Source organism: Miscanthus floridulus, chromosome 2, assembly GCF_019320115.1.
Source record: "Miscanthus floridulus cultivar M001 chromosome 2, ASM1932011v1, whole genome shotgun sequence".
NCBI classification, from domain to species: domain Eukaryota; kingdom Viridiplantae; phylum Streptophyta; class Magnoliopsida; order Poales; family Poaceae; genus Miscanthus; species Miscanthus floridulus.
Window position 1 is genome coordinate 57,857,002 of NC_089581.1, and position 69,818 is coordinate 57,926,819.

The window sequence follows — 69,818 nt, forward strand, 5'->3', positions numbered from 1 at the left end:
CAGAGCCAGGGAGAAATAACCGAGACAAGCCCCAGCGGCCCTGCCCGACTCCGCTCAGAAGCGGACAGGGACGTCTTGACCTTTTCTCGTTCAATTCTAACCCCGAGCCAAACCCACAGAATCTCCATCGAGGAGAGGCCATCGGGCCACCGGAGCCTATCGAACGGCTCGGGCATCTACCGGGAGGCGGGTTAAGAAGTTATGGAGTGCCACCAGAGGGCTCTGCCGACCCCATCAGCAAATGATGGACCCAGATTCCACACGAACATACCTGTTAGTGAGCTCGTTGAGCGCGATACTCGAGCCGTCGAGGCAAGTGTCGTTCACTCAGCCCCTCCGATTGCAAAAACCGAAGACAGGGTAACACGCAAATAACGGCCGACCCCTATCAGACCCTAACAAGGCTCGGGGGCTCGAGCCAATCAATACAGGGACACAGGTTCGAAGGCCCCACCTTGCTGAGCCCATAGAATCCCCAGTTGGGGATTTCTGTTGGAAGACAGGGCGAGGAATATTGCGATGTCATCCATGGACTTCGTCGACCCTGTCACCAAAACCACAGTTCCGATCTCCAGTAACCCCCGACCCCAGCAAATGCAGGGGGTCGGACCTTACTCGGGGGCTGGTTAAGGTACGGCTACCTCCTTTCTTTCTTTCGAAACAATCTCCTCGCATCATGACCAGCGGCATAATTTAGGGGAACAGATTGGTAAGATCGCAAAAAATCAAACAAAACGAAATTACGACGCAAAATCACGAAACCGCGTCCAGACTCGAAAAATACCGACACTTGTCCACATATTACATATAAGTTGTTCTCAAAATTGTTCGACTAATTACTCCCGCGGAGGGAGAACCATCTCTTTCAGATTGTCTGCCAGGTTTTTCGCAAGGGGAGCAACCATCTCCTCCATTTCCTCCAGCTCTTCATCCTCATAGGTGGACGGGAAGCCTTCGCTCATCACCTTCAGGTTGATTTCCTTCTCGTAATGAGCATGGACGACGGTGAAGGCCTGGGTGATCCCGGCGTGAAAGGCACTCTCCTCAAGCTGGCCCACCCAAGCCGTGATACCTGCGACATGAGCCGCGAGCGGGCTGGTCTCCACCGGCTCCGTCACATTCAGGGCATTAAGGACCACCCCGACCGCAGCTTGCAGAAGATCGTGCTCATCGCTCTCAACCTGAAGGGCCCTTCGTGCATAGGCAGCCTCTTTTTCCAGCTTGACGGAGACGTTTTCAGCGCTCAACCTTTAGTTCACCGCGTCACCGAGCTCTGCCCGGAGAGAGCGGACCACCTCGACGTCCTCGTCCACCTTCTGCTGGAGGGCCATGGCCCTACTCTCGGCCTTCCGCCGGAGGTCCCGCTCCATCTCTAGCTCCTTCAGGACTTCGCCGACCTTCTCATTGGCCGTGGCATTCCTCTGCAGCAGCTCGTCTCGCTCCTTTTGGAGCCTGGCGATCTCCTCCCCATCCAGCTTGGACCTCGCCGACAAATCCTCGAACATCCCGTGGGCCTCCTCCGCGTCTTGACGCGCCTAGGCCTCCCGCTCCTGGGCAGTAGCAAGCTGTGCGACCATGTCTGCTCGTAGCCGGGCCTCCTCGGAAAGGCGATCCCACTCCGCCTTCTGCTCGCGGAGGAATCGGGATTTATTCCAGCTACAAGCAACAAGAACCTGAAGAGGAAGAAGACTGGAATCAGAAATGCGAAAACACAAAAACATGCAGAGAAGGAAGAAAATCAAGCGAATACCTGGGTAGTAGGAACGACAATTTCACGCAGGGCTCCTCTGGCCTGGTCCAGGGCCTCCAGCATGGTCGAAATTCTGATGTCAAGACCCTCCCGCTCCATGCTCTCAGAATGATCATTGAGCGAGAACAGAGCTGACGTCGGGTCCTGGGTGGCCATCCACTGAAGTGGCGGCTCCCCCCGTGCGGGGGAGCGGCTTCCTCCCGACAAAGGGGCCGGGGCGGCTCCCTCCTGACCCTGTGCGGCACCACCGCCGCACTCGAGGACCCTCCGGCTGGACCCTCCTCCGTCTGGGCCGCTTCGAGCGCCACGGGCGGATCCACCTGGGCCCCTGGTGGCGCGGATTGCACTACGCCCTCGGGCGCCACCACGACCGCACCCGGCTGATCCTGGCTTGGCGCGGTCATGACCACCTCCACCGGCGGTATGCGGCCCTCGGCCGGCTGTTCCACATCCACCATGGAGGAGGCCGCTCGCTTAGTAACCTCCGCGGGCATGGGAGCCACCACGGGCGCCGTCGGGTCGGCCAACGCGGCCCCGACGTCAGCACCACTCCTGCCCGAAACGGGGGTGACTCCAGGCGACGCCGTCTGTCCCGCTTGAATGGCGAGACTCTTCTTGGGCGCCAGCCCCAGGGGGTGACCCATCCGCAAGAACCTGCACAAAGGTAATAACCATTAAGTCAAAATAGAAATGGAAAAAGGATGAAAATAGGGGAATCAGCAGCTTACGTTGACGTTCTCGGTCGGCGGAAGCGTTTTGGGGATGGATCCCCAGATCCCTGCCCCGACTCATCTGGGCGGGACCGTTTTGAGCCTGCCCCCTGCTCTGGGGCAGGGGGGTTCACCTCATCGGGCGCAGCACCAGAGCCGCTCCCCTCCATCGTCTCGTCGGGCGTGGCACCAGAGCCGCCCCTCCATCGTCTCACGGGGCGCGGCACCGGAGCCGCTCCCCTCCATTGTCTCGTCGAGCGCGGCACCGGAGCTGCCCCCCTCCATCGTCTCACGGGGTGCAGCACCAGAGCCGCTCCGCTCCATCGTCGCCTCGGGGTTGGCGGCAGCAAGCCCGCCCTCCCCTGTCCACCGGTCCTCGGCCGGCACGCCGTGCGAAGCGGCGGACTCGTCGACCTCCACCGACCTCATCGATTCACTTCCCTCCGCGTGGAAAGGGAAGGGCCCCTGCACGGATGGGTGGCCACTTGTCAGCATGTCCTCGTCCTCCAGGACGCCCCAATCCACGTCGACGGCTACCTTGTCGTCGTCGTCATCATCATCGTCATCGTCGTCGTCCTCACTGCTCACGTCCTCTCCCCGATCCCGTGCCTCCTGCTTCAGTCATTTCGCCTTCTTCATCTCCTCCCTTGCTTTCTTGTCCCGCTCGGCCGCGAGTCGATTCGCCGCCGCCACGACCTTGTCCTTCGGCAGCAGAACCGGACTGTCCTTGAAGACTAGCCCCCTCGGCTGGTCCCAACGTCACAAAGCAAGTGTTAAAAAATGGAGATCCAGGAAAAAGAAAAGAGCAAGGGAAGAAGAGGGCTTACGAATTCAAAGAATCCAGGCTCTGGCCGCATTGGGGGGTGTCCGGGCACCGGATACACAATGTCGAGGACCTTGCCTACGGAATCCTTCGTCGGCTCCGTCGCCTCCTTAATGCGCTGCGCCACTTCCGAGAAAGGGAGCGCCTCGTCAACGAGCACCGTCCCCTCGAACGATATCCCGGGCATCATCTGATGCAGGGGAAGCACACGCGCCATCAATGGCGCCACCCTCCTCGCGTGGTAGGCGCCGACAATCCCCGTCCCCTTTACACCCCGATCCTTCAGGGCTTGGAGGGCGGAAAGAAGGTCGGAGATGTGTTTCTTGTCTTTGGACTGGACGCCCCAGCCCCACGACTCCGGAACGTCCACAATAAGACGTCCAGTGTACTTCGATAGGGTGGCACTCACATCATCCCTAACATAAAACCACTGCGAGTGTCATCCCTTGTTGGATGTCGCCAGATGCATGTATGGGTAACCCCTCGACCGGGTATGGCGCAGATGAATGCTGGCACATCCCATCGGCGCGTTCACATCTTTCCCCCCAATCTTCCTCTTCGACAAACTAATGTTAAAGAAATACCACCACAGATCAAAATGGAGATCGATCCCCAGGAAACCCTCGCATAGGGCAACAAACGCTGCCATGTGTTGAATCCCATTGGGAGTTAAATGCTGCAGCTCTACCTCATAGTAATCCAGCAGCCCCCGAAGGAATCTATGCGCAGGTACCCCGAATCCCCGCTCATGGAAGATGGCAAAAGAGACAACATACCCTTCAGGTGGCACCGGCTCACCCTCGTCGCCAGGTAGCAGCCACTCCTAGACGGTAGACAGTGGGCGGAGAAGGCCACGGCGGATGAGGCCCTCTAGACGTCGGGAGGTGATGCTAGATCTGCCCCACAACTCCATTAAATCAATTAGGGAGAAGGGCAAGCGCAAGCTTGACGGCGGCTGCAACACAAACGCAAGCCGGTCGACGGTGGTGATGCGGGCGCAGGAGGCTGGGACGATTGGCGGTGGATGTTTCAGAACGCAAAGGCAGGGGAGTGAAATACGGAACCTTGGGGGCAAACCCCGTGGTTTTATAGGGGACGACGGACGCAAGAAGAGCAACCATCCGCCTCGATCTCCGGGCCTGCCACGCGCGCCACCGCGTCACGTCGCGGGACACGCACCCGTAGTCCCTATCCTCTCACCCCAAAAATCTCAGCGGACGATTCACCATCCCCAGGCGAATCTAGACTCTCTACCCACCTAGGAAACGTAAGCCACGAAGGCCTTTTCTTTTCTCTTTGGCCCACCTAGGGCCCAGAAGCTCGGCGGCCGGCCCAACTAAGGAAGGATCCGCGAACGATCCGAAATCAAGGGCAGAAGCACCAGTTAGGTTAGCCCTGAATCAGTTCCTAGCGAACGGGATGCCACGACCCGCTCGGAAAAACATCCGGTTGACAAAAAACTAAGTCCTTCAGCCTTACCCGCGAAGGGACCGATACAACCCCCCAGGCGACTCTACTCGAATCACCCGGGGGCTCAGGGGCTACACCCATCGGGTGCGCTCGCGCGCACCCTCTGGCAAAGTAACTTCGACGAAGTCATAAAAAACACCCTCCAGGCGGTTCTACTCGAATCACCTAGAGGCTCGGGGGCTACTGTCGGGGACCTAATACCGGGGTACCCTAGAAGGTGGAACCAATAACCACTGAAGGTGAAAAACTTCTGGACGCATAAAGGCACCGTTTCATCCCTTGTTCGAGTGACAGGAGTTTGGTTCCGCCTCGCTCGACGCCTTTGTGAGATAAACTCTGCCTCGCCCGAGGGCTCAGGGTTAATCTCCGTCTCACCCGACGCCTTTGGGACAGGCTCGGTCTCGCCCGAGGGCCGAGAGATAAACTCTGTCTCGCCCGACGCCTTTAGGGCGGGCTCGGTCTCGCCCGAGGGCTGAGGGATAGATTCCGCCTCGCCCGACCCCGGAGGGGCGAGGTCGGTCTCGCCCGAGAGATAGGAATTGGTCTCCGTTTCGCCCGACGGCAAGGAACGAGTCTCACCCTGCTCCATATCTAAAGATTGGATTCATCTTACCTGACAACTTCTCCCCATTCCCTCAAGATGATAAGTACGGGGCAAGACAAGACGTTCGGGTCAACCATGGCTCCAAGGACCATACCCTACGCCCTGGCAGGAAAAGTACTGTTAGGGGATGACAGGACAGGTGCTTTAGACCCTTCCGGGCGTCGCAGAGCCCGAAAGGTTGTACAGGTGCGTGCTCCTCGCCCTGTAGAGTTGTAGGCGCCGCCTTCAGCCCTGGGACACGGAACCCGACGAAGATATACGACAACCGCTACGCTCCAGAAAAGGATTTGCTATCTCCACGAACGATGGATTTTTCGTCACCACGCTATGGACCCAAGGGAGCGGCGCCCGCTTCCCGACCCCTCAGGTCCGCCAAGTCAGAAGGCCTTGACCACGGCATTACGCCGGATCCCGACCCCTCGTCCCTCCGACGAAGACTCACAAGAACCAGAAGGCGTGTGGAGCAAGGCTAGGGGAGGCTAATAAGTCAAAACCACTGTACTACAGCCCATACCCTGCGCAGGGCAACGTTCTGTGATCAACCTAACATTCTACAGAGACATCAACAGTATTGTAGGCACTTATCTTCCTTCGCACTCATTAGAATGAAGGAGGATTGGGTAGACGTGAGCCACAAGAATAAGGTAGAGCCCTCATCCTTGTAAAGTCAGCCCCTTCATCTATAAAAGGAGATGTGTTTTCTCCATCAAAAGGACGGACTCTTGAGACCGAACAATACGACACACAGATACACACAGTCAAGTTGCTTCGAACCTCTTGACCTCCCTTCAACCCTTCCATCAGAGACTTGGGACCAGTCCCTCTCTCGATCGTTTGTACCCCTTACTACAAACCGTTCATGGTGCTAATAACACGAGCAACAACAAATTGGACGTAGGGACTTTCGGCCCGAACCAGTATAAATCTTGTGTCCTTTAGCGCACCATCCGAGCCTAACGCGTGTTACTACAAATTTACTTGCCGATGCTTGTAACTGTGAGACAACATTCCAGCATCTGAAGAGAGATTCACGTTAAAGCGGACTATTGGTTCTGGTAATGGTACAGCAGCAGCTGGCTGATTCTTCCCTCTGTCAATGAAATTTGGGTTCAATCTAACTCTAGGAGAAAGAAGAGGTGTAGAAACAGATCTTGTGAGCTGGAGATCCCTTTTTCCAGGTGGCTTTGACAATCCCTTCGTTGATGCAGAAGTTGAGACAGGAATTTCTTTTGAAGCAGACATTGAGCGTCCAAGCAGAGTATCCGATCCAATTTCATTGGATGTTTCAAAAAGTACAAAAACATATCTGGTTTTAGAGTGCAGAGATAACGAAGAGATCTCATAAGAAAAGTGTTTGCTGCTTTCAGTACCTGGGCTTCTGGAACTTGATAGCCTTCCAAACACTGATGACATGCTATCATCTGATTCAATTAGCCTATTTACACTTCCATTTATGCGTGGTCCAGCACTACTATCAACATAAGGCTCATTTATCTGAAAATTTATGTATGTAACATGTCATAAAGAAACAACTCAATTGATAACATAGTAAATTATGCATAACACGTCATACCATCAAATCCACAACCCACACACTGACACAATTTTGGTTATATGAGCAACCAAGAAGTTTCCCTTCGTCTACAGTTAGATCTGCTAATTTGGACCAGCCTACATCAACCACATCATGACATATGATGGGTTCCCAGGAAAGAACCTACAAGCAAAAAGATAATGACCTTTGTTCCACTATTATTTCCTGGAGAATGAAATAATCAGTTGGATATGTACCTTTAAGCTTTCATGTAATCCACAAAAAAATGTTTTACCATCACTATTGAATTTCATAGAACGAATTACACTAGCCTGAAAATTGAGGACAGTTACCATTAAGCAATTGGTTATCTGATTACAGATCATGTGCTTTATTTACAGAAAGCCTGTCATCCATTTCCACACAGAAATTCCAGGCATAGGATGATGTGAAGAAATTAGTGATCAGAAACCATACCGGCTCAAGGTATTCCCGGCTGTTCTGCATTAAGCAAGAAAAGCTTAATTATATCCAAGAAAAAGAAAAACATGTTAGAGAATGGACAGTAACATTAGATTCTTCTTCATCAAATTGAAATACAGCAGATATATGTGCCACTATCTGGTTTGCAACAATCTAAAGAAGAGTAAAAAAAGTGCATACCAATATACCTATTTTTAGAGTGCCAACAGTCTACAGAAGAGTCAAATAACTGCCTACCAGTATACCTATTTTACAAAACCTCAAACTTGACAAGTTGTTTCACAAACAAAGTATTATGTTACACATGCTCAATAATAGCTATTTCAGTATTTCACTAAGAAAGTTTTTCATATGGTGCAATCTTTGGTCTGAGATGCTGCATTATATTGGTAAAATTCGTTTGGTCATTGGTACTATTTCATGATCACATAGATAAATAAAAACTGCTACTTCATGCTGCCTTTATGTGTTCCTTGAATCCTTGCGATGGATCATACTTGGGCAGAGTGGCAAACAGACTAAGGTTGGAAAAATCATTAAAAAAAAACTCATAATGGTGGATCTTAGTTCGAATACATTTCATTTAATTCAAGCATATGATCAAATCATATAATGCTTAAATACAACTTTTTAAAATTGTAGCCTTCTCAAAAAATAGCTTTTTTCCAGATCACTATATAACCTTGGGTTCAAGAGCTATATTGATTCAGATTTTGAACATAGAATAGTTTCAACTTGGGGCATGAATGATTCATTTTGTGAGTCGTTATAAATAGATATGTACCTCAGGTCCAGAAGAACCAATCAACTCAAAAGTCTCAAGGTCCCAAAATTTAAGAGTCTTATCAACTGAACCTGCAAAGGTTTTTGAAAAGGACAGCATGGAATATGTTACTTAGATCTCCAGGTGATGTACAAATAAGAAGCATGACGGAGAGGGACTAATAAGTCCGCAATAAAAATAAAAGAAAATTTATTTTAGAAAATTTAACATCCCAGGAAAAATTCATTACTGTGTGAGTATATAGGACCTGTAATCTAACCTGTAGCCAATAAAAACTCATGGGGGTGAGCATCTAAGCAGTTGACTGGACCTTCATGAAGACGAAAGTCATGCATGAGTTTTCCAGCCGTCAAATCCCAGACCTAGAAAGATATTTTAAACAAAATTTCAGTGATCAGGAAATATGAGGTAAAGTTTTAATTAGTGATAGTACGAGATTGTCCATCTCGTTGACAACAGCCATGTTGTAATTTGTAAGACACCTTAAATTTTGGGTGCTATGATCTTCGAATATTTTGCATTATAATTAACGGACATGCTCAAAATTTTACCTTCACTGAGTTATCAGCCCCACCAGAAACAATCCATCGACCGTCAGGAGTAAATTTAAGCACATTAATTTGTCGGGTATGACCCTTGTATGTGTGGATGCATCTCTTCTTTCGAGTATCCCATATTTTCATGTTTGTGTCTGAAGATCCAGAGGCTAAGAATTCTCCAAAAGGATGGAAATCAAGAGATGCACAATTTGATCTGTGCCCAGTGAAAGTTCGAACAACTGCACATTGTGCAAATCGTCAATAGAAACTGAGATTATTGCATGACACAGTTGCAGTTCATGTTTTCAATGCACTGTTGAGTGTCAACACTGGTTAATACCTTTCGCCTCCTCAATATTCCATATTTTTATCGTTCCACTTGCTGCACCAGCACCTATAGTAACTTCAGAAGAGTCAAAGCTTACTGACTCAACTGGACTTGTAAAGCCTGATAGGCTCTGCAATGTACAATGAAAATCACTTGAAGTAGATAACTGATTGCCAAAAAAAGCAAGAATGACATTACACGTAAACCAGCGGGATACCCTATAGGAAATTACCAGGAGGGCACTGGGTTGCCCTACAGCCCAAAGATTGACCTTCAGATCCTCGCCGCCAGTGATGAGGATCCTTGATGTTCGCCTCCCAAACTTGGCACAATTGACATTCGAAGCATGCGCGACAAACTCCTCTGATCAGTGTCAAGGAAACAAGACATATTGAAGGTTGCATACTACAACAAGAGAATTAAAGTCTTATCCCAGCATGATATCCAAAGCTATAACAGAATGTTTTCGACTACCACGAACCTATCCCAGCATGTTTAAAGTTTATTTCATAATTCATTTTTTCAGAAGGAACTAAACACAAACTTCCACAAGGAAAAAATATTGACTGAAAATCCAGAGTAGAATACTTAAGTGTTCATATCATCAGCATGCATGTTCATCATTGCAATTATCGAAATGATACCAATTTTTGGCATAGCACTAAGTTCATACCAGCAGCTGCACTATCCATATGGTAGCAACTACATTCCCGATGAAACAAACTACTTAGGGTGAAGTTAAAGTTCTCGGTCAAAGGAATTAACACGTATGATATTGAGGATTGAACATCTTGTATAGATCTCCCTAACTACAGTGTGGCCCTATTAACAGCAATTGATACAACCTACCAAACAAATGATAAGCTGCATAGCATGGAAGTCACGATTCCTGGCAAACAATAGAACTATTCTCCTGTCTTGAGTTAATCCAGACCACCAAATTTAGTTTGATTTCAGGCAGGAAGCTATAATATTCCAGGTGTGAAACTTTGCGGCACTAAAATTTCATTATATCCCCACCTACACAAGTAGCAAGACGACTCGGATGGTCCTGAATACGTTCCTTGGTGGGAACGCAACTCCTGCACTGCACTCCACTCAATCACAGGCTCACAAGACCAGATGGCAAGGATGAAGCCAACATGAACAGTAATGTCAGAACCTGGAATCGAATTCGATCATCGCGGGTGAATCCAACCCCAACCCAACCCAACTTAACTGCACCAGCTCAAACAAAGCAAGCAAGAGCAATCTGACTTCAAGTTCCAATTCAAAATCCCCAAACCGGTAATTCACGGGATACGAAGCTTGTACGCGTGCGTGGTGGCCATCTGCAACTGCAACGGCCGCCGTCATTCAAAGCTTGGGCTCCCGCTGCGGGGGCGAGAGGGTTTTGGATTTCCAGGGTGCTATCAGGATTCTCCGATCCGCAGCCGCTTAGCTGGCGCTAAAACTTCGCCCAATTGTTAGGTGGAGTGGGACGAGGGTGAGGGGAAAAGGAACGTTGAGGAAGGAAGCACAGCAAGTAATACCTGGCTTCCGTCTTCGTTCGCGGCCTCTTGTTTCACACGCCATTTTTCAGTTTTTTTTTAATCCTGAAGTGAAAAGCCATGAAGCAATATGCAAGTAAGAATGTTTCTTAATATTTTTATGCTAGAACCTTATTATTAAAAGTGAAAAGTCTCGAAGACATGAAACAATAATGTGTAGGTACTCCATCAGTCTCAAAAAATATAATAATAAGTTTGATCAAATTTATATTAAATAGTATTAACATTTATGTCTTCAAAATATATTATATAATTATAAAAGTGAAAAGCCAAGAAGCAGTATGCAAGTAATAATTTTGCTTAATTTTTTTATGCTAGAGCTTTATAAAAGTGAAAAGTCATGAAGACATGAAACAATGTGTAGGTACTCCATCCGTCTCAAAAAAAAATTATAGAGTTAGTGTCGATTAAACTAGCTTAAGTTTAACCAAATTTATAATAAACAGTATTAAGATTTATGTCTTCAAAACATATTCTATATTATTTTAATGATACTTATTTGTAACATAAATGTTAGTACTTTTTATATAATTTTGACCCAAATTCAAATCAATTGATTCCTCAAAATTGAGAATTGTATTTTTTTTTCTAGAATGGAGGGAGTAAGAATTTTTCTAAGAGGATTGTAGTGAACTTTGAGACAACAACAATTATTTTATATGCATGTAATGTAAAATATATCTTCTATTTCTTGTGAAGATATCATATTTATTTGCTTTTATTATCTTGTGAATTATACCTATAGACGCTCATATATGTACACACTCCACTACTCGACCCTATAAATCTGTATTTCTAAAAGATTAAACTGACAAATATTAAGATTAGCGAAGTCATCATACTCGTCTCATCATCAATGCATGTCACCAAACATTGAAACTCTATGAGCACTTTGGAAAAGACTAAACCGACAAATTTTGGAATTAATATTGATTAACACTGAAAAATAGCATTGTAAAATCCCAAAATAAAACCTAAAAAATAAAAGTAATCAAGTCAAATCTTGAAATTCATCCCACGTGTCTAGTTTCCACCATAAATTATTTTTTAAAGAAACAACAAGAAAATATAACTCTACTTTCACGCCTTTATTATCTTTTTCCTTGAGAGGTGTTAAAAAATATAACCACTTTAGCTACATTTTACGCCTTTTTCTTAATCCTTTTTGTTGAGAGAAGGTGTTAGAAAAAGCTAAATATTAGTGCAAATGAAAGTACAAAGTTGAAAATATATTCCATATATCTTTATTATTTATGTCGAAAGATTTCCCATCTAGACATATTGAACTATGACCTTAAAGTTTTTTTTTCCTAAAAATCAATATTTTAAAATTAACCTGCCTAAAAGGTTTTTAGATCTAACTTTTGTAATCGTGCTAGTCCACGTGACGCGATAAAAAAAACGTTTTGGTGTGCTGATGAGACATCTGTCATGCGCAACCAGAGTGCCATGACAGCAACCGACTGCCGTGTCAACCGGACCCTTTCGTTGCATTTCTTCTCATTCAATCAAATAAAATTACTAAAAATTTTAAAATCCTACGAAACTCAAAATGTTGTTCTATGTGATATAAATGTTATATCTTATTGACATGCATAAGACTACGTGCTGTAAATTTTGAGATACTTATAAGTTATTTAGTGGTTTCAAAACCCACTAGTTTTATTGTCGGGTTCATAAATCCGGGGTCTCTCGCGGATCGGTTTCCCAATAAAAAGCTCGGCCCAAGCAAACAGCGAGCGACTCATGGACCGACCCAAGTATCTGGACAATAGGCCAGAAGGGACGATCTAATCACCGACCGGAAGGTCTGGCCAAGGAGGAGCGGCACCTGTTTTCCGACTCCGGCCCACCTCTCCGACCGGAGCGCTCGCTCCGACTCCAGCCATCTCCGGACAGCTCCGATCGAAAGGCCTGGCCAAAGCACTACTTCCGATTCCGACCCCACGTCTCCGACCGGGTACGCAGAAGTCCTGCTCACCGCTCTTCTCCGACTGGCGCAACCAGAGCCAACTAGGACCAACCGACCGGGGACGCCCACCCGGAAAGGACTAGGAAACAAACGGAGAAAGAAAGGCAAGGCGCACAAGTCAAACCATGATACCAGGGACCGTACCCTGTACACCTGCAGGAAAAATACTCTGCAACCGCCCTGACATGAACAGTGTTGTAGGCGCCGACTTTTTACCTACAGTATTGTGGGTGCCATTAACTCCCATACGGTAAGGCCCCCCACATGCCTCTGGGCATCGACAATGTTGTGGGCGCCGGAATTTACCGTACTGAGTGAACATGGTGAAACTCCTCGCATGCCTCTGGGCATCAACAGTATATGCAGGTACCGACATCTACCATACCCGAAACAAGACGATGTAACCTTCCACATGCATCCGACATCCAACAGTGTTGTGGCCGCCTACCATCATCCTATACCTGCTGCCGTGGGCAACAAGGTTTAGAAGCACATGTACTCTCTCCCTCTCACTTGTAGAGCTATCCCCTTCATCTATAAAAAGGGGATGCGCTCTCTCCCAAGAGACTCAGTTGATTCAAGTTCATACAAGTGATTCCAGGTTCATTAGATCGACCAAGCTCACTAGCTCACAACCACAGAACTGCTAGATTCGGACCTCAAGCACTCGCTTGAACACTTAGCGCATAGCGGAGCCCCTGTCGCTCTTGGCCCTTCCGACCGGAGGCGATCGGACCTCTTGTACACCTCATCTTTTTTCTTCTCGTTTGTAACCTCACTGCAAACTTCGAGTACCTAGGTTCAGGAATAAAGTCACCGACCGACTCAAACTGGACGCAGGGTATGTTGCCTGAACCAGTATAAACCCTGTGTCATTGAGTGCTAGGCCACCTCCGATCACAATGTACGACAAAACTATAAATATTTACTTGTCGGTCACTTTCTGCATCCGATACTTATATTAAATGACAAATTTACATAGTAAAATGAAATATTTATGTGTTTAAGATAAAATTTATAGCATGTAATTTTAAGATATCTCATTCAGATAATTCTATGATTAAATTTATACCCAGTTTACTAGCATGTTATCTGAATGAGAGAAATACAACTCGCGTGACAACTACTAGTGTTATTCTAAACGGGAAAACTGAAGAACGGTGAACAGTCGGTCGATGGCCATTTAGCCATTATTCAGGGTAAACGGATCTATATCGAACAAAATGGCTATTTAGATGGTAGACACGTCCGTCTAAACAGAAACTTCGTGCCACCATTTAGCGTTTTAACCTGGCTATAAAAGACCGTTTAGGCGAATAGCGGATAACATTATTTTGCCGGCAAAAAAAATGTTAAATCTGATTTTTATAGAATCGTTTTTAAATATTAATTTAAAATGTCGATTAAATAAAATAAATCGACCCCGAACTGCTGAACTTTTACTTGAAAAAAAATAGAAAATAAATATAAAAAGACAAAGAAAACGGGCTAGTTCTTTCCTCGTCATCGTGATATGGGCTGTTGCAGTTTTTTTTTTAGGATCGGCTGTTGCAGTGTTCCTAGGCCTGATCCTTGTGCTGGGCCTTTGGTGGGGTGTCCGAGATCCCATCTGGGGTCCGTCAGCGGACCACGATTCCCTCAGGCCTCAAGCAGGAGCCGCCACGGACTCCGACACTCCGTCCGTTCACCCCCTCTGCCTTTCGCTCTCCCGTTCACCCCGTGTGCCCGCGCGCGCTTTCTCTCGAGGCGACAGCTGGGCGACCGCCGCCGCCGCCACCGCCTACGCTAGGACCCTAGGTCTTCGTCGGTCCCTTCGCCGGCGACGAGCACCCAGCAGGTATGCGCACCCCTTCTCGTCCCTTCCTGCTGTGCGAAACCGAGCACCCGAACCCTAACTTAATCTATTTGGATGTTTGTAACCGGATCTGTTCTAATTACAAGTGTATACATGTACTATGCCTAGTTTTCTGCTAAATTTATTGGGTGTCGATTTGTACACCCATGTTCTTCGATCAGTTTAGCGGAGTAGGGTGTTCTTTTTATCCGTAGCGAGATCGGTTTCCTAAAGGTTTGGTGGTTCAGTTGAATTCTCATGAACTTATACTAATCACGTCTAAATACCCTCTGCAAGTGGGTTCGCGTGCAGTGTGCTCAGCTTGACATCTTTCTTGTGCTATTGATTGAGCATGACGTGGGTGATGAAATCTGGGCAGTTAAAAATTTGATCTTGAATGCTATTGTGACCTGAAAAATGGGAAGTCAAACTGTATCTTTCCTGTGTTAGTGACGTGCTCAGGTGCTCAAAATGACTTGCCTTATGTGGTGTTTTATTTATGGTCAGAATTACTGAGATCTTTTGTGCACGTGCTCAAGTGCTCTAAATGACTTGCCTTATGTGGTATTTTATTTGAGTGCTTGCTATTTTCAAAAAATTGCTACTAGAGCTCAGTGTTCAAAAAGGCGCTGTTCCGCGCTCGCCTAGGCGCGCCTCTGCGCTGGGTGGAGGGGTACAGCCTTGCCTAGGGGGGTAGGCAGTACCCTAGGCAGCGCCAGCCGCCGGCGGCGGTATGCGCGCAGCTGCACCCAAGGCAGGGAGCGTGCAGGCGACGCTGACATCCGGCGGAGGTCACCGGTGGGGGAGGAGCAGCATCGGGCGGAACGGCAGGCGCGTGCGAGTTCGGGGGCGGTGGGTGCAGACAGAGAGAGGTGCCGGAGAGGGAGAGGAACCGGCGGCGGGCGGGGGCTGACTGAGAGGAGAGATGCGGGAGAGAGAGAGAGAGATGCGGGAGAGAGAGAGAGAGAGATGCGGGGTGTGCGGCTGGGTGGGAGGAGGCGAAGGGATAAGGTGTGCGGTTGGGTGTGCAGCTGGGTGAAGGGATAAAGTGTAGGTGGATAAGGTGGGCTGGGCTCTTTTGATGGGCCTTTCTTCAAACTTTAGGTCCACAAGTCTCCTATTTTTTCTTTTACTTAATAAGGTACTTTAAGGTAATATATGTATGTGTGTAAAAACCGCTTAGCGCCTTTTGGAACCTTGCTAGAGCTGCAACAGGATCAGGATGTGCATTTGGAAAATTGTTTCTTTCTTTTTACCTTATAGGTAACGCCCTGATGTGGTGTGATTTCCACGTCATTACTCACCATTTTTTGATATGAAACCAAGTTATTGTGGAGGTTATGTTACAGAATCAATGCAAGTTGCCACTATATCCACATCTTTTGTGCCGGTCCTCTAAAAAGAAACAAATGTCCTCTTTTCCCAGTATAGGTACTTTAACTCATCCAGTTTGGGGCTAGTGGATCTTTTAGGCTGTAGTGAGTTTATTTGAAAAGTAGGGGTTGAGTTGAATTCCTGCCTTGTACTACAGCCGGTTTGTCATTCTGATAAGAATCATCTTCGGTAGTTGAACTAGCTCCTCTGGTCCAGATGATGAATAAAAACGACCATAGGGTGTAATGCTTCAGGCTGCAGCTCAAATCATCTGTGCAAATGCCCTGGCCCGAAGGTTCATGTCCAGCATGCTCAATTTGGGATCTTTCATGTTTTATTGGCTGAACATAAATTGAGTCTGCTGAATCTGTGCAGTTAAAATGTGCTGCAGCAGAATTGTGTTGCTGTGTTATTTTATACACTTACTGAAGTGCCCTTAATGATTGCCCTTACGAAATATGCTTATGTGAGTGTTTGATTACTTTTTTTTATACATGCTAGTAGAATTGTAGATGAGCAGTTAAGAATTTGCCATTGCACGTAGTTGGTAGCTGATGAGGTGTGCTTGTGAAGTCATTGCTCATCTTTTATGGGCACAAGCTAATCTATTTCAGAGGTTATTTTATGGAGTTGCATACTTGCATATGCTAGGAAGCCTTTTGCTTATAATGAAATGTTAGTGATAATGTGCCTCAATTGAGTTTTTATTCCATTTCATCTAAGACGTTCATTTAGCAATTTTTGTCAAACCATTTATCCTGCTTTGTCCCCTGTCTATTTTTTACAATGTTTTCATTATTTATTTAAATTAGGCATGGTACTTTATATGATGTTCCCTTTCAGCACATACTGGCATTATATCAGCAATTCTGGAAAATTGAACATAAAAAATTGTACTTTGACTTTCTCTTAGGCTGGATTTCAGTTGCCAGAAGACTTCAGATTTTTCATACTCCATGCACAAATTGTTATTCACTATAATTCTTCTAGAAAAGGAACCATGTTATACAACAACAATAACAACAAAGCCTTTAAGTCCCAAACAAGTTGGGGTAGGCTAGAGTTGAAACCCAACAGAAGCAATCAAGGTTCAGGCATGTGAATAGCTGTTTTCCAAGCACTCCTATCTAAGGTTAAGTCTTTGGGTATATTCCATCCTTTCAAGTCTCCTTTTATTGCCTCTACCCAAGTCAACTTCGGTCTTCCTCTGCCTCTCTTCACGTTACTATCCTGGCTTAGGATTCCACTACGCACCGGTGCCTCTGGAGGTTTCCGTTGGACATGTCCAAATCATCTCAACCGGTGTTGGACAAGCTTTTCTTCAATTGGTGCTACCCCTAATCTATCACGTATATCATCGTTCCGAACTCGATCCCTCTTGTATGACCGCAAATCCAACGCAACATACGCATTTCCGCGACACTTATCTGTTGAACATGTCGTCTTTTCGTAGGCCAACATTCTGCACCATACAACATAGCAGGTCTAATCGCCGTCCTATAAAACTTGCCTTTTAGCTTCTGTGGTACCCTTTTGTCACATAGGACACCAGATGGTTGGCGCCACTTCATCCACCCTGCTTTGATTCTATGGCTAACATCTTCATCAATATCCCCGTCTCTCTATAGCATTGATCCTAAATATCGAAAGGTATCCTTCCTAGGCACTACTTGACCTTCCAAACTAATATCTTTCCCCTCCCGAGTAGTAGTGCCGAAGTCACATCTCATATACTCAGTTTTAATTCTACTGAGTCTAAAACCTTTGGACTCCAAAGTCTCCCGCCATAACTCCAGTTTCTGATTCACTCCTGTCCGGCTTGAATCAGAAACTGGAGTTATGGCGGGAGACTTTGGAGTCCAAAGGAACCATGTTATGCATGGGCATTATTTTTGTTTTAAAGGGAATCAATAATATGGAGCTCTTCTTGAATGTACTTATATATTTTAAAAGCAAACAGTGAGTAACTGTATCCTGAATCCATGCGACTTTTGATCACCAGGATGCCTTGATCTGTACATGGTCAACAGCCAACACCTGTCGTTGAACTTAAAATTGCCTATGCTAGTGTTCTGTAGTACAAAATAGCAACATGAACATTTAGCAGCAGCTATACGCGCATAACCTACAAGGCTGTATGTGTCGTCATTGGGGATGCTGCTAGAGGCATGTGTGAATGCAGCATCCTTTCATCTTTGTATAATGACCTCGTTATCAGTATCTTATCAGTTTGTTTACGCTGATGGATTATTCTTTATGTGGATGAAGGGGAACTGCAAGATTGATTTTGATGGATTATGGCAAGTCTAGAAGAAGTAACTCCAAAAAGAGGACCCATTCCAATTCTGAGGACGGAAAGAGGAAACGGCTAAACTCTAGGCATGATGACACATCTATGTCCTCAGAGCCAATTGAAACCATCTACAGGGTATTGTGCCCAGTAAAAAAGATAGGCAGTGTCTTGGGAAGAGGTGGTGACGTTGTTAAGGCCCTCAGAGAGGAAACTAAAGCCAAGATAAGGGTTGCCGATTCCATTCCTGGTGCAGAGGAGAGAGTAATTATCATCTTCAATTACCAAAATCAACCTGAACTGGCTGATGAAGCAGCTGAAACTAAATTTAGTGATGGCTTAGGGAACATGAAACCCCATTGCTTTGCCCAAGATGCCTTATTGAAGATACATGATAAGATTGTGGCTGATGAAATTCATGATGGAGTCGCCCATGATGAAAAGTCTGAAAGTGCTGATGATGTGATTGCTCGAATTTTGGTTCAAGGCAATCAAGTTGGCTGCCTTCTAGGAAAAGGTGGCTCCATTATACAACAACTACGAAGTGATACTGGTGCTGGGATCCGTGTCTTGCCATCTGAAAACCTTCCCCAGTGTGCCCTTAAAAGTGATGAACTGGTGCAGGTAAGGCTGTATTAGTAGTAGAAACTCCTTTATTGTCTTATTCGGCTTGGTAATGCCTTTTGCTTCCATTGGTTCCTGTGGCCTCATATACTGTTTCCTTATACTTGGATTAGCAATCAATTGTTCATGTATTATTTTTTCTGGAAATAAACAATTCGCTGTGGACATATCAATTATTGTTCTACTTCTACCTGTCTAGTTTCACATGGATTCGATAACTTGATTTTCCCTATCAATTAATTTAATTAACAAAACGATGGAATTTTGTGTCATGATGTTCTCGTATCTAGAAATTTGTGTCTTTGTCATGTAGTTTCACTTTTGGACATCAGTACATGGGTATCATATATCATATTGTTGTCATGATATTTCAGATATCTGGAGCACCTTCTCTTGTAAGAAAAGCTCTATATGAAATATCTACTCGTCTCCATCAGCATCCTCGTAAGGAAAATAGACCTCTTGAAGAAATAATAGATGCAAGCGCACAAAGGAAATGCGAGTCTCCAACACCACTACAACATGAAAATCCAATGTTGCCGCACCTGCATAGTGACCATCCACCTCCAATACCCCTGCTTGATCCATATAGAAGTGGACTGCAATATCATGTTGCTGAAACTGAAGAGTTTTCTATCAGAATTCTGTGTGCTTCTGAGCTCATTGGTTCAATTATTGGGAAAAGTGGGGCTAATGTTAGGCGAGTAGAGCAGCAGACTGGTGCTCGCATCAAAGTTCAAGAGATTGACAAAGATGCTTCTGGAGAAAGGCTGATCATTGTTTCGTCTAAGGAGGTAACAATGCAGCTTGTTTTGAGTTGCCAATCACTTTCTAGTACCAATACTCACAATTTTATCTCCTTTTTATTCATCCAGATACCAGCTGAACCAATATCCCCAGCAATTGAGGCACTCATTTTGCTCCATGATAAAGTAAGTGCACCCTCTGAGAAGCGCCATTCAAGTACAAGGCTTGTTGTACCATCAAGCAAAGTTGGCTGTATTCTTGGGGAAGGTGGGAAGGTGATTACTGAAATGAGAAGACGAACTGGGGCTGAAATTCGAGTTTACTCGAAGGCAGATAAACCAAAATACTTGTCTTTTGATGATGAACTTGTGCAGGTGACTTAATATTTGATAACAGCTACATTAACATATTTCTGTATGTTTTTATTATCTGGACCTTTAATTTGTTAACTTCCGTTGTACCTGTACATTTGTTCCAAGCTTTCAGGTTGCTGGGCCTCCAGCTATTGCAAGAGGAGCCCTCACAGAGATTGCTTCGAGGCTTAGAACTAGGACTTTGAGAGATACAAGTACTGCCAATAATCCTCCACCTTTTGCCCCTTTCGATGATCCTCCTGTTGATATGCCTAGCAGAAAATCGACACTATATGGAGGGCCTGCCAATGATCCACCGTATCGAAGGCCTGCCAATGATCCACTGTATGGAAGGCCTGCCATTGATCCACCATTTGGAAGACCTACCAATGATCGACCATATGGAAGGCCTGCCGTTGTTCCACCATTTGGAAGACCTACCAACGATCCACCATATGGAAGACCTGCCAACGATCCACCATATGGAAGACCTGCCAACAATCCACCATATGGAAGACCTGCTAATGATCCATATGGAAGGCCTACCAACGATCCACCATATGGACAACCTTCCAGTACTATACCATATGGAAGGCCAAACGAAAGTGCACCTCGTGATCCTTCTGATGCATATCCTGTAGACTACTTTTCTAAAAGAGAATATCCTAGTGGAAGCCCTATGTTTACTAGTAATGCCCCATCAGCTGCTTATGAGAGATATGCAGCACACACACGCTTTCCTACTAGAGAACTTCCCTCGGCTTTCAGTCCTGGTGCGTCTCATCGTTCCTATCGTGACCATGTGCCTGCTGATAGCTACTCTAGTAGGGGTACACAGCAATTAGGCATCACAAGAGATGGAAATTCAGATGCTTATGACTATACCGAGGTACATCTTTGACGCGAGCTTCCCTCTTTTGCAAATGGCCATCACCTAAAATTTTCATTAGAAGCTTGAGACTTTACACATGACTGTTCCATTGTCCCTGTTCTGTTCCGTAATTAGGTAGTACTCCTGAATATTGGGGAAAAAATTATATGTTGCTGTCTTAGGTGTCACTTCTGTGGCAGCAATGTTCACCCTATAATGTGGTCACAGTGGTGCTACTCTTCTCATCTGTTGTCACTTGCAACTTGGTTCAATATATATTTGGCTGCTGGGATGTAGTCTGCCACTCTTGGTTTCAACTTTCAACCGATTTTTCTTGATATTGTTTATGCCTATCAGAAAATCTCAAGTTCTGTATATATTTAAATTTTATCATTGCACAGGCTGCTGGACAAATTCATGGACGCGAGGATTACAGAGGACTGACAAGTGCTACCGGGTATGACTTTGGAGGCCTTACTTCCTTCCTAAACATAATTTTAATTTTACCTGTACAAATTTCATTGAAAGTACCTTCCTTTGGCAGAAGGTTCTCGAGCACTATTGAACTGAGGATTCCAAATAGTTCTTTGGAGTCTATTGTCGGTGTTGGCGGGGTCAATCTAGCAGAGATCCGTCAGGTATAGAATGAAGTTATTATGCCTTTTACTCCATGGGCACTGCTATATGAAATGCATCCTCAGTTATGATTAGTTTTTCTCTTCCATGGGCACTGCTATATGAAATGCGTCCTCTTATGATATATAAATATTGATTTTCTCATTAATGTTCTACTTGACCCCAGATTTCTGGTGCAAGACTGAGGCTAGATGAGACTCATGATGGTTCTTCCGAGTCTGTGGTGGAGATCCAGGGCACACTGGACCAAGCAAAAGCTGCGCAGAGCCTCCTGCAGGGCTTTATTAGCGCGAACAGCCGGAGCATGCAGCAGCAACCCCATTCTTCTCGCATGCCACTTTACCCAAGCTGGGGATAGCTTCTGGTGTCATGGTCGTGGCAGAGGAAAACAGAGTCAGCAGGGTTCGTCATGTGGCTGGAGATAGCTGGAGATATCTCGGTGATGTTGATGGAAGCTTGGATTGGATGGCTGTTGACATTGACCGTGCAAGCAAGATTACTTTTTTTTTTTAATTCAAGATAACTTATATTATATGCCTTAGGACAAATAATATTTTTTCTCTCTGATGAAATACTTAGTAACAAGCTGTCTCTAGCCGTATATTTGATTCTGAATGTATGAGCCCTGTTGTTATAACGGCTGTCTAGATACATATTAAAACTTATGAATCTAGAAAAGTCAAAATGACTTAATTTGGAACGGATAGAGTATGTTTAAAAAATTTCAAAATTCAGATTGTAAAGGCATTTTAGCTTTTCTATAGGTGCATAATTTTTTGATATATATATATATATATATATATATATATATATATATATATATATATATATATATATATATATATATATATATATATACACACACACACACTACCCTGTAGCTGTTACAAAAATAACTTATTCTGTAGCCACTTTGAGTTACGATAATTACTATGTTAATTTATGAGATTATAGTAACTTTTTACTAAGCGGTTTACTATAACGTTATGGTAAATATCCCTATGGGTTATAGTAATACAATTATCGTGTGTGTATATATATATATATATATATATATATATATATATATATTAAAACTTATGGATCTAGAAAAGCTAAAACGGCTTACAGTTTGAAACGGAAGTTTTAGAAATATCAAAATCCATTTTGTTTTACCTGTAGAATTGGGCCAAAAAAAAAAAGAATCCCAAATTTTTCGTTGGTACCGGTGGCTACTGTCTCAGGGTGTCGGATCGACATTTTTTGAACTACTCAATGACATCAGGGGGATCTTGTAAATTTCGCTCGTGTGCATCAAATTTTGTATCATGGTGGGCTATTGATGGGCTATTGTAAGGCTGCTATATTATATCCCATTGAAGTGTTTTCTTTGTAGCATGAATCAGTCATGCATATTTCAAACCAGGATTTAGCTAGCATGAATCAGTCATGTATGTCTTCTAGATAGATCCTAGCATGAATCAGTCATGCATATTTCAAACCAGGCTGCGATATGTTTGAAAAGTTTGAATCTTATGTGTACAGATCACATTGTATGTCTTGTAGATTGTTTCCAGAGTTTCAAATGTAATATGTGAAGATCATACTGTATGCTAGAAACATTTCATGTATTTGATTAAAAATATGTTCAAATATTTGAATGCTAGACAATAAGAGAAAATAGATATGAACGTGTTGAAATATTTGAATTTTATGGAATTATAACGTATTTGAATATACAAGGTTTGAATAGTACAAATATTGAAATTCTACATGACTCTAATATGTTCTAATATAAAGTTTGGAAATAAAAGATAACCTCTTTTTGTAATAATAAACACCTAAGGGAAGAAACAATATTTGTATTTAGGTGTTGTTTGGTTCGGCTTTGTGAGCGGGTAATGTAAATGGGATTGGAATGCAGTGCCAACTATTGCAGTGTAAAGGAAATCGGCAATTGTTTTGTTTCGATCGTGGTGGGTAGTCAACTCTACCTCTATGACCACCCCCGAAGAACTGAGCCGACAGATCACGAGATTCACGAAGTTACCATAGGCGTCTCACTGTCGACGCGGACATCGTCTACCACTGAAAACATATCGCCGTTAAATTCTGAAATAAATCCAGGAAAATACGAGCATCCGTGCCAAGTCGAAATTTACAGGAAATAAGCTGATGCTCAACAATGAAGTTGAGCTGAGCAACGCCTGTTTGTTTGGGACTAGTTTGGCTTATAAGCCATGACTGAAAGTATTGTTGGCCGGTTTGATGTGAGAGAAAAATATTGTTCGTTGACTGATAAGCCATGGCTTATAAGTCAAATACGACCAAACGAACAGACTACGTGTGTCCAGTAGTCGTGTTTTGGATGGGATGCCCCACCTAGACCTACTAGTAAGACCTCTGGTGCAGATTATGCGACGCGTATTGTTGATTGGCTGTGACAGCCTCCCTCATGCTGAAAAGGAGGCATAACATTGTGAACATGCTCATGATTTTTTAGAGATTGAGACGATTGTTCTGTATGACCCCGTTCGGTTTACCCTATATCCAACTTGTTCGATTTTTTTTAGCTGGAACATTATTTTCTCTCACAATATTTCGACCAGAACAGTGTTTTCAGCCAATTTCAACCAAATTTCAGCAAGCCGAATGTGGTCTATGTGGAGGGAAAGTTAAAATGTACCCTTAGGGACACGTGCCTTTACGCACTCAGCCGTTCACACATCTCAATGCTAATCTGTCTTATAATGTGTGTACACATTTTAATGCGAACCCAATGTGGATGTGCAGGGAGCACATGCCCTTAAGGGCAAAAAAATTGCCTTTGGTATGTGGACTACATTTTATTAAGGCAACCTCCGAACTATTGATAGTCCTTATTACTAAACCTAAATCACAGTTGTTCCACAAACTCGTTAAAGTAACATACCGGACATGTGCAAAAGATACAATGCCCTAGCGAGCAAGGCGGGTTGCCTACAGGGATTCCTTTTTTCCACTGAGCTTTTCCGCTATTTCATGGGTAATTAAATATGTTCATATATATCTCTACTTATTTTGCACGATGGAAGGAATTTGCTAATTTGGTTGGCATTATTCTAAATCCCACTTTCATACAAGGTCAATGTTCTAATTTAATTATTGCTTCATTGCTGATGGGTTAAATGCATAATTACATATCTTTAGTAACTAAGTGAAGATACAAATTTTGATTTTCTCCCATTGCAACACACGAGCATATTTGCTAGTAAAGTATAATGCAACATAAGTATTCTAGTAGAACCAAAAATTTCAATAGATATATATGTCCTAACATGGTAGACAAACAAATTTAGATAAATCAAAATATTTATGTAATTGTATTATATTCAATTTTGTTGTCCAGAGGATATATTAGTAGACATATATAACAAGATGTTATTTATTATATTCTTTTAGCATAAATATAGACTATTAAACTCTATATATATTATAAAAAAGTTTGTACCCTTGGCTCCGCCAGTGGCCGGCCCCGAAGTATTCCAGTGCCCGCTTCCAGCACGACGGCAGCCTCCTCCAACGGCGACGTCCGCGACGGGTGGCCTGGCCTTTGCCGCGGCGACGCCTTATTATAACGCCCCAGGCCCACTATGCCGAGGGGTGGGCCTCATCTACATAGCAACCCGCTTGCGCTTTCATCTTCGCTTAGCGCAAAACGGTTAACCGAAGATTACTACATATCCTTGGCCTGGCTATTTAAGTTGGTCGGGCCGAATTCACAGTTTGGGACTAAAGTCTGGTTACACGCGTGAACAGTGACTGAGAAACAGTGCTTCACTGCAACAGTACCCGTTTTTTGCCCAGCCCACCTCAGCGCTACAGTGCCCAGCAGCTACAGCGAACCACAGCCCACGCGCGCAGTTACAGTGCCTCGGCCCAACCGGAATTCGGCCCATTTAGACATGATGTTACCATCACCTCCCCTTAGGATTCGACGTCCTCATCGAATGCTAGACTGGCTTATCCTATTCGGGACAAATGCTCAGGATCGACTCTCTTGGCCCACGTCCATATTCCCAGCTCCCCGGCCCAAGTGTCATGCTCTTGCAGAGCTATGCGCAACCTGTTCGAGCTCCTGAGCTATATGTCCGTGAAACCGCGAGAGTTGGCCCTGATACCATTTTATAATGCCCCATGCCCGGCACGGGCCCACTCTGCCGAGGGGTGGGCCCACCTACCCACTTGCGCTTTCGTCCGTAAAACGGTTAACCGAAGGTTACTACGTGTCCTTGACCTGGACTATTTAAGTCGGTCTGGCCGTCCTAGGATTCACAACATGTGACTAAAGTCCGGTTGCACAGTGTTTCGCGATGCTATAGTGTTGTGCTGGTGCGCGTCCTGGTGCCTCATGGTGGGGCTGCAAGGCGTCTGCTGTAGCAGTGGAGCAGCAGGCCACTCCGCCGGCGTCGACGCCGCCGCCATGGTGAAAAGGAGGCATAACACTCATTACTTTTGAGAGACGACTGTTATGTACGTGGACAATCGCCCTGTTCGTTTGGGCTTGTTTAGCTTATAAGCCATGACTGAAAGTATTGTTGACTGATTTTGTGTAAGAGAAAAAAAAAACTGTTCGTTGGCTAGCCATGACTTATAAGTCGAATACGGCCTAGCAAACAGACTGAATATACATACATTTTATAAGCTACTAAATGGGAGGCGTTGCCGGAGTCATTTGAGATATTGATACCTCCTATTGTCAGTTTTTATTACTAAACCTAAATCATAGCTGTTCAACAAACTCGTTACAGTAACAGGCCGGACATGTGTGAAAGATGAGGTCATTGTTCTTCGTAGTTCCAGCGGTGCGCCTAAGTGCGGGTCTACCGCATCTGCAGGTGGAGAGGTTGGAATTTGAGGTGGAATTAGGAAAAATTGATGCTCAGTCACAGAGTAGTTCATTCACCTTTTCTAGGAACTGTTCCTGCACAAAACCGATATACATGGTCCTGTTCGCTTGTCTGAATTCTAGAGGAATCTGGATGGTTTGGAAGAATGTTGGAGGAATTTGTGAGAGAAAAACACTGTTCCGGATAAAAAAATAAGCGAATCAAGCCGGGTTTAAGGACACGCGAACGGGGACAAAACCAGTTGATGCCTATCGATCTGGTCACTGCTTTGCTGTATTTAATCGTTTATATTAAGTGCCACTGAGCTTGTTAAAATGTGTTTTAAGCACAATATACAGGAGGTTCCTTGTGCATCATATATCCCAAAGGACACGAACGACAGGTGGAGCCCCCAAAATTATTTGGAACCACAACGAAGGCATTCAACATTAAATGCGCATAGTTTGGTGATACACTCCTTGAACTGGGCTAGGTAACCTGTTCAATCATGGGAACATGTTTTTTTTACGGTTTTAGGATATTTTAAAAATTGTGAGATATAATACCTGGTTTACATTTCAAGCACAATTTTAGTCCAACAAGCCTAACAGGCTAACACAAGCAGAAAACAAAAGGAAGAAACATGTACGCTGTTAAACTTGGCTTGCACTAACACAATCATCATATATGCACTACTATAGAAGGAATAGAATTGGGTTGAATGGGATGATTTGCATGACAAGGGTCAAGCCAACACATGGGATCATAATCCCAACTAACTATATGCTAGTCGTGATATACCTTCCACAGTCACAAAAGGAGAGCCACAAACGGTGAGATTGGAAAAGAAGCCAAGGTGAAAGCCAATGATCTAACAATCCCTCAGTGTCTGAACTATCCATGTGTTGCCGATGGGCGATGGGGCACAAATGAGGCGCCATGGTGATGACTGAGACGTGTCAAGGCAATTGTCACACAAAGGGGCGATGCTGAGATTGACGTAGGTGTTGCAATATGCATATGAGAATGTAGCCGTGTATTACAACACATCCAGCACATTATTATACGTACAAATCATACAAGCTATACCTTCTAATCAACCTGATATTACACCACCCAAACTCTCGTATGCAGTACACCAGATAATGTACTCCACAATGGTAAGATCCAATGGAAAAGAAACAAACAAATAGTTGCAGCAACGACAAGATGACTTATTGAGGCCTGTAATAGTTGCTCTGGTGCGGAGGGTAAGCCCCAGGGGCATTGTACGGTGGCTGTGGATATGGCGCAGATTGCTGCGACTGATGGGCATTGTAATATGGCCCACGCCATCCAGGATAGGCCGGCTGACCATAGTCATGACCAGGAGGCGCCTGGTGCGCTGGCTGATGGTACTGACTGGGGTGTGGTGCACCGTATGGAGGCTGTTGCGCTGGCGCACCATAGGATGGAGGGTATGGTTGTGAGTATGCAGGTCTTGGCTCCGGTTGAGAATATCCAGGCCTTGAGTCTACCCCAGGTGGAGAGGCATAGGGAGCCTGAGCATGCGGCGGTGGTGATGGGCTGCTCTGAGGTACAGAAGCATTCCTCTGCATAGAGTGGCCGGAGGACGAGAAGCTGAAGCCCGCCACCTTCCTCTGCACATCTTCGATCATTTCACGGCATTGAATGTTTCGGGTCATTATAAAGTCACTGCACTGCTGTTTTATTTTGCCTATTGCTTCCTGTACACAGGGATCATCCCAAAATCAGTAGCCCATTCGAGAGGAGACATCAGCATTCCTATGTTAAATGCAAATGGAACAATATGAAAATGGAAATGCAATCACACCTGTAAAGTAACATAAAAGTTTAGGCCCTCGTTAATGTTCTTTTTAAACTCCCGGTATTTAGCAACAGCAGCAGTGATTTGCTTGTAACATCTCTCACGAGCAGCTGAAAAAAAAGGAGTTTAACATATCAAAGTTACACATTAGCTTTGCACAAAGAAAAAGAATTACACATTACATTGTTCGAAGATCCGACTCCTCAATCTAAAAAATAATAGCACCTGACTGTGATAACAGTTCCATGTTAACAATGATTACAGGTTACCCCTCCGTTCAAAATTATAGGTCAATTTTTGTCCTAAGTCAAACTTCTTTAACTTCGATTGAAGTTCACAAGAAAATACATCAACATTTACAACAACAAATTAGTTTCATTATGTTCCCCATGAAATATGTCTTGACAGTGCATTTATTTGAACTTGTAGATGTTAATATTTTTTCTAAAAACTTTGTCAAAGTTAGAGAAGTTTGACTTAGGACGAGAAAGCTAAAGTGACCTCTAATTTGGAACAGAGGGAGTAGAAATTAAGCAGAGCAGTATCAAATTTGAAGTTACTCCAGAAAATGGCGCACATGCAGGAAAAAGGCATGCATACAAGCAACACCTAGCCTGCTAAGGAAGCTTTATGGACAACTGAAGCAGACAAATTGCTGAAATTTGCACAAAAATGCCCACGAATCAATAACTACCCAACCGGCCAGCGTGATCTAGGGAACCACTGTAATTGATGGGCTCAAGAATGGAAAGAACATTACCAAAATAAAATACTGCATGAAGTTATCACCCATAAGGCAAACAAATTAAAAAAAAAGTTGTTAAAGTACAAAAGTGGAAATTGCAAAAGGCAGCAGTACATCACACGTATAGTTAAAGCAGATAATTTGCTGAAAAATCAGCCCAAACTCCGTCCGTCCCTTTCAATTGTCGCTCTCACTTCCCGAGAAGTCAAACATACTCAACTTTGATCAAATATATAAAGGGCGTACCCAGTGCAGAGAGCTTCCGCTTTGTGCGGGGTCTGGGGAAGGGTGTTAGTGGCAAGCCTTACCCTCGCCTGTGCAATGCGAGGAGACCGCGACTCGAACCCGGGACCTTCCGGTCACAGGCGGTAAGACTCTACCGCTTGCACCAGGCCCGCCCTTCAACTTTGATCAAATATATAAAAGAAAATAATCAAAATATTAATATTTATGGTACATAATTAGTATCATTAGATAGATTGTTGAATCTATTTTCATAACAAACATATTTGGAGATACAAATGTTACTAATATTTTCTACAAACCTAGTCAAACTTAAGAAAATTTGACCAGCACAAAGACTCCAGCGACAATTAAAAAGGGGCAGAGGGAGTATACTCCTGAAGCAATAACTGTAAAACCTTGTTGACATGATGAAAATTACAATACCTAAAGAGCATGTTGTAACTTTTGGATTCAATGTATAAAGCAAGTTACAAAAGTAAATGTAAAGGCATTCTATCACAACTGTGACGCGAAGAAAAAATCCCAGAAAGGTTACCTTTGTAATCCTCTAGGTTGAATACAGCAGCAAATTGCTCGTTTTGTGCCTGTGCAAGGATCCAGTATCTAAGTGTCAGACACAAGACGAAAGTACATGGCAAAATATAGGGCATTGGGCTCTTATAAACACTTCTCCCACTGTTTCTTCCTTTTCTCATCTCTGGAGTCAAATCGCTCAATTGCAAAACAACGATGCTACTACTCAGTTTTAATACACATATGTTGTTGATAGAACTTTACGCAAATTTAACACAAAGAAAGTTTCAAAGGAGCCTGCACCACCAGTATTTATCAGGTATGCCTGCTTACCTGTATTTGTAGCAATAATTGTTCCTGTGCCTCAATGTTATCAGCAATATCAGCACAGATAGGATCATACTTAGCCATCTCCTTCTTGAAAAGATCATCATGTGATCCCACACCAGCCATCAACTTAGGCAATATATCATCCTGGCAAAAATGGATCTTCTCAGCGCACTAAATACTATAGTATATGACCACATCATCGGTTATTTATCACTAATTTCTAAGTAATGGAAGATGATGAATGAATTTCAGCTTAGTTGAAGGACTAACAAACTTGAAAAGCAATCCATCAGGACCACCATAAAATCTTGTCAAGTGGATTTTTTTGTTAAGTGGAATTTGGAAGGGGCAATGCAAAGCAGAATATTACTAAGTAGAGCAACAACATAATACACAAAGGCACTCATAGTCATAGTCATAGGAGCCCACGATGAATTAGTACTAATACAGCACTCCAAGAAGTCAAGAACATTAAAACTTTAAGCATGATATGTTCACTGAGAAAGTAAAACAAACCCATGGCTTGTAATTTAATGCTAGCACCAGATGAAATGTATTCTACAGGTACGACCAAGAAAAATCTCGTGAAAAAAAGAACTATAATGAAAACTACAGGAACAATAGATGCACCTTTCTTTTCATTTCTTTGAGCATGTCTTCGAGACCAGCCCTTTGTGCTCCAAGAGACTCCAGTTGTCTCTGTTGACAAATAAAAGTAAGCTTTGCCAAGTTCAAAAAAAAAAAGCAGTCTTACTAGTTACTACATATTCTACCAGTTATAAAAACTAATGTACATTACCAAGCTTTGTTTCAGGGCTCCAACAATGGCATCTTCATTGCCATCCAAGGACATGATAGGCCTGGAAATACTTGGAAGTGCAGACTCTATCTGCAACAGAGAACAGGTACATGTAACTATCTAGATAAAATGATCATCACAGAAAAGAGTCACGGTTCATTGGGAAGCAAATAAAGATAAGTAATCCACTCAAATGTTAGATCCTAATTATACTTTTAGTTTCATGTTATATACTAATGTTAAACTCTCACCGGTCTTTTGTCAAGGACAGACATCAATGGATAGTTCTCCTTCACGCCTTGTTCAATCAGAGAATCACTATCGGCAGCTCTCTTGAGATTAGAAGCAAACAGATTCAATCTATCCTGAATATTCTTGGTTAGGGTGCTTGATTGAGGTCTAGTCCAACGACTCCCAAATTGTGTACGAAATTGTGCGTCTTCATTCGCCTCCTTCTGTAGAAGTTCTTCAGTCTGAACAAGTAGTTCCTGATTGACCCTGCTCAAATCCCTAAGCTGCTGCAACTCAGATTCTAAGCCAGCAGGGCCACCACTTATCTGCACAGCCTCTACGTCTTCCTTCAGATCCAAGGGCAAGGTTATATTTCCTTCCAATGAAAGAATAGAATCTGGTAAGTCCATTTCCTTCAGCCTGACTCTAGTGATCTCACTAGCTTGCTGCAATTTCTCTGCCTGGGTCCGGATAATATTATCTACCATCTCTGTGTACTTAGAGAGTGCTTTCATGCTGCCATCAGGCACAAGTGATGAAAAAAGCCTTTCCTTGCTGGCATCTAAAACTTCAGCCAAAGAGGTAGGCTTTACAAGGGACGCTGCAGGGAGGGCTCCCAAGGAACCAGCAGCTGGAACCCGCATCAGGTAAACACGATCATTCTCCTTCATAGCCCTTTCCAAGTTGGTTTTCATGTTACTTTCGAGCTTGTTGACGGAATCCAGAAGCTGGGCAGCAACTCCCTTCGCAGCCTTCTTAGCATCTGCCAAGGCACTCATACCAATCTTTAAACGTGCAATTTCCTCAGCAATTTCTTCTTTCTGATGAAGATCTAATGAATACCTATAGCAAGCATCGGCGTAGAATTGAGCAGCTTTCAGCTGGACATGGGACACCCATGTCTTATCAAAGTGCTGACTTAGAGGAGGTGCACTGAGAGCTGCGTATGCTTCTTCATAGAATATGCCCACCTGAAAAGATATGTGAACATGTAATGACCAAGAATTAGTTAGATAGCACATTGACACCAAAGTTTTGCAGAAGAAAGAACTGTACGGCATCATGAATAAGAATGTGCTGTATTAATGGTAGCTAAAATGAACCGTGCAACTCATATACAATTAAGTCATCATATATAACTAAATCAAATCAGTTGTAGGAACTAATCTCGCAACTGGATACACACACGAACTTGCTTGCTAAGTCCTAAATACGATTCAATCAAAAAGTTAACCACCCCATAGGCCTATAGAATTATTCTAGAATTAGGTTTATCTTGCAACAACAACAACAAAGCCTGTCAGTCCCAAGCAAGTTGGAGTAGGCTAGAGTTGAAACCCACCAAGAGTCCCTAGTCACGGTTCAGGCACGTCAATAGCTACTTTCCAAGCACTCCTATTCAAACATACAGCCTGTTCGCTGGTTTATTTCTGGGCTGATAAGCCCGGCTAGTGCTGGTTTGTTGTGAGAGGAAAACACTGTTGGCTGACTGGTAAGCCCTGACTAAAACCAATAAGCGAACAGGCTGATAGATCTTTAAGTATATCCCAAGCTTTCAAATCTCTTTTATTGCCTCCCCCCATGTCAATTTCGGTCTACCTCTACCTCTTCTCATATTATTAGCTTGGCTTAGGACTCCACAATGCACTGGTGCCTTTGAAGGTCTCCTTTGGACATGGCCAAACCACCTCAACCGATGTTGGACAAGCTTTTCTTCAATTGGTGCTACCCCTAGGCGGTCACGTATATCATCGTTCCTAACTTGGTCCATTCTTGTGTGACCACAAATCCATCACAACATACGCATTTCTGCAACACTCAGTTGTTGAACATGACAAATCTTTGTAGGCCAACATTCAGCTCCATACAACATAGCCGGTCTAATCGTCGTTCTATAAAACTTGCCTTTTAGTTTTTGTGGTACCCTCTTATCACAAAGGATGCCAAAAGCTTTTCGGCACTTGATCCACCCTGCTTTGATTCTATGGCTAACGTCTGCATCGATAATTAGGTTTATCTTGATGTTAGATAAATGGACTTCCCTAGCTTAGGGTTCAGCATACTATAATTCTCTCTTAAGTCCTCAACACTACAACATCGTGAATTCACTTTATGGCTGGTAAACATATTGTAAATGCTTAAACAACTTAAGAAACATTCAGAGCTTTCATTCATTCCACATCAATCCAATCTAAGCTCCCATACCGCAAAAACCTGAACAACAGGAAGTAACCACGCACCTGCCGCGCCACCTTGGAGCACAGCGCGGGTGGCTTCCCTCCACCTATGACCTTCTCGAAGAAGCACTCCTGCGCCTGCGCGAGCATGAGTTTCTCCAGCATGCCGGCGCACTCGGGCGTGATGTCCACGGTGGTGGCCCCCGCAGCGACAGCCTTGGCCGCGACTCCGCTCTCCCTGAGCCACGCGAACGCCCCCGCCGCACTCTGGAAGGCGCCGCACGCGGTCTTGATCCCGACGTCGGTGGAGCGGTCCGCGGCAAGCGCGATCTGGGAGTAGACGGCGCCGAGGTTGAAGAGCACGGCGGCCTTCTCGAGGTGAACGGAGGCGAGGGCGCACTTCTTATTCCCCTTGAAGGTATCGTGCCAGGTGAAGGTGAGGGAGTGGACGTGGGCGCGGTCGGTGGAGATGGGGAAGCGGGGCTCCACGAGCGCCAGGGCCCGCGCGTAGGCGAGGAGCGCGTCGCGGCGCTGCTCCAGGGAGGACGGGTCCGGGAGGGAGGGCTGCTCGACAGCGGCGCGGAGGTCGCGCACCACGGTAAGGTCGTCGTCGGCCGCGGCGGCCTCGCGCTCCGAGTAGACGGAGGCGATGTAGAGGCGCAGCGGGCGGTAGAGATCAGTAGCAGTCGTTTTCTTCTCATGGATGGCGAGCATCACGTTAGAGGACCCCGCCGCCGACGACATCGGGGCGGACGCGGTGGCCGGAGGCGGTGCGGAAGTGGAGGGGATCGGAGGATGGGGTGGGGCTGGGGACTTCGGGGGGAAGGAAATTCGGGGAGTTGAGAGTTCGCTCTGGAAAGGCAACTAGAGGAAGGAAACTGTGGAAGAGGATGCTTCGCCGCGTCGAGGAAAGAACTGTACGGGGTCTAGGTGCCCTGAGATCCGTGCGGGCAGCGTGGCCGTGGGTCGAAGTCGAAACGGAACGGGGTCGTCAGTTTTGTGCGTTTTCGTTCGTCAGATAAGCCACGGCTCCGTTGACTGAGAAAAAAATATTATTTATTAACTGAAAAGTACGGTTTAGAAATCAAATCACCTTATGATCCTAGGGTTTTTTTATTCATATTATTATAATTTTCGAACTTTAGAAAAACGCCGTTATCTCTATCTCTATACTTTTAATCCGGGCCAAGGTTCGGGCAGACCCGATATCTACGTCATCTGATAACCCGCGAGCCGTCGGATCAGGCGAACTCGCGATATGAACCGTCCGATTACGGATCCGTTCGGGTCTCACCCATTAAGTCGCAAGCACGGGCGGTCGCGAATGTTCGCGAACCCGCTCAGCAGACGACTCGCCCCCTCAGTGACACTGGCACGTCTCCATCCTCCCGCTCCATCCGCCGCCCGCCCTCGCACCTTCCCCAGCGAAGCGGGCGACGCCGGCAGCGCTTGGTGTGGGCGAAACGAGTGCGGCGCGGCGCGGGGCAGGTCGTTGGCTCTGGCGCAGGATGCCACAAGACGGCGTACCGTGCTTCCTCACCTCCCTTGAACCTCATCTCCCCTTCCCTCGATGCCGCCCCTAGGCAGTACGGTGAGCGCGGAGTCTTCCACATGGACACCGTTGGTCAGCACCTTGGGCTTGCCGCCGAGACCCTGCAGATACTATGGCTCGAGACCATGAGCGACGCGGCCAAGGGTGCTGCGGGCACGGTTCACTGCCACGCATGTCCATTTCACGTTCTAGCAGCAACTTATCGAAGCACAACAGAGCCCCTGGCTGTCTCCGCCGCCGCCACCATGCACCAGCCAAACGGGAGAGTGATGTGCCCACCATGCTCACTAGGAGGCACACATCAAGCTTCAGGGGCTGATAATCTTCTGCGCAAGATCACGGACCTGCCTGTGCGCAGAAGCTGTTTGACTAAATGCTGCAGCCGATAATCTTGGCGTGGAACACCATAATCTCCAAGCGCATGTGTCCTTGCTCTATCTCTGAATGAGGCCATGTTAAATTTCCACAGGCCTCATTTCAGGCAAAGAAAGTGTGGAATACCAGAACCATGTGGGAGTGTATCATTGAAGTTGAAGTATCCTTGCTCTGTGTCTTAAAGTATATCCTAGACTCCTGGTTATCATGTGCATAGCTTGGTACAATTTGAAATTTTCAGTGAAAAAAAATGTTGCTCATTGCTTTTAGTCTCTGAATATTAGCAACCACTTGACCTCATTTAACTACTGCTTATTGCTTAGTATATAGTCTATGCTCTGCAGGATGCATCCCTTATGTTTGCCAATCATAACATATTGTAGTTTGATTGTGTAATTCTAAAGTTTTAATTATGATATAATCTGAAACTCAGAAGTTCGTTTCTCAGATTTGCAATGCCATAACCTAAAACCCTGAACTTCAATTCCTACAATTTAACATGATGCAAGACATGGAATCTCAAGATTAAGATATACATAATATGTGTTGAAAAGTAACCCATGTTTCAAGATCATCTATGTTGAACCTGCGGAGAGCCCAGTTGTTCCAGTCTTCCAGGTAATACACTATTTAGAAACATCAATTAGTTCAATTTATGATGTTTGAAACTCGTGATTTCTGTTTATATAAGAAGAGTGTTTCTATGCTAATGTTTGCCTAGAAATTTGTTTTAGTTAGCTAGGGAGAAACTTAGTTTAGCACACTATATGTATGTCTAGAGACAGGGACGTAGCCAGCGGTGGGGCTAATCCTGAGCACGTGGAGTTTTCCTAAGTCCTCCTTTAAAATTTTATGCATACATGTATTAGGTAGGAGGGACTAAGGTTAAGAGAAGATAAAAAAACCTCTATTCTTTTGTTCAGTCCCCTCCTAAATTTTTTTCTGGCTTCGTCACTGTCTAGAGACACCTCATTTCGACTACCACAGGTCATTGTTTTCTACACTGAAAAACAGCAGTACATTTGCGTGTCAAATATACTGACATAATGTCTTTGTGCTTTAGGTGGTAACCAGTCAAATTGCATTGCATTTCATCTGCATCCTTCTATGTCATGGTCGGGCGCACGTATGTGAGAAGGCGTCGGGCCCGTGACGTGCGCCGCGCCCTGGAGCGGGCAGCAGCCGCGCAGGAGGAGGCACAGGGCATAAGCAACGCTGGTGGCTAGGAAGGAAAGTAGGATAGCTTTCTGTTATTTGTTCCTAAGATTAAGGAGATTGTTGCTCCTTTTAGTTGGGTCTTTTGCCATATATTATTGTAACCACACGTTGGAAATCAATTAAGCATTATCAGCCTATCTCCTACCTCTTTCTCTCTAAGCCGGCAACTAGGGGGCATAACCCGGTTGACGAAGACGGCGGCGGCGTGGGGGTATAACCCTGCCGGCGACGACGGATCGTGACTACGAGCTTCGCAGTCGAGGTCCAGCTATCTTGGGCGTCACTGCCCTTGACAACCGAGTATCACGGTCACGCCGATCCTCTCCCACTCGCTCCAGCCCGCCCACCACCGCCGCCGACGCAACCTCGCCCCCATCGCCCACCGCCTCTGCGCCCAGTCCAGCCACCATGTCCGAACCCACCCTCGCCGAGGTCATGAACATGCTGAAGACCATGAACGCCGAGCTGACGACCGTGAAGTCTGACATGGCGACCATGAAGGACAAGTCCTCGTCGTCTTCCGGTGGCAGCGACAACCGTCGCCCGGACGAGCCACGTGATCAAGACTTCCACCCAAAACACAGGAAGTGGGATTTTCCCCGCTTCGACGGCACGACCAACCCAATGCTCTTCCTCAACAAGTGCGAGGCCTATTTCCACCAACACCGGACCATGGGGGAGGAGCGCGTGCGCATGGCGTCGTACTACCTGGACGACATCGCGTAGTTGTGGTTCACCCAGCTCCAGGATGATGAGGGCACGCCGCCGTGGGGTCATTTCAAGGACCTCCTCAATCTGCGGTTTGGCCCACCTCTCTGATCCGCCCCGATGTTCGAGCTCGCCGAATGCCGGCGCACCGGGACAGTGGAGGGGTACGCCAACCATTTCCAGGCCCTCCTCCCGCGTGCTGGCCGACTTGACGAAGCGCAGCGCGTCCAACTCTTCACCGGCGGCCTCCTTCCGCCGCTCAGCCACGTCGTCCTGCATCCACAACCCGGAGACGCTCGCGGCGGCCATGAGCCTCGCCCGCCAGGTCGAATTGATGGAGCTCGAGCGGGTGCCAGCCGCTCCAGCCCGAGCCGCGCCAGCGCGCGGTGCTACCGGCCCCGGCGATGCCGCCACGCGCCTGCCGTCGTTCCAGCGGCACCCGTACTACCGGTGCCCGTTGTACAGGCCCTATCGGCACCGCCGATCCGAGGAGGAGCAGCCAATCCGGTGCGGCGTCTCTCGGTCGAGGAACAAGCGGAACGACAGTCGCCTTGGTCTCTGCTACAACTGCAACGAGCCATACTCGTGGGGCCATAACCGCACATGCCGTCGTATCTTATACATCGACGGTGTCGAGCTGGACGAGGGAGGCAGCGGACGAGGAAGCCCCGGTGTTTTCCCTGCACGTGGTCGTCAGGCATTCCCGGCAGCAACACGATCCAGCTCCGGGTACGAGTTGGAGTGGCCGACTTCATCGCGCTCATCGACACCGGCTCCATGCACAGCTTCATTGGGGAGGACGCCGCCCGATGCGCCGGTGTTCCCATCGAACCGCGCCCTCGGCTCACGGCAACCGTGGCAAACGGTGAACGTGTCTCCTGCCCCGGGGTGCTCCGCCACGCTCCAGTGCTCATTGATGGCTTGGAGTTCCAGGTCGATCTATTTATTATGCCCCTTGCAGGCTATGACGTGGTGTTGGGCACCAATTGGATGGCGCCACTAGGGGACATCGTGTGGAACCTGGCGGATGGCACCATGGCGTTCCAGCATGCGAGTAGGTCCGTCTGCTGGCACGGCATCGCCCCCAAGGCTCCTGCCCGTCTACACGCTACTGAGGCCGTAGAACCACTCCTCGACGCGCTCCTGGATGACTTCCCCGACGTCTTCGCCGTGCCAAGTGGCCTGCCTCCGGAGCGGGGCCAGACACACCGCATCGTCCTCAAGCCCGGCGCGACTCCCGTGGCGGTCCGCCCGTACCGGTACCCGGCTGCACACAAAGATGAGCTAGAGAAGTAGCGCGACGCAATGATCGCCCAAGGCATCGTCAAGCGCAGCGACTCCGCTTTCTCCTCCCCGGTCCTCCTCGTCAAAAAGCCGGATGGATCGTGGCGATTCTGCGTCGACTACCGCGAGCTGAATGCGCTCACGATGAAGGATGCGTACCCCATCCCCGTCATCGACGAGCTGCTGGATGAGCTTCATGGTGCCCGGTTCTTCACCAAGCTCGACTTACGCTCCGGGTACCATCAGGTGCGCATGAGGACGGAGGACATCCATAAGACGGCGTTCCGCACACACGACGGCCTCTATGAGTTCTTGGTGATGCCGTTCGGGCTGTGAAACGCCCCGGCGACATTCCAGGCCCTCATGAACGACGTACTGCGTCCCTTCCTTCGTCGCTTTGTACTCGTTTTCTTTGACGATATATTGATCTACAGCAAGTCATGGGCGGACCACCTCCGGCACCTCCGCGCGGTCCTCAAGGAGCTACGTCGCCATGTTCTCTTCGTCAAGCGCTCCAAGTGCGCGTTCGGGGTGCCTTCGGTCGCCTACCTCGGCCACACGATCTCGGCGGCGGGTGTGGCCATGGACTCGGCCAAGGTACAGGCCATACACGACTGGCCGATGCCTCGCTCGCTCACCGGCCTGCTCAAGAAGGAGGGCTTCTCGTGGAGTCCGAAGGCCGCCGCGGCATTCGCAGACCTCAAGGCCGCCGTGACTGCAGCACCGGTCCTGGCCATGCCCGACTTCGCCAAGCCGTTCGTGGTCGAGTGTGACGCGTCGTCCCATGGCTTCGGGGTTGTGCTCATCCAAGACGGGCATCTGATCGCTTTCTTTAGTCGGCCGGTGGCGCCGCGACACCGCGCTCTTGCGGCCTATGAGCGCGAGCTCATCGGGTTGGTCCAGGCTGTGCGGCACTGGCGCCCGTATCTCTGGGGACGCCGCTTTAGCGTCAAGACGGACCACTACAGTCTAAAGTATCTGCTGGACCAGCGCCTCGCCACCATCCCACAACACCATTGGGTTGGCAAACTGCTGGGCTTCGATTTCTCCGTCGAGTACAAGCCGGGCGCTGCGAACGCCGTGGCAGACGTGCTGTCCAGGCGGGACACTGAGGACGGGGTGTTGCTCGCTCTCTCGGCCCCCCGCTTCGACTTCATCGACCGCCTGCGCCAAGCCCAGCTCGACGACCCTGGCCCTCGTCGCCCTCCAGGCTGAGATCACAGCCGGGTCTCGCCAGGCGCCTTGGACGCTTGTTGACGGCATGGTCCAGTTCGCCGGCAAGCTGTACATCCCGCCCACCTCTCCGCTGCTCCAGGAAATCATGGGGGCGGTCCATGCGGACGGCCACGAGGGCGTCCAGCGCACCTTGCACCGGCTACGGCGCGACTTCCACTTCCCCAACATGAAGCAACAGGTGTAGGACATGGTGCGAGTGTGCGCTGTGTGTCAGCAGTACAAATCAGAGCACCTTCAGCCGGTGGGCCTGCTCCTTCCGCTGCCGGTGCCATAGGGTGTCTGGACGGACATCGCGCTCGATTTTGTGGAGGCCCTCCCTCACGTCCGCGGCAAGTCAGTGATCCTCACCGTGGTGGATCGGTTCAGCAAGTACTGCCATTTCATTCCGTTGGTGCATCCGTACTCCGCTGAATCCGTTGCCCAAGCTTTCTTCACCGACATCGTTCGTCTACACGGCGTTCCTCAGTCCATCGTCTCTGATAGGGACACAGTCTTTACATCCTCCTTTTGGCAAGAGCTCATGCGACTGATGGGCACCAAGCTACACATGACGACGGCGTTCCACCCCCAGTCAGATGGGCAGTCCGAGTCGACCAACCGCGTCATCATCATGTACCTGCGGTGCCTGACGGGGGATCGGCCTCGCCAATGGGTCCATTGGCTGCCGTGGGCGGAGTACCTCTTCAACACGGCGTACCAGTCATCCTTGCGGGACACTCCTTTCCGCGTGGTGTACGGGCGCGACCCACCCTCGATCAGATCTTATGAGCCGGGCGACACCAAGGTGCAGGCGATCGCCAAGACTATGGAGGAGCGCGCGGAGTTCCTGGCCGACGTCCGCTACCGCCTAGAGCAAGCGCAGGCCACGCAGAAGCTGTACTACGACCGCAACCATCGCCCAGTCAGTTACCAGGTCGGTGATTGGGCTCTACTTCGTCTCCGGCAACGCTCGGCGTCTTCGCTGCCTCAAGCTGTGGGCGGCAAGCTCAAGCCTCGTTTCGTCGGGCCATACCGTGTCATTGAGCTCATCAACGATGTCGCCGTCCATCTTGCTCTTCCGACGGGCGCTCGTATTCACAATGTTTTCCATGTGGGCCTCCTCAAGAAGTTCCTAGGAGCTCCACCAGCTGAGACACCGCCGTTACCCCCTGCTCCGTCATGGCGCCATCGAGCCGGAGCCTGAGCGCGCGGTGCGCTACCGTCTTGCCCGCGGCGTTCCGCAGGTGCTCATCAAGTGGAAAGACTGTTCAGCGGCGTCGTCTACTTGGGAGGACACCGACACGTTCCGCGCCAGGTTCCCCTCTTTCCAGCTCGAGGACGAGACGAGCTGACTCTCGTCGGAGAGGGAGATGTCATGGTCGGGCGCACGTATGTGAGAAGGCGTCGGGCCCGTGACGTGCACCGCGTCCTAGAGCGGGCAGCAGCCGCGCAGGAGGAGGCACAGGGCATAAGCAACGCTGGTGGCTAGGAAGGAAAGTAGGATAGCTTTTCTGTTATTTGTTCCTAAGATTAAGGAGATTGTTGCTCCTTTTAGTTGGGCCTTTTGCCATATATTATTGTAACCACACGTTGGAAATCAATTAAGCATTATCAGCCTATCTCCTACCTCTTTCTCTCTAAGCTGGCAACTAGGGGGCATAACCCGGTTGACGAAGACGGCGGCGGCGTGGGGGTATAACCCTGCCGACGACAACGGATCGTGACTACGAGCTTCGCAGTCGAGGTCCAGCTATCTTGGGCGTCACTGCCCTTGACATTCTACCATGCAAGTGTGCTACACTACGACAATGATCGCCGTGTCATGCACTGGCACTATTTTCCTACGCTCGCAATCGGCCTGATCTGTGGTTATAAATTCACCTATACAACATATTCAGTTTCGACCTCTACTTGAAGTCCTTTTTACCATCCTTTACTTTACAATATCTTGAGTACAAGGAAGACAAATTTTGTTGTATCTATTATGAGTTACCTCCTATTATACTTTCCCCAAGATATTTCTGAAGTATGGCTCACAGATCAAACGATGCTGGTACAAGGTCCATGCAAATTTGATCGTTTATGACTTTTCTTAGCTTGTTAGTAGTCGATTTTGCAATTGCTAAAAGTGTGCCAACTAAGTAAAAATTACATAAGTGAATATTCAGCTGCCAACATATCGGCTCGTAACTGTTGTTGCATATATGTCGAAAAAAATTAGAGCTCATGTTAAGTCCTACACATCAAAGGAGGACTAAAAAATGTAATCATTTATTAGTAGCAATGGTCGGCTCGCCGCTGTAGAAGGGCGCCGCGCCTGGTTTCCTAGTTATTCTCCTATTGCAAAGAATATCATTATAATTCTTCGCTTTCCACAAAAATACATACGAAGAAGCCTTGTACTCAGCTGTAGGTATATATAAATACGTATATTTTATTACAGCCCCTCTCCCCTATGTACAGGCCCCACGTGTCATCTTCTTTCTCCTCTTGCCATCTTCCATTGCTGAGCAGCATCCGCCGCCGTCGATGGCGAGCAGCAGCAGCAGCACGCGGCCGGGGAGCTCGCGGCCTGGACGGTGGCGAGCAGCTCGTGGCCTGGGCGATGGCGAGCAGCAGCAGCAGCACGCGGCCAGGGAGCTCGCGGCCTGGGCGGTGGCAAGCAGCAGCAGCACGGCGATGGCGAGCAGCAGCAGCAGCACGCGGGCGCACAGCAGCAGCACGCGGCCTGGGCACGTGCGCGTCGGCTACGATCTCCTCGACGTCGGACGAGTAGACCGCCAGCTCCCGCAGGCTCTCCTGCACAAGCTCCGGCGTGTGCTCTGGGGACAGCAGCGGAACGGCGCGCGCCTTGCGCAGGTTGAGCGACCGGGCGCTAGCCGCTCCTCGTCGAGGGTGGTTGTCCCCCGGCTCCAGCAGGCACGCGTCCTTCAGGATGGCAATCACCGAGAGCCCGAACCTGTGGGCCTCTCGATGTCGCCGAGATCCGGGAGCAGGCCGAGTCCGATCCAGCTCTGCACGAGCTCCTCCTTGAAGATGTTGTGGTCCTCCGGCCATAGCGCGCAGGTTAGGAAGCAATCCCTCACCATGTCGCTCTCCAGATTGTCGTAGTAGAACTTCACTAGCAGGCGTGCGGATACTGCTCAGCAATGGAAGAAGGCAAGAGGAGAACAAAGAAGATGATACGTGGGCCCGTGCGTCAGTGACGGAGAGAGGCGCTGCAATGAAGTATACGTATTTGTATACATCTTTAAAAATTATAATAGTATGAATAAAAAAATCTCATCATCCTAATATACGTGTAAGGTCATGTTTGGTTGAGCTTTTAAACCTGCTTTTTATTTTTATAAAAGTCAAAAGCCAACCTAAGGGCTCAAAAGCCACAACTGCTTTACGTCAAAAGCAGCTTTTACTTTAGTACAAAATTGAAAGTAGCTTTCCCCTACTTTTAGCTACTTTTGGGTAAAAAATTACCCCCCTGCCACTGGTTACTAACATACCGTTTTGATCTTTTGTTTCTCGCGAGCGTTTTTTTTTTCACCCGACCGTCTTCCTCGCAGCGTCTCCGACTGCCGCAGCCTCAACGTCGGGCACCTCCGGCCGTGCTCTGACCTCCCTCGTCGACGAGCACGTCGGCCCCTGCCTCGGCCTCCCCAGGCGGTGGGCGCCTCGGCCCCTGCTCTGGCCTCCCTTGGCGGCGGGCGCCTCCTCCTCCATGGCTGGCCATGCCACGAAGCTTTTGCCCAACACCGTCGCAGCGCGAGCTCCGCCCGAAGAGAAGCTTCTGCCCATTCCACGCGCGCGGCTGCTCAATGACCCACCCAGGCCCTCCACCGCCGAGCAGGATCCCCCTCCACCGCTGCCGCGGCAAGCCAAGCAGGCCGGCCGCCGCACTTCCCCATGCCCGGACCTCTACCTCCAGTCGTAGGGTCACGTGGACACGACCTCGACGAGCTCCTATGACGGCGGCGAGCAGCACCGGACCGGCGGGCTCCTTAGTCGCGTGGACCCACGACGAGCTCCTCCACACGTGTCAGATCCAGCGGGGCCTTCCTCCTTCCCTGCTCCCAGCTCGCGGGCCTCTGCTTGGGACGGATGGGCGAGCGCGAGAGCTCAGCCGCTGCCTTTGCCCTTGCCACGGCACAGCTACTCGCCGGCCTTGTCTAGCCCCTGCCCCGGCTCGGCTGCTCTAGGAGGAAGAAGGAAGAAGATGACGAGTGGGGCCCGCTCTTAGAGGGAGAGAGTTGAGTGGAGTGGACTGTGGATGATAGATGGGGTCCGTTCGTATGTGTTTTCCAAAAGCCATAACTGTTCTACCAAACGGCCTTATGCTTTTTCCAAAGCAACTTTTCCACGGCAACTTTTCCAAAGCTCACAACTCATAGCAGCTTTTCCAAAAGCCACAACTCAACCAAAAACCTAAACCTCACCTTTTATTTTTAAGGGAAATAGGGTAGCAAGAGGAATTTAACCCTACTTTTCTTTATGGTACATAGAGATATACCTCCTGTTCGCTTGAGCTTATCAACATAACTTTTTATCTATAGAACAATATTTTTCTCTCACAACAAATCAGAATCAGCAACATCAACAGCCGCAAATCAGTCAGCCGAACAGCATCATGAGTTACACATGACAATCATCATGAAACAAACAGAGAAACTAAAAAAATAGATAAGATTACAGTTGAGCTTCTAGCCATTGCTCAATTAAAGATAAATATTTATTTTACCTCACTTTTATTTTTGAAGGAAAATAGGGAAGCAGGAGAAATTATCCCTACTTTTTTATAGTACGTATAGAGATAATGAGTTATAGATGTTATAGATGAAAATCATCCTGAAACAACATGAGAAACTAAGAAACTAGATAAAATTACAGTTGAGCTTCTAGCCGTTGCTCAACTAAAGATAAATACTTATTTTACGCTCTATAGTTAACCAAGCTGAATTCTTTCACCAAGACATATGTCTACATCTCTAAAGATTTGGTTGAACACCTCTAAAATAAATTATTTCTTGTTATCCAAACACTCGGCATGTAAGATCAATGACTACCATGAAAAATTAAAGAGACATGAAGTTGGGATTTGAAACTTCTAAAGATGTGTGTTGGCTACAGTGCATTAAAGAAATCTAACTCTAGAGGGCGAGCGAGGACAATCCTTGGCAGAACACGGTTTCATCATTGCACCTCAAATTGGCGATTTTATGAGATCGAATAGCTGAGAAGGACAGAAGGTCCTTTAACATTAGAAAAACCTAGATTGGATGTGCTAAAAATCAACTGAAATGGCGCCTTTGACTTTGACGAGAAGAAGAGAGGTTGTGACTCTCTGACTACAGAGATAGCATGGGAGTTGTAGTGGAAGACAATGTTGACTAATTACCAAACCTAGTGGGCATGCTAAAATGGTAGCATGCAAACCTATATGTGAGATAGAGATTTAGCTCTGACCCCACCATCTCAAATGGTATATGGTAACTAAAGTAAGCACCCATGACACATGGTAACCCGGAGTGGTTGGCGAATCTAGCGACCATTGGCCACTTGTCAGGTATCGATATTAGGGATACCCAAAGCAAGGAAGTTAGCGCCCACACTGACTTCCTCGGATGAAGCAAGACGTATTAAAAGGTCTCGCCTGACCCCAAGGTCGCGGGCTCCGTCTCGCTCGACCCCTTGGTTGCGGGCTCCTTCTCGGCCGACCCCAAGGCCGCGGGCTCTGTCTCGTCCGACCTCGAGGCCACGGGCTCCGTCTCACCCGATCCCTTGGGTGCGGGCTCCGTCTCGCCCGACCCCAAGGCCGTGGGCTCTGTCTCACCTGACCTCGAGGCCGCGGGCTCCGTCTCGACTGACCCCTTGGGTGCGGGCTTAGTCTTGCCCGCGGGCGCTGTCTCGCCCGACCCCAAGGCCGTGGGCTCTATCTCGCCTGACCTCAAGGCCGCGGGCTCTGTCTCGACTGACCCCTTGGGTGCGGGCTCAGTCTTGCCCGACCCCAAGGCTACGGTTTTCGTCTAGCCCAAGGCCACAGACTCATCTCGCCCGACCCCTTAGGTGCGGGTTCCGTCTTGCCCGACCCCACGGCCGTGGTTTCCGTCTCGCCCGACCCCTTGGGTACGGGCTCCATCTCGCCCGACCCAAGGATGCGGTTTCCGTCTTGTCCAACGGGGACCCATACCGTCGCCAACCACTCTAGGTCCAAGCATATGGGCCTGGGTCAAAACTTTGACACCAGGGAAGAGACTGGCACGCCTCGATCTAACCTGTGGCCATGACGGGCCATACCTAGGTATTCACATCAAGAATAGTGTCAGGCGTGCCGGTGTTGTTCTACCTACCCCTCGTACGGACGCTGACAGGCGCGTCAGTTCACCACAACGTCAGCCAAAACAGAGTGGAATGCCATGATAGACAGATGACGCCTATGCATGGCTCTAGTGATGAATAGGGCCACGACATGGAGCCATCCCTGTTGACATCTACAGGATCGGTGGGACCTGCATGAAGGAGAAGATGGATCTGGCGACCCTAGAAGCCTTCTTCCCTCTCTCTCTCTTGTTCTTCTCCTCTTCCTCCGCTATAACCCGTGCTTTCCCTTCGCCTATAAAAGGGGAAGCAGGGCGCCCCATGAAGGGGATGGAGATCCACACGAAATCAGAACACAAGAGCATGACACAAGCACACGACTAAGCGGCAAGCGAGCTCTTAGCACCCGTTCACTCCTTCCATCAGAGACTTGGGATCCTCTCTCTCTCTCTCTCCTGTTTATAAACCCCTACTACAAACCAAGTGCCAGTAACACGAGCAGCAGCGAACTAGATGTAGGGACGTTTCATCTGAACCAGTATAAATCCTTGTGTCCTCTGAGCACACCATCCTAGCCAGACATGCAAATACAGATTGACTCGTCGGTGGTCCGAAAACACCAACAGTTGGCACGCTAGGTAGGGGCTTTTTGCGTGTCTCGACATCCACATCAGGCCTCAGATGGCTAGTCACGATGTTAGCTGGGTCCTGGGCACGCATGTGCACTTTGGGAATCTGGACTTCATCATTACGATGGAGGGAGAGTTGGCGCATGTTCCTACCGCCGTCCAACCTCTCCACTCCGCCGACCTTGACGCGATCACTGAGGCGCTTGAGGAGCTACAGCTTCACATACCAGAGGCCCACACCCCTAGAGCGACCAGCACCTTAGCTTCGATTATGGGAGGCTAGAGTGCTAGCTCGATGCCTTCCTTGGACCCCGACCGTCCCAAGAGGGCGTAGGCCACCTCACCTTCTCATTCACCAACGTCATGATGTAGCTTGTCGAAAGAGAGCCGCTCTCCCTAGAATACCTCATCCAGAGCGCCCTGACAGTGCTCCCGTTTGGTCTACGCAACGCCGCAGAGACCGTTGGCCACCTTATGGCGCAACACACGCCCCCATCCCCTATGAACGTCAAGTTCATGGGGAAGACCAAATACGTCGTGGAATCTTTCCACGACCTTCTGAAAGGTCCTAATATGGCTAGAGGGGGGTGAATAGCCTATTTAAAAATCTACAAATCAACTAGAGCAATTTGATTAGTATGACAAATAGCGTAATGCAAACTTGCTCTAGCTCTACAAGGGTTGCAAGCCACCTATCCAACAATTCTAGCTGCAATGATTACTTAGGCACACAAACTTGCTACTCTAAAGAGCTCAACTAGATGAATATAAATAATAAAGCAAGCTCTCAATTCTAATTACACTAAAGAGCTTGTGTCAACTAGTTTGCAAGAATGTAAATAAGTGAGTAGAGTGATTATACCGACGTGTAGGGGATGAACCAATCACAAGATGAATATATAGCCAATCACCGGGAGAATGCCAAAGACAAGAGACAATCGATTTTCTCCCGAGGTTCACGTGCTTGTCAACACGCTACGTCCTCGTTGTGTCGACCAACACTTGGTGGTTCGGTGGCTAAGAGGTGTTTCACAAACCTCGTCCACATGATTGGACACCGCAAGAACCGACCCACAAGTGAGGTAACTCAATGACACGAGCAATTTACTAGAGTTACCTTTCGGCGCTCTGCCGGGGAAGGTACAACTCCCCTCACAATCACCGAAGGCGGCCACGAACAATCACCAACTCGTGCCGATCCTTCACCGCTGCTCCAACCGTCTAGGTGGTGGCAACCACCAAGAGAAACAAGCAAAATCCACAGCGCAACACGAATACCAAGTGCCACTAGATGCAATCACTCAAGCAATGCACTTGGATTCTCTCCCAATCTCACAAAGATGATGAATCAATGATGGAGATGAGTAGGAGGGCTTTGGCTAAGCTCACAAGGTTGTTATGTCAATGAAAATGAGCAAGAGTTGTCCCTTGAGCCGGCCATGGGGCTATAAATAGAGCCCCCATCAAATAGAGCCGTTATACCCCTTCACTGGGCAAAACACGCTCTGACCGGACGCTCCGATCATACTGACCGGACGCTGGCCCTCAGCGTCCGGTCACCCAATGGACGCCACGCGTCATCAGCTTCAAACGCTGTTCGTCAGATTTCAACGGCTACGAAGCTGACCGGACGCTTCGATCAAAACTGACCGGACGCTGAAGCCCCAGCGTCTGGTCGTTTCCAGTAAGCTCCCCGAGGCATGTTTTTTCGACCGGACACGTCCGATCCACCTTGACTGGACGCAGACCAGCGTCCAGTGCTCAACCCTAGCGACTGTGCCGTCTGATGGCTCGACCGGATACAGCCTTTCAGCGTCCGGTCGCTGAGTGACCCAGCGTCCGGTCAGTAGACCGATGCCAGCATCATTTTGACCAACTCCATTTCAACTCTAACTTCTTCACCCTTGCTCAAATGTGCCAACCACCAAGAATTTTGCATCCAGTGCAATAGAAAATAGACATTTCATTTTCCCGAAAGCGCCGACCCAAACCCATCTCAACCCTGCAAACACCTTGTGCACATGTGTTAGCATATTTTCACAAATATTATCAAGGGTGTTAGCACTCTACTAGATCCTAAATGCATATGCAATGAGTTAGAGCATCTAGTGGCACTTTGATAACCGCATTCCGATATGAGTTTCACTCCTCTTAATAGTATGGCTATCTATCCTAAATGTGATCACACTCACTAAGTGTCTTGATCACTAAAACAAAATGGCTCCTACATTTTATACCTTTGCCTTGAGCCTTTTGTTTTTCTCTTTCTTCTTTTCCAAGTTCAAGCATTTGATCATCACCATGCTATCACCATTGTCATGATCTTCATCATTGCTTCATCACTTGGAGTAGTGCTACCTATCTCATAATCACTTTGATAAACTAGGTTAGCACTTAGAGTTTCATCAATTAACCAAAACCAAACTAGAGCTTTCACCTTCTCATAGGAGAATTGGAGTCTCCCTCTGACTCTGACTCCAGCAGGGGGAGCCATCACCCCTTGCATGAATGTTTCATGGCAGGTACCCCCAAGGAATATATCGAAAGCATCCACAAGGGAGGGGCTACCCCAACAGATGACCTCGACAATGAGGTCAAGGGGGATGCAGGGCCCCACCTTGCCTATGGGTAAAGCAACAGAGGGCGCGGCACCAAGAGCTCAAAGAAGCATGACTCTAGCTCGAGTAGGAATGCATGAAGCTTGATCGAGAGATCGAGCGCCATGGAGATGGTGGGCGTGCGCGCGCTGTGGCCCATGACATGAACTAGAGGATCATCAAGGATGATGAAGCCCTCCCACACTTCACCCAGGCAAGCCAGAACATTGCTGCCACAACGACCTTGCTCTAGGGGGCTTCTAGAGCTCGCGATGCCCGAGGATTGTCGGGCCTATCATGAGATTTGCACGCTACTCGAGCGTACAGTGGTGCAGCAAGATGAGAGCTCGCTCTCTCAATGACGCGAGCTCGACACCAACCAGCACATGTCCTCAGAGCGACCCAACAAGGATGTGTCAGTCCACCAGGCGCATCAAGGTGGTAGGCCACGTGCCACAGCCCCGGTGCATGAGCGTCTCGGCCTCCACCGTGATGCACGCAACACCCTAGATGTACGCAGGCATGCCCATGGCAATGAGAGGGAGGAGGCTAGCCATGGCTACCACCCTCATCATAGTGGATGCTATGACAGCGGTGAGAACTGAAGCCTGAGCCCTAACTTGCTAAGACCTCAGGCCTTTGGCCGACACATCCTCAACATTGTCTTCCCACCGTAGTACCGACCGCCAACCAACTTCCTGAAATACTCTAGGGAAACAAACCCTAGACTATGGCTCGAGGATTATCAGCTTGCTTGCTAAGCTGGTGGAGCGGATAGTGACAATTTCATTATCTGCAACCTTCCATTGCTCCTAGCTGATTCGACGTAAGCGTGGTTGAAACACCTTCTGCCCAACCGAATCCAAAGTTGCGCGGACCTAAAAGAGATCTTTATGGGAAACTTCTAGGGCACATATGCGCGTCCTAGGAACCCATGGGTGAAAGCTCTAGTTTGGTTTTGGTGAATTGATGAAACCCTAAGTGCTAACCTAGTTCATCAAGTGATCATGAGATAGGTAGCACACTTCAAGTAGAGAAGCAAATGAAGATCATAACATGACAATGGTGATAGCATGGAGATGATCAAGGGCTTACACTTGAAGAGAAGAAAGAGAAAAACAAAAAGCTCAAGGCAAAGGTATTAACCATAGGAGCTATTTTGTTTTGGTGATCAAGACACTTAGAGAGTGTGATCACATTTAGGTTTGATAGCCGTACTATTAAGAGGGGTGAAACTCGTATCGGAATGCGGTTATCAAAGTGCCACTAGATGCTCTAACTTATTGCATATGCATTTAGGATCTAGTGGTGTGCTAACACCCTTGATAATATTTGTGAAAATATGCTAACACATGTGCACAAGGTGTTTGCAGGGTTGAGATGGGTTTGGGTCGGTGCTTTCGGGAAAATGAAATGTCTCTTTTCTATTGCGCCAGATGCAAAATTCTTGGTGATTGGCACATTTGAGCAAGGGTGAAGAAGTTAGAGTTGAAATGGAGTTGGTCGAAATGATGCTGGCGTCGGTCTACTGACCGGACGCTGGGTCACTCAGCGACCGGACGCTGAAAGGCTGCGTCCGGTCGAGCTGTCAGACGGCACAGTAGGCTAGGGTTGAGCACCGGATGCTGGCTGCGTCCGGTCAAGGTGGACCGGACACGTTCGGTCGGAAAAACATGCCTCGGGGAGCTTACTGGAAACGACCGGACGCTGGGGCTTCAGCATCCGGTCAGTTTTGACCGGAGCGTCCGATCAGCTTCGTAGCCATTGGAATCTGACGAACAGTATTTGAAGCTGGTGACGCGTGGTGTCCATTGGGCGACCGGACGCTGAGGGCCAGCGTCTAGTCAATTTGACCGGAGCGTCCGGTCAGAGCGCGTTTTGCCCAGTGAAGGGGTATAACGGCTCTATTTGATGGGGGCTCTATTTATAGCCCCATGGCCGGCTCAAGGGTAGTCTCTTGCACATTTTCATTGACATAGCAACCTTGTGAGCCTAGCCAAAGCCCTCCCACTCATCTACATCATTGATTCATCATCATAGTGAGATTGGGAGTGATCCAAGTGCATTGCTTGAGGGATTGCATCTAGAGGCACTTAGTGATCGTGTTTCGCTACGGATTTCGCTTGTTACTCTTGGTGGTTGCCGCCACCTAGACGGCTTGGAGCAGCGAGGATCGTCGAGCGGAGGTGGTGATTGTCTCCAGCTCCGATCGTGGTGATTATGAGGGGTTCTTGACCTTTCCCCGGCGGAGCGCCAAAAGGTACTCTAGTGGATTGCTCGTGGCTTGTGTGATCCTCATCTTATGTTGGTTGTGCGGCACCCTATTGAGGGTTTGGCGTGTGAAGCCAATTAGCGCGTGAACCTCCAAGTGAGTGAATCGCCACAACGAGGACTAGCTTGCCGGCAAGCAAGTGAACCTCGGTAAAAAATCATTGTCTTCATCATTGATTCTGAGGTGATTGGTCTTCATTGTTATTCATCTTTGTGATTGATTGGTTCTTCATCTACACGGTGGTATAACTATCCTAACCACTCTCTTTACTTTACCGCAAACTAGTTGACAAGCTCTTTAGTGTAGCTAGTTGTGAGAGCTTGCTTGCTTGGTTGGTGTGGCTCTTTAGTTAGTCTTTGAGAGCACACTAACATAGGATAGTGTCTTTGCTATTGTGTGAATAGACACTATCTAAACTAGAATTGTGGTAGGTGGCTTGCATTTTAAGTAGGCTAGTGCAACACTCGCTTCGCCTCATAATTGTCTAACCATTTGGTTAAGTGTTGTTGTAGAAATTTTTATTAGGCTATTCACCCCCCTCTAGCCATTAGGACCTTTCAATGGGGTCTCAAAAACTATCGATAGAAGTCTGGGGAAACTCTTCGTGGGTACATCCGGTGCTTCTCCCGGTAGTGCAACAAGCTGCCCAATGCACTGACGCCAACGTCATAGGAGCTTTCCTATCTAGGACCACCTGTGAGTCCCTGGTTCACAAGCTAGGATGTAAGTACCCATGAACCACCAAGGAACTCCTCGACATCGCCACTAGCCATGCCTCGGGCGAGGAGGCGGTCGAGGAATTTTTTTACCACCTCAAAGGTAAGGCAAAGTGGGATGAGGACGCCAGTGAAGGTGCCTCCAACCATCCCAACAAGAAGAAGAACAAGCAGCGGTGCGAGGGCTTGCTCATGGCCACCACGAACCGCAAGGGGGGTCGGAAGCCCGCTGAGGGTACCGTAGACCACTTCGATAAGCTGCTCGAAGGGCCATGCCGAACCATGCTTTCCCCATCAAGCACCTACACAAGGACTACGTTCTCATGAAGCAATTCTTGTCTGGAGGCTCCAACAAGGGGGAGCATAGGAAGGAGCCTAAGCCGGTAGGATAAGCAAGTCAACAATGGGGTCAAACGCTTTTGGGTGCAAAAAAATCATTTCAAATATGAAGAGCACCAAGAAGGTTTGGATCTCGAAAGGGAAGTAAGAAGTCCAATAGACTTCAGGGAATTTGAAGACTTGGCAAAGTATGGGTGCATTTCATGGGGTGCATCATTATGGACAAGGTAATTTCCAAGTGGGTTAGTGAATACTATGGACCCAAATTCCCCTTCCCATGTTAGGTAACTAGATTTAAAATTCTTGAAATTTCAATTAGCATCTAGTTCCTTTTCATGCCTAGGTTTGCATTTACATGCTTAAATCCTTTGTCATGTGTACACTAGGTATATCTTATGGTAGGCTTGCTCGGTTTCATTCTTAACCCTTGGAGCGAACCTACATGGTTTAAATTGTTTAGGAGCACGTCGCATAGCTTGTTTTACAATTGTTCATCTAATATGTGCCAAAGTCCAAATTGTAGATAATTTCTCTCGAATGTCATCTTCTAAAATGATTCTCACATTCATGTGATGTCATCTTTCAAGTGGTATTTTTTATTCTAAAATCAATGTGCATGTCTCCTACAAGTATTCCATACTTGTGTGCATAAATTTAGGGGGAGGTTACTCTACAAGTTGGATGCTTTGAGACTAACACCTTTTCAAGCTTACCATGTGCGTAGTAGTCTCATTGCAAGGAAAATGGAGTCCCCGGAGTTAAGCATCATACTTCAAATATCCACCACCTATTGCAAGTGGTTTAAATCAATTTGGTTTCCACATGTGGTATTTTTAAACCGATATCATCATGTTGATCTCACTTTGGTATTTATATGTTTTCTCCATGCATTATATAGATTAAACTCCCTTGCGCATTAATTTATCAATTATGCATAAACCACATTCTCCATCATATGTATGCATATATTTAGGAGGAGCTTAGTCTATGTAATGTGAGAGTCAAATTTTGTGACCTATTCCACTCCACATACAAAGGATCACAAAGTTTGACCCTCCCTTGTGCTACTAATGTCTTCCTTTTTGGTGTTTGATTCCAAAGAGAGAATTTGTAGGACCAAAAGTAAGCCCGATCAAAAAAATTTACAAGTTGTAATAGTAATAGTTTTCAATTGGTAATGGTCCGAGAATGGAAGGATAGTGGATTATGGAGTTAGGGGAAGGCTTAAATCCATAATGCCACATGGGGACATTTGCAAGGGCAAGATAAGTTTCCAAAGATGTTTACATGTGATATCTTTTAGCATCATATAACCTTGCCCCTTGCATTGCATCCTAGCAAGTAAATAGTTTTTAAATTCCAAAAAAATTATTATTTGCTTGTTTTGGTCGTGTTGTCATCAATCATCAAAAAGAGAGAGATTGTAAGGAAAATGGACCCTAGGCCCATTTACTTTGGATTTTCGTGTTTGATGACCAACACAACCAATTTGGACTAATGAATTTGCATGTGTTTGTTTTGTAGTTCAATAGAATGCAAAACATGACTTGGACGAAGGCGACATGATGATCCGATGATCAACACCTCAAGAAAGACATGTGAAGATGCATAGAAGTCATACAACGTCAAGCAAAGTTCAAGCACGAAGATTGGAACCAAGCCGGACGCAAGATCGTGAAGAAACAAGCCCGACAGAGGTGACCGGACGTAGCTCTATGAGTGACCGAACGCACTAGTGCTCAGCAACACTAGGCGTCGGTAGCCTGACCGGACGTAGCAGGCTGGATGACCGAATGCACGAAGTGCAGCGTCCGATCGAGTCTAGAGAGGTTCCAGAGCAGCGCCAGCATGACCGAACGTGTCCGGTCGATGATGACCAGACTCTGAGCTGAGTTCGATCAACGTGCATGCTCCAATGGTCAGGATGACCGAATGTGTCTGGTCAGGACGTGATCAGCGTTCGGTCAGTAGCAGAAAGCTAGGTTTCATCCTCAACGGCTACTTTCTCAGTGGGGCTTATAAATAGACACCCAACCGGCCATTTGGTGTGAGTGGAGCTGAGGAAACATACCAAGGGTGTTGATACACCATTTTAGTGATCTCCACTTGTATAGTGCTTAGTGATTTATTAGGTGATTAGTGTAGGTGCTTTTGTGAAGTGCTTAGGTTGATTAGACCACCGCTTATGCGCTTGCTCTAGGTTTAGGCCTAGTGTTTAGTGAGGTTTGCATACCTCTTACCACTTGGTGCTTACGCGCACCATTGTTGTATATAGGAGGGGCTTGTGGTCTTACGAGATCACACCAACCGTGTTTGTGGTATGGCCACCACCGTGTATCAAAGGGAACAAGGCCCACGGTAGTTCGGCCAGAAGTTGATAGTGAAGATGGCGGGGAGTAGTCTAGGAGAGGCTTGCCGAAAGGCACACTAGAGACCCACTTACATGTGGGGAAGGCCCAGGGCTATCCACGGAGTTATCCGACCAGGAGCTTAGCCCTTGCGAGTGATTCCTTATGAGGGGCTCTAATGAGGACTAGGGGGAAGCTTGCGCGCTTCTCGATACCTAGGTAAAAATACCAAAGTCATCGACAGGAGTTTGCATATCTCTACCTTACTTTTTAGCTTCCGCATTTACATTGTTTGCATAAGTCCTTTTGTGATAGAGATAGCAACACACTAGCAAAATTGTAGTTGTATATTTAGATAGTTTATCTTTTGCATAGGTTTTGCTAAGAATAGAAGAAGAGACCATAGTTTAGAGTTAGAGTTTTAAGTTGCCTAATTCACCCCCCCCCCCCCGCTCTTAGGCGTCACGGTCCTCTTTCAATTGGTATCAGAGCCGGTTCGCTCAATTTGGACCTTTGGCTTCACCGCCGTTGAGCCGACGCTATTTAGAGTGATTGGGATAGATACCTCTAGGCCTTTACACTTTGACGGCACTAACTTTCCCTACTATAAAGCTAGAATGGCTTGTTACCTTAAGGCGGTAGATTTGGGTGTTTAGAGAGTCACTCGTGATGGTATGAAACCCTTTAAGAATCCCGATAAACCCACAAAGAGTGAAGAAAAAAAATATATTTCAATGCTAGAGCAAAAAATTGCTTATTTGAATCTTTTAGCATGGATGTGTTTAACAAAAGAACAAGCTTGTTTAAACAAAACAAGACGGTTGGAACTTGTCCACTTATTACAAATACGCCACCTGACCTATCTGACTAAACTAACCCCTCGGGGGGATGATTTCATCTTCTATCTTGGCAGAAAGGTCATGCGCTAGGGGGGCCACCTCCTTCTCGATGTCGTCCAGCTCGGCATTGGTATAGATGGGCGTGAAACCTTGGCTCATCGTCGCTAGATTGATGTTCTCGTAATGAGAACGGGCGATCGTGAATGATCGGTGAACGCCAAAGTGAAGCGTGCCCCTTGCCATATCACGTGCCCGGTCTGTGATCCGAGTGGCGCGAACCACCAGCGAGCTTGTCTCCTGCTCCAGGGCTAGCTCAAGCTCATCATAGAACAGTTGGACAGCAACACGCAGGTTGTCATGTTCATCGCTCTCCTTCTAGAGGGTGTCCTTCACCTCACTGAGCTCCTTCTCTAGGCCGTGGCTCTTCACCACCTCCACCCTAAGATTATCATCGAGACCTACCCAGATCACATACCGACCATGTCAAAAGGCTTACCATGGATTCTAGAGAGAAAGACAACAAGGGAAACCAGAGACTTATCGTATTGCCGGGTCACCTTGGCCTCTAGACGCTGGATCTCTTCTTAGCACTGACCGACCTCCACGGTGAGCCTGGTGGACACGCTCTCGGCTGCAACCTCTAGCTCCCTCTCCCTTTGAAGCTCATCCTCGAGGTGGTTGGTCCACTGCTGAGCAATGACACGCTCTTGGCGAGCCAAGTCAATCCCTGTGCAGAGCTCCTCTACGGCTGAAAGCAAATCGTCCCGCTCCTTCCATAGCCACTCACCCTCCATGGCGTCCATGCACACCCTCTCAATTAGGGCTATGAGCTTCTCCTTGGCCTTACAGATGTTGTCACGAGCATCGTTCTCCTTGACTCAGAGGTTGGCCACCTCCTGGGCGGCAGGGGCAAGCTCAGCCACCTCCTGACGGGCGGCATCGAGCTGTGTGTCCAGACCCTCACTCTACCATGTCTCCTCAGTAAGGAACTAGGACTTCTCCTAGTTGTGGGCCATAAGGATCTATGAAGAAGAAAAGGCTTAGAGGCATGAAAAGAGAACATGGGGGTCGGAATCATGGTCATATCATACCTGGCCAATCGGGGCGACAATGACGCGCATCGAACTTAGCATAGTGGTCAGGGCACGAACTGTGTCCCCAACCTCTATGTGCCATTCCCTCTCCTTTGCTACTTCATCGAGGGCAAACACCTAGACCAGAGACTAGGACGTCCCCGCGTTGACCTCAAGCGGCGCTGACCTCTCTTGCGGTGGTAGCTCCTCTAGAGCTGCTCCTCTAGCGATAGAGGGGGTGGGTGATGCGGACACAGAGACCTACCCTATCACCACATCCATGAAGGATGCCTTAGGTACACCCTTTTCTATCTGCTACACCACGGACATGGCCACTTGCATGAATGATGGCTCCAGCCATGCCGCCTTCGCCCATGATGTCGAGGACATGACTGGCCATGCCATGGCTGCCACAGGCGCCCTAGATGTGCCCTCCACCGCCTCCTCTCCCATGGACATAGCCATTGGCTGCACCTCCCCAGTCGATGCAGTGGCAGCTCCAACTCAACTCACGCTCACCATCGGCGTGGTGCCAGCCGGCTCCTGGCACGTTTGTCGAAGGATGATCTTTTTCGGAGTGAGTCGTACGAGAGTCCCACATCCCCCAACGCTACAAGGGACATGGCAATCAGTTCGTGCAAAAGTCCATTAAGACAAAAGGATGAAAAAACTCTTAACTCACCTTGATGCTATCATACGAGGACGTTTTGGGGTTGGCTTGCCTAACCCTGGCTGCTCCTGGTTGGCACGTTGCCGCTTCGAGCCCTCCCTCAGCTCAGAGGGATCGGACGAATCAGAACGGCTACCTCCCGCCAACTCTAGAGGCACCACCGAGGGCTTGGATGGAGCAGGGCAGACTGTTTTCACTGGCTTTGGGGCCACCGTCGAAGGCCTAGATGAGGCAAGGCAGCCTGACTCTTCCTGTTCTAATGTCATCGTCGAAGGTCTAGATGGGGTGAAGCTGTTTGATTCTACCGACTCTAGGGGTGCGCCCTCCCCTCCTGAGTCATGACATGCCATGGGAAGGGCCCCACCTATAGTGAAGGTGGGTCCTCATCCCTAGCGGCGAGATCATCCCATAGGATGGGCGACATGGAGCCATCATCCTTGTCCTCCTCCTATTCTTCTTCCTCCTCTTCTTTCGACGAGCCTTGACCCCGCTTCCCTCGCTACAGCTTCGCTCGCTACTTTGACCATCGTTTCTTCTCCTCATTGTCCTTCTTCTTCTTCCTTTGTTCATCCATGACACGGTTCGCCGCCCTCATGGCCACATGCTCTGGCAGTGGCACGATAGAGTACCAGAAGGCTAACCCAGCCGACAGCTCGATGAAACCCACGTCTAGACGTATCACGGGATGCCTCAGGATTAGGAACATGACGTCGGCCTCCCCCATGGCCTCTTTGATGCGCTATGTGACCTCACTATCATAGAGTGGGCCCTAGGCAAGCGTTGTCCCAATGAGCTACGTATCTTGTGTCATCCCGTACAGCGAGAGAACCCATGCCATTAGGGGCACCACCCTCCTCGCGTGATACCCCCGATGACGCTGGCCCCATAGAGGCCATGGGTCTTTAGGAACATGATGGCCTCAAGGAGGTCACGCATCCTCTTCTTCTCCTTGATGGGTGTCCCCCACGGCCATGACGGCGGTGCCTCTTTAACCAGGCGCTCGAAGAAGATCGGCAAGGGAGTGACAGGGTCATTCTTTAGGTAGAACCAATGCGAGTGCCACCCCTTGTTGATTCTGGAGAGCTGGCAGGGCATGTACTCTACCACCTGCTGCCCTCAGAGGTGGATGCTTGCGCATCCCATCAGCATTGGGGTCTCTCAGCCTCTAGGAGATGGAGAAGAAATATCTCCATAGCTCGCCTAGGTACCCCTCGCACATCGTGATGAAGGTCGCGATGTGCTGGATCTCATTGGGGTTCAAGTGCTACAGCTTGAACTGATAGTGGTGTAGTAGACCCTAGAAGAATGGGTGGGGAGGAACCGTGAGTCTACTCTCGTGGAAGGGCACGAAGGAGACGACATAGCCATCGAGCGGCGCCAGCACATCCTCGTGGCCGGGCACAAGCCACTCCACCACATTGGTCCTCCATGCTTGACGAGGCCCTCCATGCATGCATGGGTAACATCAGAGCGGTACCACAAATCCATGGAGGATGGAAGCAGTGCGGAGAAGCAAAGGTGGTGGTGGAGAAGCGGAAGCTATAGATCTAGGGCTCTGGCGGTAGATTAGCAAACATGGCAGATCCAAATGGCGGCGGTGGAGAAACAGAGAAGGTAAAGCTATGGTTTTGGTGTGCAGAAACATGAAGGGGGAGGCCGCTATTCATAGGATGGAGCAGGGCGAGAAGGCAACTATCTGCCTAGATTCATGCACCCACTACGCCGCATCACGTCACCTCCCTCTAAAGATCACACGCATGCTATCTCTGGTCACGCCCTCAAAGGATACGTCGGATGATGGTTCACCTGTTTAATGGGCCAAGAACCATCATAGGTAAGGAGGGATATATAGATAAAAACGCTCCTACGGACCATTCAGGACTAGGAGTTCGAAGGCTAGCCCACTGATAGGTTCACAGCTACTCTGGGGCACCCTTAGAGCAAGGGATGGAAAGGGATGGGCCCACTCGCGGCCAATACCCAAGCACACGAGCGCCGCGGGCATCCCAACCCACGTTCAAGTCTTGGTTGGTTCCTAGTCTATGGTTTTTCCTTGAAGAAAGGCAACGAGCCTATTTACACCAAAATTGAGGAAGAAGAACATGGGAACTCGAAGCTTCCTAGATTGTGTCATCAAGGAATTGATTGCATAAGGATCGGCATGAGCTGATTCCGATGCGGCACTAGAATTGGCTCTCTTCGAACGACGTCAGGAAATAACGACAATGAGCTATGGTTGGCGTCGGGAAAGACATGTCGGACTCTACAAAAAGGAAAAATTAGGGTCCAAGTTATCTCAAGTTAGGAATGTTTTATACCAAAGGTTGTGATAAGTCGTACTTGAGTAGGATTCATGCTTAGGTTCCGGGTATAAATATTGAACCCCGGCTATTGTAAAAGAGACATCCAATCAATCAATACCAATTACTTTTTTTGGCTTTACGCCAACCCTTAGGAGTAGGAGTAGTGTAGATCTCGGTGAGTTCTTCAATAAGTAGGGCTGCATCGGTCCGGCCGACCTCCGGCTTGTCTATAAGTACCGTCATAGCTTATACTTCTGTTTGTAAGGCTGCATCAGTTAAGTTTGACCTCTACTGCGAGCTCTAGTATAAGCTAGTTATCGGCTCTTATCTAGTTCAAGTATGGCTGCATCGGTTAAATTCGACCTCCACTGCTCAAATTAGATTAAGGTCAAGTTATTGGCTCTACTTAAGGGTGGCATCCTTCGGGTAGATTCATTAAGTTACCGATCTTGCTAATGTTCTTATTATCATTAGTTTCAGCAACATCAACATGCCCAATCAAGATCAAACTAGGTCGACCTCATGTCCTTTTAGTCCCTCATTTACTTTGCCACATTACGATAATTCTTACTTTAAACAACGGATTATGTTTCATCAGCTATCCTACTTTGATCTTTATCATGCATAGTATGCGGTTAAGGCATGTCTGATCTTGAAGAGGTTTACTGGCTAGTTAAATCCGATCTATAGCTCGCTATTATGGCTATAACGATCCGATCGATCCCCACTGATAGCACTCTAGATCAGAGGATGCTAGTTGGTAGACTTGCTTTCAACTAAGCATAACCTTGGTTGTTTGCTATGCCTGCATTGGCTAAATAGCTGATCGCCTGCACTTTGACACTCATAGTATGTTTTCATGATCCTGTTAAATATGAATAGATCTGTTTTCTTTAAAGGTTTAATTTATTATCTTTATTATGGCTGTCATCGATCCAGTCGAACCCCACTGTTAAAGATGATAGGTTAGATTAGAGGAGTTTATAGATCTGATCGTATTGAATAGTTAATTGTTCACATGCTATGATCCTTTTTCTACCTAAATCGGCTCTTTTAGCCAATTCGCCTGTGCTTTCACACATATAACATGTCTTTCAGAAAACCTGTCAATGTATAGACGGTTTTATGGAATTCTTCGGTTTTAGTTTGTTATTATCATCATAGCTGCCATCAATCCGATCAAACCTCACTGTTGATGGTAATAGATTAGATTCAGAGCGTTTGTAGATCTATTTGTACTAGACAGTCGATTTATTCACATGTTATATCCTTTCTCATTAGATTTATTGGCTCAATGCTTTACATTGGTAATATCCACCTAGCTGATGATTTTACTTACATCTACGTGCATTGTACTTGTCATCATAAAATCAATCGCAATCCACGAGCTTTACAGTCCTTAATAGCCAATTTTTTCATGTATCGGTTGTTTAGTCGATTTTCCTGTCTGGCTGCTCTCGAAGCGGCACACTTGGAACTGTTTGGGTAAAACCCAGCATGCCTCACCTTAAATTACTGATAAACTTTCTCACCTTATCAATTGTAGGTCAAACTGACTGGTACGCCTTCGGGAATTCACAGGTCGACTAGCCCTGTGTTGAAGCCAAGCGGATCTCCAGCCTTGCACCATTAAGCAAATCCTTCTGGCTTGCTGTGTGCTAGGTGCATCGGCATATTTTTGCGCCAACACACCTTCTGGCATGCATGGTGGGATACCACAATTATCATGGCAACTCACAACAATAGTGACATCCTTATGGTGCCTTATGAGGACCTACCTGATGAGGATAAAGATGTCATCAATAAAGCTATAGAAGAATTTCAGAACAAGTGTTTGTTATCCTACACCAAGACACACGATAATAAAATTATTCAGAAATATCCACTACTAAGAGTTTTATTGCATGGGCAGTCAGATATTGATGAAGCTAAGGATAGGCATTTCTTTATAGAGGCTATAAACAAATCTGTTCATGATGCCATATTGAACCATAATATAGTTTTCTTGAACACATTCCACAACACCATGAAAGAGGTGTTTCATAGATATCCAATTGATCAGGTTGGACCGGTTTACTACAATATTCCACATCCATTGACTTAGGGGACTAATCAAACCGGTACTAGCCATCAAGAAGTAGCAAACCAGCAAAGGACCTAATAGATAGAGATTCCACAAGGATATCATTATGGCACAGATTACAATACTCTTCATATGATTCCAAATCCGGGTATCAAGGTACCCAAAATTTTAATCCACAGATGGGTCAGCAATTGCAAAGAAATTCAGGTTCAAATGCTGATGAGTTGATGCTTAGAGTGACTGAGATGATGAAGAATCAGTTCAGTTTGAAGTCAAAAGAGCAGACCTTCTCGTACAAACGCCCATATCCAGAGTGGTATGATTTGATCGCTCTTCCTATAAATTATAGGCTCCTGGAGTTTGCTAAGTACACTAGCCAAGATAGCACAAGTATAATAGAACATGTCAGTCAGTATCTTACATAGTTGGGTGAAGCATTCATTAAAGAGGCCCATTGAGTTTGTTTCTTCTCCTTATCCCTATCAGGACCAGCCTTCGCTTGGTTTTTATCATTACCAGTTAATTCCATTGCCAATTGGGCTGACCTAGAGAAGAAGTTTCATGCATATTTTTATACTAGAACAAGAGAAAAGAAAATTACTGATTTGATGACCATAAGGCAGAGAACTAATGAATCGGGTGCCAAGTTTCTTTAGAGGGTCCGAGAGACCAGAAATTTGTGCTTCTCATTGAACTTGACTGATGATCAGCTAGCTACTTTGGCCATTCAAGGAATATTGCCAACATGGAGAGAGAAGCTACTAGGGAAAGAGTTTGACAATTTAGGTCAGTTGGCTCAGCGAGTGGCAGCGCTCAATAGCCAATTCTAGAAGAACGCCATAATTACCGAAGCCTATAATCCATATTCAGTCAATGACGACTATGAGAACGATGAAGAAGAAGAGATTGCTGCGACCGAATGGAATTGTGGTAAGAAGACAGTGATGGTGCCAAATCCTTGGGGAAAAGGAATTGAAGAGAGCTATGATTTCAATGTCACAAAATTGAACAAACTCTTCGATTTCTTGCTTGAGAGGGGACAAATCAAGTTGCCCGATAATCATGTTATGTTGTCACCTGATCAGTTGAAGAATAAGAAGTTCTACAAATTTCATAACGCTACTTCTCATTCTACTAATGAGTGTAGAGTTTTTTGGCAACATATATAGAGGGCTATTCAGCAAGGGAGGCACAAATTTGATACACCTCGAAAGATGAAAGTTGATGATAATCCTTTCCCAAGAGATCAGAATATGGTTGATGTGAGGTTGCTGAAAGGGAAGACTAAAGTCCTAACATCAACTAGAGCCAAAGAAGCCAGAACCATCGCCTCGAAGATGCAAATATCGGCTGATGAATATAAGGAGGTTAAAAGGCATTGTAATCAATAAAAGAGTCGATATGAATAGGGAGAGACATCATGGAACTATGCAATAAGGCCACGTGTCACATCTTGAATTTTGTTGAATAAATGGCAACGGCAGAAGGAGAAGGATTATCAACGCTGGCTAGAAGAGAAAGAGTACCAGCATCAACATGAGAAAGAGAGGTATGAAAGAAAAGCTAATTCACATTGGAATTGTCCTTTCTTCAGACACTGTTGGAATGAAGGTTTGAAGTTGCCTACTAGAAATAATTGCCCAGAGTGTAGTGAGCAACCTTGGGAGTTTAGGCAATCTCAGGCCAACCACCGGTCTATCCATGCTCGAGAAGAGTATCATCATAATAATATGAATCAGCACTTAAAAATAAAATGTTCATGATCGGCTTGGGAAGCGAGTTGTTGATCAAAACTGGGCTGATTATGAAGAAAAAAGTAATGAGGAAGAGTATGTTTAACAGGAAGGGCAATAGTGTTTAGGAGGTTTGACAAGAAGCTAGAAAAGAAGGGTACAATGCCTAAGGAATAGAGAGCTAGAACATGCTCAGGCATCTGGTAGACCTCATGTATGGCGTGCTAAACAAACAGCCGATAGGGGTCAACCATTGGCTAATATTCAAATAGCTTTTCTATCACCGTCAGAATTCAGAGCTCCAGCTGATCAAGAAGTCTATTTAGATTTTGATGAATCAGAGTATGAGGAGATAGTTGCCAAGTTGTCAGTGATACAACAAGCTATATTTGATAAGCTAGCCAAGCATCGGCACTTAAAGGCCTTATATGTAAAAGGTTTCATTGATGGGAAGCCAATGAGCAAGATGTTGGTGGATGGAGGTGCTTCTATCAATCTTATGCCTTATACTACTTTTTATAAACTTGGCAAGAGACCAGAAGATCTAATTGAGACCGACATGATGCTTAAGGGTTTTGGGGGTAATGCATCTAAGACTAGGGGGCAATGATCGTCGAATTGACAATCGAAAGTAAGACTTTGCTCATCACATTCTTCATCATTGATGGAAAAGGTTCATACAGTCTACTCCTTGGTCATGACTGGATTCATGCAAATTATTGTGTACCATCAACCATGCATCAATGTTTGATTCAGTGGCATAAAGATGATGTTAAACTGGTTTATGCTGATGATTCTATAAGTATCACAACAGTCGATCCAGTATATTGGGAACTGGAAGACTTCGAGTGTTTTTTCTGGCAAGCTATGGGAAGGAGGCTTCATTAAGATCAACGATGAAAGCCAATAGCCGATCCAAGCAATCATCTCTGAGAGTTTGTTTTAATGGATAATCCAATGGACGTTATGGATAGTAAACTAGGACATGGCTTTACGTCGACTGATGAATTAAAAGAGATAGATATTAGTTCTAGAGATAGGCCTAGGCCAACATATGTGAATGCTAAGTTGGATCCTGAGTATAAGTAAGAGTTGATGGATTTATTAAAGGAATTTAAAGATTGTTTTGCTTAGAAATACAATGAGATACTTGGCCTAGATCGATCGGTTGTTTGATCCTTAGTCTAAAGAGTTATGGTGCAACGTATCAAGAAGCGATCAGTGGAAAATGTCTAGAAGAATATTATCTTAGCGTTTGAATTGACACTTGACAGCCAATTTGTTCAGTCGTTGGCTCTAATAGACGGTACCTAAAGGGTATCGCCTTTAGCTTAAAATTACCCCAAAAGGGGGAAAAGGCGATACGAGATGTATCGCCTATAGAGCAAAAAAACAAAACACAAAAACAATCTTGGTGTATACGAAGACATTACAGAAAATACACTGAGATACGATCATAGAAAAATAGAAGATTTTATTCATTGATTAGTTTGCCCTAAATACAAACTAATCAAAGACGTTGTTTATCACATTATGAGTGGATGTGATGTACACAATGGCCTCCATTGCATCGATGAACTCCTCGATCAACTCCTCATGCTCCTCAGGGCCATCGCCCATCAGGAAACTGGTCTCCATGGTATGGAGCTCATACCTAGTCTAGACCTATGCCACGGCCAGCGCCACCGATGCACCATGACGAATGCCATGAAGGGCAATCTCCTGGATGCGGGCCGGGACGTTGTGGAGGTAGACGTTGATGAGGGGGCCCCGAGCATTGACGGCCACCATAGCCACATTTGCCGCTAGTTGGAGGGACTCCAACTACACCATCAGGCTGGCGATCATATAAACAAAAGAGCTATCAAGATAAAGATAGTGGAAATCAAAATAAAGGTGTTCTTGGAGTCCATCTTACCCACCACCATGGCATCGAACTCAGCCAGCCGCCCCTGAGCAGTGCTGGCCTCTTCCTCGGTGGCATGAAGGGTGGCTTGAGAGACCCCAAGGTGGATCTCAAGCTGGTCATTTTCCTTAGTTGCCTTGAATAATGGTCCTATGCTGCCCTCCACTCCTAGAGGAAACATTGGGCGTCGTCGCCATTGTAAGAATCGGAGGAGTCCGATGACAAGTCTAGTGTGGAGGTAGCATCAGATGCAGCATTGGAGGGCTCACTGGTCCTAGGAGGAGGAAAATGAAGGCTGTCATTCAAGACAAACCTATAAATGACTTAGAAGAACTTCATCGCCATGAGCAAAAGATATATCTCACCTCATACGGCGAAGGCACTGGCTCATCAGTAGGTTCTCCTCTGGAACCTCCTCTGCCGTGCGCTTGCCTTGGTTGTCCTCGCCGACCATAAGGTTGATTGGATCTATGGAAAGGGGGGAGAAAACCACTATAGGGTTTGTGAAGGCAGAGAAGTGTAAAGGAATTGAAGCAGTTGTGAGTATAGATGTGTTCGAGGCTGAAACACTCGGCTGGTATTTGTAGCCACGAAGCGAGGTGGTGGACATCTCGAGATGTGCAAAAGGTAACTACAATTAATAGGAGGTGAAGCACTACCTCACTAATGCCGAAGAGAATGTGGCGTTGATAACTGAGGATAGAAGATTGGGGAATTTTCTTAATAAAGACCGTGTTTTCAGACTTAATTGGATTAAGGTCAGAGGTCTAGAATCGGCTATTTTCAAATTGGCACTTTAGTCGAGACAAGAAATACAATGGATCAGTAGAAAATATGGTTATCATTGATTCTACACAAGATACATGTTAATACATAGATTACAAGTCTAGAACATCCTAGATTGCTTTCAATGCTTCTAGCCAGATAGCGTCGACTTCCGCGATCTATTGCTTGTCCTCTTTGGCTGATCTAGGAATATCCTCAAGGCTGCTACAGATGGCCCTGCCTTCTCTAACCTTGGTTAGCAGTTCTTGTTTCTTCTGCTTGATGGCATTGGGTATTTGAGCCAGATTGGACCTATGGTGATCGATGGTAGCCTTTATGTTCTCAAGTTCCTGCTCAAGTTTTGCACGCTTGGTTTCTAGTTGGTTTAGCTCTAGATCGATCCTAAGGGAGGAGTTCTTCAAATTGTCAATCAGTTATGTCAGCTCTTTGGCCTCTTGTCTATTGGAGTTCTTGGCCAATAAAGCTTCACGATTAGATAGTGTTGATGCAAAAGTGGATCTACAAACACAAAGGGCTAATACCCGAATCGATATCCAAAGCGTGCCAGTCGATTTGACCTGTTAATCGACAAGGATGAAGATACGAGCACTTTGGTCCTAACAACAGTGATACACCCGGAAGTCACGGCCAAGAGGTACTCACATGGAACTCGAGAAATCGCCGAAGGTCGCACTGAAGCTATGCAACTCACCGAATCAATGAGAACTCATAAAAAGGAAAAATATGCAAATTGACGAAGTCGCTGAGAAGTAAGTAGATGCAAATAGGAGTAAAAATTGGTTTTGATATTGATTTTTTTTATTACATTGCCCCTCAATCTATATTTATACCCTGATCTAAAGAGACATAACCAAATACAACTAGGACACCAAGTCCATATCTAAGGAAACAGCGTGACTCTTACATGAATCATACTCTAACAAATATAGAAAAGGAAATCAAATCCTATCTATTTCCCTATCCGCCTTAATTACGATAGGAAATCTCACCGACCTCCTTTCCATTAGCATACTTCCTGTTTCATCGGCAGTAGTGTTCAAGCCTTCCTTCATCGGCATCGACAATACCATCTCCAACCTTATCGACAACGCCCGAGTCTAAATCAACCTTTCCATCGATCACCACCATTCATCGGCAACCATCTTTACAAGCTGATTTTCATCGGCTGTCAGCGTATATAGTAACTTTCCTCGTGCCGATTAGCCCACTCTGATCATTTTGACACGTGCAAAAAATGGTGTCAACACATGCCCCCCAATTTCGGAGTATAAAACCATTAATGCTCCGAAATTTACTCCAGATAACGTTTGCCTTCGCCCAATTACCGTAACTCATCCTTCAAGCCAAAACTTGATCTGTTATCAAATCTAATCAAATCTAATCCTGATTCACGCACCTCAGTAAATATCGCACAATTGCCAACCACTCTTGCCCTGATTATGGTTAAGATATCGAAACAATAATCCATCGGCAAGATCCTAACATAATAATGCCGCCATTTTCAGAATTAAAATATCCTGTACCGAGATCTCTTCCAAGTCATGATTACTTGCCATCAAATCATCTGTACAATCCCTTGATTATCGTGCGAACAGTTACCATATCCATCTGAACCACCTCGACCTACATGCGCGCGGCATAGAGATAAGTCCAGAATACCCCTACTCCAAGCGGCTTATAAATAGATTTCTCTGGAACGCTCAGTCTTCTACCCTCAGACTCCAATCTTCGACATTCTCTCTTTCCGGCGGCGACTCCGACGAACAACTGCGCGACCTCAACCAACAAGAACTTTTCTCCAGCGTCAACCTCGAGTCTCCGGCTCATGCCCCCATCTACCTCAAGATAATGGCAATCAACTTCGACGTCCCTATGGTTCGTTCCACTTCCGTTACCTTTTACCTCGATTCCTCTGGTCTTTGCGAGTTCATACAGTTGGTAATTTTTCTCTTTTCTTTTGTTCTTCGGATCCTCTAAACTTAGGAACTGCGCAACAAATTAGTTATTCCAACCGATCAGCCGCATGTCCAATGCCTAGGACCAATGGGCAACCCAGATCCAACTGATCTGATTAATGCAGAGGTTAACAGAATCCCTTTTAGAGCCCAAAATTTCTCTCTGAATTTATGGAAAGATACATTCTGATCTTGGCCCAAAACCACCAAAGGGTGGAAAGATTGGTACTTGAGGGTCAATAGGTCGATGCAAGTACACTGGGCAGAACAGAAGCTAGACCAATGCATTAGGCTATCCATTGCCGATATGCAAAAGAACGAGTCATTGATGATTGCAGCTGCTTACTTCTGGTCAGACACAACAAACACTTTTATGTTTGGACATGGCCCAGCTACTCCCACACTTGCCGATGTCTACATGCTCACTGGCTTGGACATTTCAACTACCGATGAAGGCTCCATCTATGGTAGAAAATCTGAATATAGGGTGAATACCCGCAACATCGGTGGTTGGACAGGGATACATTCAAGAATGCCAGAGAACCGGGATAGTTAACCAGAGGGAACATGCCACATTCTTGAATATGTGGCTAGAAAAATTTATCTTCTATGGTCGATCAGTAGGACCAACCAACGCCTTCCTCCCCGCGGCTGAAACTCTTGGCTAATGGTGTAAGGTTCCCTCTTGGCCGATACCTTCTGAGCTCCACTTATCATCTTCTTCATCAAGTGTCTCAGAAACTTTTGCTTGGCGAACCCATCGGCAACTTAGGAGGCCCGTGGTGGTTTATTCAACATGTGGCTGAATGCCCATATGCACAAACATGTTTGCAATGGGACTTCTTTGCCCAACAATTCCCACAAGAAATTGCTGAAGACCACGTGCTTGGGGACGAGGAATCGGCAACACGCTCACCCCTCAATTTTGGTGAAGCCATAATTGTCCTCCCTGGAACAGAGGCCAATGAAGACCAGATCGGCAGATTTTTCCAAAGCTTCTACAATGGTCTTTCTCGTGATCATAGGGCCTGGGTACCTTATATTGATGAAGAAAACAGATTCCCCCTTCTTTTCAACTTTGTCGATGACACTCTGAATCAGGATAATGAACTCATGATGGCCATCATTACTCCCTAGGGCAATCCCAGTAAACACATTCGGTAGCGGGAAAAACACCAATATCACATATGAATTTTACAACCCATCGGCAAGTATCCCATCAATTGGCTTTTGGGCAACTGCCAATCAAACTTTGTTTTGCCGATGTGATCAAACCCTAGAGAAACAATCACCTGCGGAACAGATTGGAGCAGGGTAGTGCGACTCTCCCCCGATGCCGATACTACAGATGTCGATATATCCATCTGGACACCAGTATCTTTCATCACCGAATCATATAAGCAATGGTGGCGAGAGTGGAGGGAACAACTGTTTGCAACATCTGCTCACACATATCGGCACATGATCGACCCTGAATACGCCATTCCCGATGACGTAGTAAGTTTCTTTTAACTCCCTTCTGCTTTTTCCTTTCATATATCAGGTAACTAACTTTCTCAGTGACAGGTTAACAACCCTAGCACCATCTATGAGCAAAAGTGGAAAACCCTTCGATCTTCGGCCTGTTTCCCCGATATCACCGATCGGCTACAACGCCCCCACCTTAGCTGCTTTGACTCACCAGAAGACCCTGTGCTAAGACCATCACCTCCAAGTCCAAATTGGCTACAGCTAGGGCCACTCCATTGGCTGCTGCTACAACCCTGATCAAGGCATTCAAGGTAACAACCCTATTTATTTCTACTCATGCCGATCACAAACTGTATTAACATTAATCATCAGGGTGTAAGAGCCGCTGCTGGATCATCATCGGCAATTCCTCCAACATCAAGCACCACTACTTCTGACAAACCTTC

The 69,818-nt window shown here is 46.9% G+C and overlaps 3 protein-coding genes across 6 annotated transcripts; 1 reads left to right on the forward strand and 2 right to left on the reverse strand.

Moving 5' to 3' along the window:
- Positions 1-6,164: 6,164 nt before the first annotated feature.
- On the reverse strand, positions 6,165-10,549 carry LOC136524542 (katanin p80 WD40 repeat-containing subunit B1 homolog KTN80.4-like). Of its 3 annotated transcripts, none has more exons than XM_066517876.1 (12): positions 10,188-10,549; positions 10,046-10,107; positions 9,258-9,388; positions 9,038-9,155; positions 8,710-8,936; positions 8,418-8,520; positions 8,159-8,229; positions 7,369-7,392; positions 7,149-7,223; positions 6,931-7,074; positions 6,728-6,851; positions 6,165-6,583 (listed from the first exon to the last, which is right to left on the reverse strand). In XM_066517876.1, exons 1-12 carry the CDS (start codon positions 10,379-10,381, stop codon positions 6,324-6,326), a joined length of 1,533 nt encoding a protein of 510 aa, XP_066373973.1. In that variant the 5' UTR covers positions 10,382-10,549; the 3' UTR covers positions 6,165-6,323. The 3 variants fall into 3 exon arrangements, with proteins under 3 accessions (XP_066373973.1, XP_066373970.1, XP_066373978.1); XM_066517873.1 differs by having other exon boundaries at positions 9,243-9,388; XM_066517881.1 differs by lacking the exon at positions 10,046-10,107 and having other exon boundaries at positions 9,243-9,388; positions 10,329-10,549.
- Positions 10,550-14,192: 3,643 nt separating this feature from the next.
- Positions 14,193-21,974, forward strand: LOC136524570 (KH domain-containing protein At4g18375-like). 2 transcript variants are annotated; one of them, XM_066517891.1, is made up of 8 exons: positions 14,193-14,384; positions 18,024-18,669; positions 19,044-19,463; positions 19,545-19,790; positions 19,903-20,658; positions 21,042-21,097; positions 21,185-21,278; positions 21,443-21,974. In XM_066517891.1, the coding sequence occupies exons 2-8, from the start codon at positions 18,046-18,048 to the stop codon at positions 21,632-21,634; spliced, it is 2,388 nt and encodes a 795-aa protein (XP_066373988.1). In that variant the 5' UTR covers positions 14,193-14,384; positions 18,024-18,045; the 3' UTR covers positions 21,635-21,974. The 2 variants fall into 2 exon arrangements, with proteins under 2 accessions (XP_066373988.1, XP_066373992.1); XM_066517895.1 differs by having other exon boundaries at positions 21,188-21,278.
- Positions 21,975-27,124: 5,150 nt separating this feature from the next.
- Positions 27,125-33,831, reverse strand: LOC136524586 (vacuolar-sorting protein BRO1-like). The gene is made up of 8 exons (XM_066517900.1): positions 33,056-33,831; positions 30,836-31,786; positions 30,585-30,674; positions 30,416-30,484; positions 29,789-29,929; positions 29,478-29,526; positions 27,958-28,061; positions 27,125-27,850 (listed from the first exon to the last, which is right to left on the reverse strand). The coding sequence occupies exons 1-8, from the start codon at positions 33,734-33,736 to the stop codon at positions 27,338-27,340; spliced, it is 2,598 nt and encodes an 865-aa protein (XP_066373997.1). The 5' UTR covers positions 33,737-33,831; the 3' UTR covers positions 27,125-27,337.
- Between the last annotated feature and the right edge of the window lie 35,987 nt (positions 33,832-69,818).

Bases quoted from the DNA above. Each gene is read 5' to 3' on its own strand.
- LOC136524586 (XM_066517900.1), bottom strand. From the start codon at position 33,736: ATGTCGTCGGCGGCGGGGTCCTCTAACGTGATGCTCGCCATCCATGAG. The intron at 30,675-30,835 runs GTGAGAGTTTAA...TCTCTGTTGCAG, and splicing joins CTGTCCTTGACAAAAGACCG to ATAGAGTCTGCACTTCCAAG. The intron at 30,485-30,584 runs GTAATGTACATT...ATTTGTCAACAG, and splicing joins GAGCCCTGAAACAAAGCTTG to AGACAACTGGAGTCTCTTGG.
- LOC136524542 (XM_066517873.1), bottom strand. From the start codon at position 10,381: ATGACGGCGGCCGTTGCAGTTGCAGATGGCCACCACGCACGCGTACAA. The intron at 7,075-7,148 runs GTACATATCCAA...TTTTGCTTGTAG, and splicing joins GATTACATGAAAGCTTAAAG to GTTCTTTCCTGGGAACCCAT. The intron at 6,852-6,930 runs GTATGACGTGTT...ATAAATTTTCAG, and splicing joins TGTGGGTTGTGGATTTGATG to ATAAATGAGCCTTATGTTGA.
- LOC136524570 (XM_066517891.1), top strand. From the start codon at position 18,046: ATGGATTATGGCAAGTCTAGAAGAAGTAACTCCAAAAAGAGGACCCAT. The intron at 19,464-19,544 runs GTAACAATGCAG...TTATTCATCCAG, and splicing joins TCATTGTTTCGTCTAAGGAG to ATACCAGCTGAACCAATATC. The intron at 20,659-21,041 runs GTACATCTTTGA...ATCATTGCACAG, and splicing joins ATGCTTATGACTATACCGAG to GCTGCTGGACAAATTCATGG.